We start from the raw sequence: 71,578 nt of genomic DNA on the forward strand, positions 1-71,578 counted from the left end.
CCTGTGTGCTCATGTAGGGCCAAGGCCACAGAGTAACAACGATGGTGATGATGGCACTACACGGTAACTCCTTCTGTTTGCACAGCCCTTTATAGTCAACAAAGCTGGTGTATTTGTTGGCATGTTTGATTCTCCAAGAACCCTGGAGGGAATATTTCATATTTTTATCTCCATTTTACAAATGAAGGAAACAGTGAGGGCTCTCCGTAGTTACACAGTTATTAAAGGCTGTCCAGGGCCCAGACCTCAGGCTCATAATTCCCTCCAAGGAGGGCAGAAAAGAGAAGGATGAAAAGCAGCAGCTGGGCTCCTCGGGTCAAGGGCCCGAGAACCAGCCTCAGAAGGAGCCCAGCTCCTGCTTACTTACAAGGACTGCAGTAATTCTGACTCCGGGGAAAATGGCATTCCCAGACGCTGCACACATGCTTTTCTTTAATCAGGAACAGGCCAGCCACGCAGCTATTCGGCTTTCAACTCATCCAATCCCCTGCAGCCATCCCAAACTACCTCCCCTGCACCCTCCGAACAACCCCTCCCTCCGCCTCCTCGTCCCCTGTCAAAACATACCTGTCTAGTTCCCAGTCTGTGCTCACGGAGAATGTCATCACCATATGGAGGTATGAATGGGTAACGATGGTTGTACAGTCCTGTCTCTAAGCCAAGAGAGATGTGTGTGTATTTTAAGAGTTTTTTCCTCAGAGTCCTAATCCAAAGGAGGGATCTTAATTATGTGGATTTAGGGCCTGGAAATATAGGTGAGCTGCTTACGCTGGAAAAAAAGTCCAGCCTTCCACAAGGAAGTTCTTGCTGTGGGATTAGCCTCCCCTCTGTCCCCCCAAAAAACTATATTATCCATCACATATGTAAATATTTGCTGTTATCCCTAGGGGGAAAATAGGCAGAGCTTGCCTTATTGTCAGCCTGGGGTTATACCAGAAATGAGAAAACTCATAAAAAGCTTGAGGTCCCATGATTTGCCAGGGGCTCTGGTGCAAAACACGTGTGGTGGATACGACTGGTGCTCATCAGTATTCAGGTCCCCTCCCCTTCTCAGCCCTCCCACAGGGCGGTGAGCTCTGTGACTGCATCTGGCCAATGAAATGTGAGCAGAAGCAACATGTGTCATTGTCAGGTATGACTGTCCTGTCTTTCTCTTGCCTTGCCACAAGGGCCAAGGAGGCTGCATGGTCCAGGAGTTGCAGCTACAGGAAGACGGAGTTGTTAGCCTGGATCTTTGAGGACCACATAGAGGATAGCTGCCTAGAAGAGTCACTCAGGCTCACAGTGAATTTTGTGATGGTTAGAAATAAACATTTGTTGTGTTAAGGCTGTCGTCCCCAACCCCGGGACTGTGGACCAGTACCAGTCCATAGCCTGTTACGGACCAGGCTGCAGAGCTCCGCCACTCCCCCCATCCCTCGTCTGTGGAAAAATGGTCTTCCATGAAACTTAGGAACTGGGGAGCTGCACAGCAGGGGGTGAGCGGTGAATGGTCAAAGCTTCATCTGTATTTATAGCTGCTCCCCATGGCTCACATCACTGCCTGAGCTTCACTTCCACCCCTGCCCTCCATCCATGGAAAAATTGTCTTCCATGAAACTGGTCACTGGTGCCAGAAATGTTGGGGACCACTGTGTTAAGGTATTCAGATCGGAGGCTGGGCTGGGCGTGGTGGCTCACGCCTGTAATCCTAGCACTCTGGGAGGCTGAGGTGGGTGGATCACTTGAGGTCAGGAGTTTGAGATCAGCCTGAGCAAGAGTGAGACCCCGTCTCTACTAAAATATAGAAAGAAATTAGCGGGCCAACTAAAAATATATAGAAAAAAAAATTAGCCGGGCATGGTGGTGCATGCCTGTAGTCCCAGCTACTCGGGAGGCTGAGGTAAGAGGATCACTTGAGCCCAGAAGTTTGAGGTTGCTGTGAGTGAGGCTGAAGCCATGGCAGTCGAGCCCGGGGAACGGAGTGAGACTCTGTCTCAAAAAAAAAAAAAAAAGAAAAGAAAAGAAAGATCGGAGGCTGCTTGTTACTAAAACATGATCTAGCCTATTCTAACTAATACATCACTTAACTTCACTGAGCATGTTTTCTGTTTTATAACATGTGGAGAAAACCTGCCCAGCCCTTACCCTACAGTGACTGTGAGGAACAGATGAAACCGCTGATAACTGCTTTGTAAACATGAGTGTATAAATTATGTCAGCTTAGATCAGGGAATGGGCAATTTGCCAGAATGGAGGTTTCATCTCTAATTGGTGATTTTCCTGCACGCAGGCAGTGATGGCCCGTATGCATTAGGGGGCAGGGAGGGCAGGACAGTGGACATTCTCATGAAAAGAAGGTATTACTCAGGGGCGGCAAACAGCCCAAACTTCTCAGAGAACAGCAACACGTGTTCCTTTTAGTGCTCAGTCCAGAGATGTCCACTGCCCTCTGCACCCTGGACTCTAAATCCTCGCAACATTGGTAGGTGATGGCACAGAACAACGTGAAGGAAATCCCAGCTTTCTCTATTTCCCCAACGGTGCGATAGAGAAGAATCATGATCACCCTTCTTTCTTATGCCAACAGACCCTATCCTTCCCCAGGGTTTGGTTAGGCACGTGGTACCAGCCAGAGACTCTATTTCCCAAGCCTCTCCTAGGCGACAATATGACCTTATATTCTCCAAAGGAAAGTGTATAGCAATGATGAGTGAAACTTCTGCATCCCTTGCTTTACAGAAAAGCTCTTACAAATGGCTTCACTTTCCAATTCCCACGAACTGGATAGCAAATGCACCAGCAACCTGGCTCCAGCCACGCAGATGAGCACAGTACCCAAGGAGGTTGAGCCACAATGTAGAAGGAACCTGGGTCTGAATGACTGATGAACACAGCTGCTCCACCAGCTGGAACCAGCTAGACTACTCTGTGAGAGTAAAATACACTTCCATTTTATTTAAGACACTCTCTTTTGGGACTGTTTGTTACAGCAACTTCACCTTTATCCTAATTAATACACTAGTTTATAAAAAGATGCTGCAACAAACATTCTACTTGATTTCACACATGTTTTCTAAGAACCCATGGGACCAATAGCAACCAAAAGTTTGTCTTGTTTGTGAGCTTGGCTAAAGATCTCTGCCTTCCCTAAGAAGGAAAGCCAGGTCCCTCTACTAGGCAGGCAGGTTGGGGGGCCCTGAATGCTCTGGCAATCTGTGGGTTCCACTGTCTAACTCTCCTCATTTTCCCTAACAATCCAAGGAAATTATCTCTCTACCTTGGCAGCCACATTTTTAATAAAGTGAACAAAGTCTCTGATGGGGCTGTCACAGGAGCAAAGTCTTAGACCAGAGGAACAACAATTCATTGTAGGGGATGTTGTGTTCCCCTGGTCTCCCTGCCCAGGGGAGACAAAACTGAGTAAGAGGCTTGGGGAGGCTGTGTGTGACATGTAACTCCCTAGTAAATTGCAGCTAAATTGTAAACACTGTCTTTTTATAGTACATGGAGATGCGCCGAGTACAGACACCGACATGTGCCCTTTGCTGTTGACTTCTCTTCATGCACACCTCACCCCTTCCCACCGCCCACTGGCCTCCATCTCAGGTCTGCAGGTCCTAATCCCATCAGTCTTTCGGGGCCCAGAGCAAATGCCATCTCCTCCCCTTTGAAAACCTACATGCTCCCTACAACCAGGTCCATCGCTCCCTTCTCCAAACTCCCACAGCAGGCTCACCTGTGCTTCTCTGAGGATACTAGGTGCTTTGTGCCTTGCGGATGGGCAGGTAGAAGCTTGGTGTGGGTGCAGGGAGGACTGTCCAGGAGGACATCTGACCTTTACGTCTGGCGTTCTGCTAGGCGTCTCACATACACATTACATCGAGTCAGGCAGTGTTATGGTCTCCACTTTACCAAAGAGCACAAACAGGTGAAGTCACTTAGCCACGATCACTCAGAAGAGATTCATATCTAGGAAGCTGCAAGGCCAGGCCAACAGTTATGACCCGTGTGCAATGCTGCCCTCACTCATGAGGGGGCACGTGGGTGCCCATGACGCTGGGCACAGGGGCAGTGTTCACGCCAACGACGGCGGCTGCACACAGGAGCAGCTGCGAGTTCAGAAGCCCCTGTGTGGGCTCGCGTGTGGAGTCTCTGCACAAGGCCTCTCTTGCCGAGGTGCCTGCTGACAGCAAGTCTGAGCTTTGAGTTACTCAGCTGAGACAGTGAAACAATTCTGTCAATTAAGCCAAACATCTGGTCAATGTACTGAAAAATCAGTCACCAGGGGTCTGGCCACAGACTCAAGCTCCTTTCAGGCGGAAGACTCTTCCCCGCCCCTGAGGGTGGGAGAGATGATTCCCTAATTCACAGGCCCTGATTTGCATATTCCCATCTGGTTGGCTGGTGAGACTCACACCTAAGGATGTTCCAGGGACCTCTGGGAGCATAGGAGGGACGAATCCTGTGGCCTCTGAAACATGCATTAGAATGGAGAGCTGGAGTCAGCCCAGATCCCAAAAGCACATTCCCAAGCTGGGTACTGAGTTCTGTGCTGCCTGCTGTAGAAATGCAAATTGCCATAATAAATGCCTATTATCCCAATTACCTCTAATTGTCTGGCTTGTGTTGCAAGAGCATTACCACAGGGGAGGCCGACAAGGGAGAGGGTGTATTTAGCAGAACACCCTATCCAGGGAGCTGGGTTACAGATGAAGTAGGTGAGCTGGCCCAGGAAGCCCCTCCATGGCCCCTGGGATAGATGAGCACAGAAAGATGAGAGGGCTTCACCACCTCCCAGCTGCTTGGGGACAGTGTCGATGCAGTGACATCTTTTTGTGATGGTCATTAAATGCTATTTTAAAAATTGGCCGAGTGCTGGAGAGATAAGGGCAGAGAATATATGCTTGTTTTTCATGCCTCCTTCCTTCTGGCCAGCTGGGTCTGCGGAACAGCTAGGGGAGAGGGTAGGCTATTGAATGGAACAAGATTATTTTCCATCATTGTAATGTAACATTTGATTCGACCATTTATTTAGTCAACCAGCCAGGCATTCAGGAAGCATACACTATATACCAAACATCTGGAAACACAGCATTTTAGAGCTGAAAAGTGACATTAGAAATTATACACACTGCATGTCCAACAATTATACTAAGTGGTTTCATGCCTTCCTATAGCAAATAATTTATTCAGCTTCTACCACCTACCAGGCACAGTTCTAGGTCCTCGAAATACAGCAGTGAATAAAAAAGACTGATTCCCTCCCTCAACCAAAAAAAAAAAAAAAAAAACCCTCTGCCTTCAACACAGCCTATGTTCTAGCTTGGGGAGAACAGAATACATGAAAGAAACAAAGCAAACATCATATTAGACAGGGGTAATTACTAAGGAGAAAAAGATAACAGGAGAGGCGATGGAGATGACCAGGTCTGGGGTTGAAATTTAGTGTAACGTGGGTGACACAAAAGAAGACACAAAACCTTCAGCTGTAGTAGCAATGATAGACTGTGCCCCCCTCCAAAAAACACACTCTATTAGTCACTACCTGAATGAATGAGAAAAATTGATGCAGGACAGAAAAATGTAGTCATCAGCTATCTACAAATGCATTAGCTGAGGTCCTGTTTGGAGTTATGCAGGCTCATTTTTTATTAGCTTAGGTAAGCTCACACGTCTTGCTGGGACCTCTTAATTCTATTACAGTATTGATTAAGGTTGAGCAATGCAAAACTTGCAATTTGCATATACCCTTGTGAAATTAAAACCTTTCCGTTTACTGATAGAGCAGTAATTACTGTAAAGAACTGAGGGCACCTCCGCTGAAACAAAGAACTGATTGCATTTGCCAATGAAGAGAAAAACGGAGCCTAAGTAATAAATCTGGGAACGCTTGCCCTGTGTTCCCATTCTTAACCCTGGTGTGCTCCAAGGGCAGAAGCGCGGGCAGGCTCAGAATGATGAGGAGGACCCTGGAGGGTGGCCGGCAGGAGGGCGTGGATTACAAAGGAAGCCACAGAAGTCCTCTAGGCTCTCTTGCAGGACTGTTGGCCTTGGCTGACAATGCCTCCTCCAGAAGCACTTGGACTCCAGTCCAGGAAGCCCCGCAGGTCCCCTCAGCACTTAATTCTCAGCCTCCCTCCCCTGAGCCTGCTCTGTCTGGAAGAAGCCCTACTGCTACCTTGCTCTTCCCTCCTCCGTTCCAAGCATTTTTACTGACCTACAGGCATTCTAGATCCGTCTTTCTTATTCAGTCCCGTAAAGCAATCTTGGCTGTCAATGGGACCACAGTGAACACACCATGGGAATGACACCTCATAGGTGATAGCACTTCACAGTTTACAAAGCACTTTTGTCCCTTGTCCCATTGAATCTTCACGATAACCCTACACCTCCATTTACAGATGAGGGCACCAAGGCTCCCAGGAGGTGCCCAAGGTAACAAAGAGTGGCAGCCAGGTCAGTCTGGCCACAATGCACATGTCCATCATTACCTTATAGGGACCAGTTGCATCCAGTGCCCAGTGTACCCTCCTTTTGCAGTGACAGAATTGTGGCTGGGCATACGGCTTCCAGAAAGAAGACACTTCTTAGCCTCCTTTGCAATTGGGTGTGGCCACATGACTAAGTTCTGGGCAATGAAGTGTAAGTGGCAGAGGTACGGGCAACGTCTCGAACGTGTTCTTAAAGGAAGGGTTGGGCCCTTCCCTTGTCTCGTTCCTGCTGGCTGGAATGTGGATGTAACGGGGAGAGCTGCTGTGGCCATCTTGGGCCACGAGGTGAGTTTGCGAATGAAAGACACGCAGAGCAATAAAGCACAAGGAGCCTGGACCACCTAGCTGCGTTTTTATATAAGAGGAAAATACACTTCTGTTGCCCAGTTTGGATTTTCTGTCACTCAAAGTCATATCTTGTCCTAAGTAATATAATGGTATTTTATCTCCAATACAGCTAGCCTTTGAATGTAGGAAGGTATCTCTCTTCGTTTGCAACCAGAATCCTAATTTGGAGGCTCTTCATCTCTCCCCTGGACCACTACAATAGCTCCTGACTGATCTCCCCTACTTCTAGTCTCAAGACTTCATATCCATTTTCCACACTGCAGACCAGGGACCTGACACTTGTGCTGACCTGACACTTGTGCTGACCTGGCTACATTCCCTCCTGGCTCAAAACCTCCAGGGTTCTCCCATTTGCTCTAAGATGGTGTTTGAACCTGGTGTCAGTGCCCTGCAACCACACCCCTGTGTAGCCTCCAGAGGACTCTGCACCCTTCCCTGCCCCCACTCCACTCCATGCTCCCTGCATGCTTCACACCCTTTCTTACCTGTGTGTCTTTGCTCATGCCATCCCCTGCACCTGGAAAAAGGACCCACCCTTGTTGTCTGGCTGACCCTGACGTCCTTCAGTGCTAACTCAGGTCTACCCTGCAGGATGCCTTCTCTGATACATCCCTCATCCCCATTCCAGACTGTTCTGCCAGTTCCCAGCTCAGGTCTCCATCACTGTGCCTACCACGTCACATCATACTTATCTCATGGGGTCTCTTCCATCCACTAGACTGTGAAACCTCCAGAGCAAGGATGGGTGTCTTTTTTATCATTTTCCCACTAGGACCTGGCACAAAACCTTGCCTAACCAGACATTCAATTTTTTGATGAATAGATTAATTAATTGTAGCGGTGCTATGGTTTGAATGTGTCCCCCAAAGTTCGTGTGTTGGAAACTTAATACTCAATGCAACAGTGTTGAGAGGTGAGACCTTTAAGAGGTGATTAGGCCATGAGTGATCTCTTGAATGAATTAATGCTATTATGGTGGAAATGGGTTCCTGATAAAATAATGAGTTCAGCCCCCTTCCCCTCCCATTTCTATCTGCCCTTCCACCATGGAATAGTGCAGCAAGAAGGCCCTCACCAGATGCAAGCTCCTCGACCTTGAACTTCCCAGCCTCTAGAACTGTAAGAAATAAATCACTGCTCTTTATAAATTACCCAGTGTCAGGTATTCCATTACAGCAGCACAAACGGATTAAGGCAAACATGCTCTGTTAGCATCCTGCCTACATCCCTCAGTTCCAACCATTCCCGTGTATGCTGAGGACTTCCTGCCCCCAGCACCCGTGACTCTGCCTGAAGGCTTTCTCTGGCCACAGGAGCTCAGTGGGCTAGGGAAGACAGGTCAGAAGTGAGGAAGAGTTACCCACCCCCACTCCAAACCAACCCTAGATGGGAGCTGGTGAATGAGTACCCCAGTTTCTCACTCTTTGAGTGGGACCACTCTGAAGTGCAATCTATATAATGTCCCGTGGTAGGCAGAATGGTGGCCCCTCCAGAGCATGTGGCTATGTGAGGTTACGTGGCAATGGGGAATTAAGAGTGCACATATAATTAAGGCTGCTAGTGGGCTAACTTTAACATAGAGGTTATGCTGGACTATCCCGAGTGCATCCAATGTCATCAAAAGAGTCCTTAAGTGTGGAAAAGGGAAGGAGGAGAGGACATCAGAGTGACACACTATGAGAACTTGGCCCACCGCTGCTGGCTTCGAGAGATGGGGCCATAAATGAAGGAGTGTGGGCAGGCCTTGGAAGCTGAAAGGGAAGGAAACAGATCCTGCCCAAAGCAAAAGGAACACGGCCCTGATGATACACCTGGATTTTAGCCTAAGAAGACCCATTTGGGACTTCTGAGCTACAGAACTGTAAGATAACACATTTGTTATTTAAAGTCACCAACTTTGTGGTAATTTGTTACAGGAGAAATAAAAAACTAATCCACTCTTGGAAGTCCCCAGTGGGACTGAGTCCCAGTTATTCAAGTCAGACACTCGCTCATGAACATGCCCCATGTTGGCCTCCTGCCTCCTGCCCTCACCTCCCTACTTCTCCACTGATGCTTCCTGAGGTCACCCCCAGGTAAACTGCTGACCCTCCAATCCTTGACATGATTTACTTCTGGGGGGATGCAACATGAGATACTCGTTGGTTGGAGGGGCTCGGGAGATATCTGACGGCAAAGACCTGGTCTGTGCTGACTCATCTAGGATTTTGACCTAGATCTGATATGTCACAGCTTTGGGATCCTTGGGGATATGAAGTTCCCGAGAGGATCAAATTTATGAGAATGTGGAGATTGGAGAAATCTCCCCCAATTACCAGGGGTGAGAGGGCGTGGGAAGCGCAATATTGGTCCGTGGGGTAGGGGGAGCTAGAAGGGACGGAAAGAGGGTGGGGCCAAGTGAAGCAGCAGTGGGCTCCGACTGTCCACCCAGAGACGGATGGCAGTGACCTCCAATTCACCCAGCTTTCCGCAGGGAGGTGCCCACAGGTGACGGGAGGTTTTAACCTGGAGGAAGGATGGGGAGGACCATAGCTGGGAGGACAGAGAATTGAAGGGCAATGCTCTTAAGGCCCTCTAGTCTGCCAGAGGATTACTGAAAATATACCAAGAACGAGAGGGGGGTGCAGCAAGAGGAGATATCAGACCGCAGGCTGTTAGCTATTGACTGTCTTTCTCATGAGCCACCAAGCACTTCTTTGGGGTCTGCGATCATGGGATATTCTCTACAGAGAATCCAAGAGATATAATAAATGGGTTGACCTTGGCAGGCCCACTCATGTCTGACATTTGAATATTTTATGGCCTTAAGACAAGATGAGCAGACCACCCCAAGGAGTGGTGCCAGGGCAAAGACAGGGAAAAGCAAGAGATATCAACGTGCTGAGCAGAGGGCTTCCCGGGATAGCCAGGCGACTTTCTGCACTGGTCCCTCTTCTGGAGGAGGGCCCAGAATGGGAAGTGGGGCTTTGTCCTGGGGAGCTCCTCATTTTGGGGAAGGGTCAGGCCCATCTTTAAGGAGCCTCTGATGCCACAGGGAAGCCACGACACCCACCTGAAAGACATCCACTGGCATCCAGCAGAGTCCAGTGGAAGCAGGTGTCTGCACCATGAGGTCCCCACTCAAGAGTCAACCAGGATTACTCCTTTAGAGGACCAAGCCACAGGCAGGCCTGGCACGAGACATACAGGTGGAAGGCGTGTGGTCCACTTCTGCTTCTCCACCCTATGCAGGTCCCCTGGACAAGCCGCTTCTCTCCCTGCCTCAGTCTTTTCAGCTGTAAAATGGAGACAGCATGTATTTTTCTTATTTTTGTGGGCCAAACATAGCCAAAACTCATAAACATGTTGAAGTCCTAACCCAAGTGCCTCAGAAATGTGACTGTATTTGAAGATAGGGTCTTTAAAGAAATAATTAAGGTAAAATGAGGTCATGCAGGTGGGACTTAATCCGATATGCCTGCGGTTCTTATGAGAAGAGACAGTGTGGACACAGACCCACGCGGAGGGAAGACCATGTGAGCACGCAGGGAGAAGACAGCCATCCACAAGCCAAGGGGGGGCCTCAGAAGAAACCAGCCCTGCTGACTCCTTGACCTGGACTTGTAGCCTCTAGAATGGTGAGAAAAGACATTTCTATTGTTCAAGCTACCAGTCTACGGTTTGGCAGCCCTGGCAAACTAATGCACTTGTCTCAGTATTTGAAAAGTTGAATGAGATGATGATTATCATGATGATGGTGCGTGTGTGTCTCTGTGTTCCAAAAATAAGGACCTTTATTCCTTTCAGTTTTCCCCCTTCCTAGGTCCCTGATGTTCTCTTTGATATCACTTGGTGAGCCCAAGGGAAGAGCTTCCTCCAGATCCTGTCTGGGGCAGACCCAGCTGCCTGTGTCCTTGGAGGCTGGACTCAGCCTACGGGTACCGTGGCAGGCTCTGAGTTAGAACCAAGACCTAGATTAGAGGACATGACTTTCCCTTCTCCAACCTTGATCCCCTGCAGCCCAGCCATGCTGACATCTCAGCTGCACGGACATGGAGACAGTGTCTCAGTGACTCCTGGCAAAGTCCAGAGTGGCAACGCAATAGCAGTTTCCCAGGTGAGCCATCTCCAGACTGGGTGGCAAGAAGAGAAAACAAGGATGTTTCAGAGAAGTCAGGCACTGACCAAGGACATCTCTAGAGCAGGAGACAGGGAGCCAGTTCTCTCTGTGGTAGGGACAAAGCCCTGACCAGGGGAGGTTCTGAGTCTGATGAGAGTAAAATCACCCCATCCTCATGGATTTCCCAATCTGATGGGGAGATGCAGTCTCTGTCTCCAGGGGACTCCTAATCAGAGAGTAGAAACAGCCTCTGATTTCAGGAATACTTATCAACTGAGCCTCAGGACACTCCAGTTGGAAAGAGGAGCCAAATCTGGCTTCTGGTGTCTCCCACTATGATGGACGAGATCTAGCCCCTGTCATGGGCAGCCCCCACTCTAGAGGGGTAGGGAGCCTCGATTTCAGCAGTCTCCACACCCAACAAGGGCTACTGGGCCTGGCCTCAGAAAGATCACAAAGCCCTGGCCCCAGGCCACTCCCAGTGTGAGGGGGCAGAATGGACTTACGGAGTATCTGTCACAAGCCAGTGCAATATGCCACCATGTGTCAGAGTATTTATGATATACCAGGCTTGCCATGGAATTATTCTCCAGAGTCAGGCATGGGGTGAGGGGCTGCCTCGCAAAGCCCTTGCCACCATGCCATGGATGTGGATAAGCCCCCGTCCCTTGCAGAACCTCCTTCCCTGCTTCCCTGCCCATTGGTATTGTTTGCACTGGGTGATTTTTTTCTGTTTGGACTTTGGGCATCCAGATTGGGTTTAATCTCACTCCTCATTGGTCTTTAACACACCCCACTTTTGTTTGGATACTTAATTAGTTTTCTTTAGTAGTGGAATGAATACTCAAAAACCCACCACCCAAAACAAAAGCTTGACTGTGATCTACTTCGGAGCCCAGTTCCCCCGGTCTGAACATCCCCGCCTTGCCCAAGGGAACCGCCACTCTGGATCCTGGCTATGTTCCTTTGTTTTCCTTTCTGTGTTTCTCAGACTCCGCTTCCCTCTGGCTGTCCTGGGTTGGCCATTGGGAGGCAGCCACAGGAGACTGGAGGATGGGCAGAGAGCAGGGCAGGGCACTTCTCTTGCAGCTCCACGATCCTACCTGCTTCCCAGAGGTTCTGGCAGAGGCTGCTTGTTAGGGTTATGGCTCTCAGTGGGACCTCTCTCCCCCCCTCACCCCGACAGTCCTGGAGGTGGTGCTGCCTCCTGCCTGTCGTGCCTGGAGCTGCACCGGCCCTGCCAGATCCCTCCAGGCTGCACATGTCTCTGCACACAGTCGCTTCTCATCTCTCTAGTTGCCGCTGGGAGTTAGTCATCCGCATGCAGCTGGGGCCCGGCCAGCCACTGTGTCCGCCTGCCTAAGGGTGGAGGAACAGACTTGTAACCTCAGAGCAAGTCCCTTCCTTTTGAATTCTCACTGTCAGATTTTTCTTTCTAGACAATCAAATTGGGTGACCATGAGCCCTTTGACTCCTTAAACTTGTGTCTGGGCCTCAGTTTCCTCACCTGCCACACATCTCCCCATCTTGCCTGCAGAACTCCATCTGTCCCAGCCAGCTTGGTCCCTGCAGCATGTGGGCCTGGGAGAGGGGAAATATGGGGGGGGGTGCATCTAAGAAAACACAATGCCCCCTCCTTCTCCAGGTCCCCAGGTAATGGAAACCACAGTGAAATGGTGCCAGGTGTTTCCCACCTAATGGACACCTTACGAGGCTGTTTCCTGCCTGCTCTCAGAGGAATTCCCTGGGGAAGAGAAAGAGAGAGGAATTGGGAAGGCCCAGCTGCCAGTGGTGAGCCCCCCACCCGACTCCCCCAGTCTCAGCACAAGTGGTCTGACCAACCCAGGCAGAGAATGGGTTGGGGAGGGCGGACACATGGAGAATAAGTAGCGTCAGCACCAAAGATCGCGGCTGCTCGGCTTCCTGCTGTAACCCGCTGCCCTGGGCCTACACCGCCCGCCGGGGCTCCCACGGTTCAGCTCCAACACAGGCAACTGCCGGGCCAGGGCCACCACCAGGAGAACCAGGGGTGGGGGCAGAGCACAAGAGACAGGGGACATCTGTGGCTGCACCACAGATGCCTGGAATGTCAGAGCTAGAGAAATGTCAGAGCCACCTGAGCCAACCTCTCACCCTGCAGAACACAGGGAGAACCAGGAGGGGCAGGGTCACAGCCAGAGTGCCCCGCTCAAGCCTGGGGACAGTGGGCAGAAGGACGCTGGCAAATCAGAGCACGGGCGAGAGGGGGCGGCCAGTGGCTGAGAAGGAGGAAGGGCTGAGCGGCCAGGAGCCCACAGCTCCTGAAACCCAGTCCGCAGCTGCGGGCATGGGCTGACCCGCAAGTGTCTGAGGGGGTGTCTGGGGAGGTGGAGGGGGCTCTTCTCAGTGGCTCCAGAACTGAAGCCAGGGCAGGCGGGTACAGTAAGGCGAGTTTGGGACTCAACATCAAAAGGATTTTTCCAAAAATCCAAGCTGTTGGAAGAGGGGTCTGGCCTCCTGGCGAAGTGGGGAGCAGCTGTTACCGGATTTGCTCAAGCGCAGGCTAGACCTCCACGGTTCAGGGGTGCTGTCAGGGGAGCTCTGTAAAGTGTCACACTGACTGCTAGAGTCTCTCCCCAGCACACAGCAAGCTGCCCTGCGAGAGGTGGGTGCTGTGCCGTTGAGAGCTCAGCCCCTGCAGCCAGCTGGCCCGGGTTCCACGCCCCGCTCTGCTGTTGAGCAGAGGGGCCCGGGCAGCTCACTGCGGTCCCTGCTCAACTCTGTAAACGAAGGGTGACAATAGCAGTGCCCCCTTCAAAGGACTGCCGTGAAGATGGAATGAGTTAATATCTCAAGCACTAGGTAAAGTGCCAGCTGTTATTACTGCTAAGACGTGCTCATTCTGGTGGCACAACCAGAAAGGCCACCCAGGCCAGCATCCACCCTCCGGGCCAGCCGAAGAGATTCTGTTTTGTATCACACTAAGAGGGAGAGGGGTGCTGGGCGGCTCGTCACACGCCCACAGCCAGACTGCGGTTTCCTGCAGGAAGAGGGTAAACAGGCCCCCCGCTCCGGCTAAGCAAGCCCCTCGAGAGGATGTCCAAGTGCCTGGAAGCAGCGAGGCCTGTTTATCCACAGTTTGTGAGCTTCACGCCCCAGGTAGCCCATGCGACGGAGGGCGCTGTCATGGGGAGCCAAGGACTTGTATTACTCAACAACAGACAGGTGCCCCAACCTCACATGAAGGGTCTAGACAGTAAGCTCCCCTGTGTGTGTGTGCACGTGCACGTGTACTCGTGTGTGCACACGGGTGTGAGTACAGCAGATACAGACAGGATTTATTTATAAACAACCTGAACCCTTCCTCGCCTCCGCCATCCCCTCCCTCTGTCCCTGCTCCTCATCTTCCCTCTGCCTTGTCCCTCTCCCCCCTTCACTTTCCCCTCTCGTTTCCTCCCCTGGGCTGGACGGGTGTCTCCAGGTCAAAACAATTGGTGGATTTCATTAAAACCCACAGCAGGCGAGTTTTTGCAAAAACCGGGAATCTGGAGGTTTATTCTCGCAACACAAGAACAAACTATTGCTTTTGCCTGAACTTTTCACTTTTCTGCCGGCTGAGCTGGCGTCTAAAGGCCCTGAGCTGTTGGCCACAGCAGCGACCCAGCAGAAGTGGGAGGATGCAGGGGAGCAGGGAGCAGAGGGGCCACTTTGGCCATTTCAGCCTAGTAAAGAATTCCCAGGGATCCTGCAAATGGCTTCCGGAAACAGTTTGCAGAGTACTTTTGTGTTCGCTGCACGGCATTCGGATTTACCCTCTGAAAGCGTGGCAGCGTTTATGCACGTCTCTCTTCCTGATGCTGCTGTCGTCACAAACCGCTTCCCAAACTGCCTCCTGGGCTTCCAGCGAGATCCTGCCGGAGCCCTGGATGTGTCATGACTCTGAGCCTCATTTAACGTATTGTTATCATTTTCCCCCTCGGCCTTTCTCCTGCCCCTGGCTGCTACCCTCACCTTCGGGCACCTTGGCAGGCTGGCAGGTGGGAGCCACGTCATTCCCCAAACCTCATGTTCCCTGGCTCTAAACTTTGCATGTGTGTGATCTCCCTGGCTTGGAGGCTCTGCCTCTGCCGCCCTGTAGTTCACTCCCTTCCTTCGCTCTGGGCAGCACCAGCCAGCAGCCCCTTAAACACCTGTTTCTCTGGCTGTCGTGGAAATGGGTCTCACTGGGTGAGATGCTGGGACAGAGGTCTTCCTTGTGCCACCAGAGGACACACAGCACACACCTGGCTCAGCCCTGTCCCTCGGGGTCCAGCCCACATTGCACTTTCAGGTCCACACCTCCAGACCCCGCCTCTAGCTCTGGCTACCCAGGAAAGGTGAGCTTCTGGGCACCAGCCAAACTCTAGGGCCCCCTCTCTGCTGGGTGGCAGCCAGGAGGGACAGTTATAAACTGACAAGCAGCCCCCGCTGCCACTCCTTGGACGGACTGAATGCGAAGCGTCTCACTCAGGTAGCATCGTGCCTCCTCTCAGCTGAAATGCCATGTCTGCAGAAGGCTCCTGGAAAGGAACCAGTGCGTCAGACTAGAAAGCGCCTCTGCTTCAAAGTCAGGAAACTTGAGCCTAAACGCCAGCCCAGCCATCTTTCAGCTGCGTTGAGAAAGTGACGTGGCCCACCTGGGGCTCCTTTCCTCCCCCAGCCGTGGGGAAATGGTGAGGCCGGTTTACTCTGTAAACTTCCAGAGCACAGGCATGACACTGATGGCATCGTACATGCCAATTCATCCATTCCTCACAACTCAGACGGTGGCTGCTATTATCACTCCCATTGTACCGATGAGGAAACTGAGGCACGGAGTGGCTACGTCACTTGCCCAGGGATATAAATTAGAAATGGGATGCCTGGACCTGCCATGCCCTTAACCGCCACTGCACACACCTCATTGCTCACCGGGATGCAAACACCCCGACGTGCCCACACACAGCAGGCACACAATAAATGCAAAATGGTCTTGTGGGCGTTGTTATTTTTGACATGAGGCTTTCAGGCCTGCCAACAGGTGCGGTGGGGGAAACCCCTAAACTGGAGCAAGGAGACCTGGCACCTTCAGCTGAGTCGTGAGCCTTCTCTGGAAGTTTCCTAGGGTTGCCCTAACAAATTGCCACCGACTGGGAGGCTTTAAAAAAGAGGAATTTATTCTTTCACAGTTCTGGGGTCCAGAAGGCTGAAATCAAGGTGCTAGCCAGGCCATGTTCCTTCTGAGGGCTCCAGGGAAGGACCCTCCCACACCCCTCCAGCTTCTAGTGGCTGCTCTAGTTTCGTGGCATTCTTCAGCTCACGGCTGGATCACTCCAATCTCAGACTCCGTCTTCACACGGCTGTCTTTCCTGTACCTTGTCTCTTCTTTTTTGTCTCTTACAAGGACACTATCATTGGATTTAGGGCCCACTTGAATCGTAATTATTTCATCTTGAGATCCTTATTCCAAATAAGGTCACATTCTAAGGTTCCAGGTAGAATTACCATTTGGGGGCCACTATTCAACCACTACATACTGTTTTGGCCCCAGATTCTGTTTCTGAAAAAAGAGAGAATGATGCTAGAAGACCCTGTGCTCTTCTGGGTCTCCAAGGACAATGACCTTAACCACCCCAAGGCTGGTCCTGAAGAGCCAGCCCCAGCCACACTCACTCTCACAGTTGCCAGAGACTGGGCTTCATGAGTGAACAGCCACAGCTTGCCCCGTGCACGGAGGAGGAGCTTCCAGAGGTTGGCGTGGCCTCCAGAGTGTCTGGGCTGGGTTGGGGACCTGGGTTCCGTCACAAGCCAGCTTCAGGCTGGGCACCAGCACCGAGACTATGCTTTGATCAACCAGAGCAGAACAGAGGCCAACTGATGGAGCTGTTCTACTCGGGGATGGCAGCTGGGCCCCAGAGCATTGCAGGGAATAGAGACAAGGATGTGAGCCTGGCAGGGTCCCTGGAGGGAAAGTGGAAAAGGAAGGTCTTGGGGGATCGTCTGGGAGGAATTCCACTGAGGTCCACAGACAAGCACCATCTAGACTCCAACCACGCGCTAGCTCTCATGTGATGGTCAGCAAGGTGCAGGGGTGGGCAAATGGGGCCCGGGCCTCAGGGGGCTGGTGGGGTGTCCAGGGGGGGTGATGCATGCACAGGGGGGTTGCACAGAGAGTTTCTATAGTCTGTGCCCACAAAGGGCTCCATCAGCCCTGGAAACCGAGAGATTGCTTTTGTCTCCGTGGAAAGACAGGATGCAAGGCACAGGGAACGGGGACTCCGAGGCCGGGCACGGGAGCCCTGATCCCTTCCCCAAGTACTCAGATTACGTCACTCCTCACCGCTGCCTTTAAAGCAGGTTCACGTTTCCTACTTTGTCGATGCCTCAGTCTTGCGGGCATTTCTACCCCGTTGCCCAGTTCCAGGGGGCACCGTGCCTGATGCCTCTCAGGTTGGCCGTGTCCCTAGGCTGTGCTGCCTGTGAGGTGGGTCTGTTACTCCCAGGTCACATAAGGGCAAACAGCCTCAAAGAGGATTCACGATTTTCCCAAAGACACAAGCTAATTAAAGGTAAGGTTTGAAGTAGCATCCAGGGATTTCGAACCCCAGCCAAGTGTTTTGCCCTCCGGGTGACATTGTGTCTTTCCTGTGGTCTTCCTTCTCCATAAAAAGTTATTAAAAGTTATATTTTATGACGGCATTGGTATAAGGATGAATGTAATTCAGGCTAGATTAAAAATTAAAACATTTTCTTCTACCCTAAAAGTTTGGAGTGTGTCCCCTGGGCCCACTGTGGCTCCTGAGGCCCCTCACTGCTGGGCACAGCCTGGCCCGGGGCCACCCGGCTCATGCCCCTCCCTGCACCTCAGTCAGACCGGCCCTCCCCGCCCCAGCCACACTCGCGCCTGCCAGGAGCTGAATTACTGAGCATGCAGGCCACATTTACTGCGGCTCCCAGGATGTGCCGGCCGCCTGTCTGCCTCTCCATTTCCCCACACGCATCTCCCCCAAGAAGCCTTCTGTGATAATGCTGTCTACTAGAGCTGCCACTAGGAATCCCCTTTGTACTGAACCATCTTGAAATCCCCTCTGAACCTGTGTCCCCCCGGCCTCACTGTACGAAGGGTGGGGCCCCTGCTCTCCCGTGCGCAGGCACCACCGCCCAGCCACGCCACCAGTGGGGCCTCTGCAGAGCCGGGCACACAGGGAACTCTATAAGTGCCGAGTTAGCAGGGGCAGACCCTAAGCCAGAGGCACTGAAGTACTCGCCATTTCCCACTTCCTGATTTTTACCTGGCAAACTCCTATACATCCTTCAAAGCCTCTAGAAGCTCTCCTGTCCCTCTCCAGGCAGAGTTCGTCTCTCTGCTTGCCCACTGCCCTCACTCCCCAGTACCACAGGAAGAGGACTGCACCATCCCCTAGTCATTGATTTACTTGGTTGTTTCCCACCACACTGAGGCTTTTCTGACAGCAGAATCCGGCTCACAGCCCAGTCCAGGCCTCAGGATGTTGGTGGCCCAGTGGATGTCTTGTGCCCCGGCTCCAGCACACACTCTCTGGCAAGCGGAGTCAGGAGCGGCATCCTCTTTCTAGCCTATCTGACCCCAGGAACGTCTCAAGCCTGGTGCAAAATGGCCTAGCTATCTGGTTCCCCGGAATCTCTTCCAGCCTTACTCATGAATTAAAGTCACCTTCGACTCTTGATTATCCAAGTATAGATTATCTAGGTCAGTGGTCTCCCACCCTGGCGCACAAGAGACGTATGGGGGGCTGTCACAGAACCCCAGTGCCTGGTTGCAGCAGATCAATTGCATCAGAATTCTTGGGGACGGGACCCGGAGTCAGTATTTTTGATATTTCCTAAAAGGCTCTTAGGTGAGTCTGATGATCGGAGGGTGGAAGAGCTCACGTGTTGGTAGTGGTTTTCTGATCCAAAGTGTCTGCCCTCTGTTCCCAGGATGTCTTTGTTTTGGCTCATTTCTTTGGTTACGGGATCTCCTCGAAGGCTGGCTAGGAAGAGGCTCACAGCTCTCAGAATGAATGGGGACTTCAGGGGATGATGTGATCTGGTTGTCTGCCTCCAGCAAGATTGTTGTCGTTGTCTGTGGTCCCACGAGAAAGCCAGAACCCGGAGAGGTTAGGTGTCATCCCAAGGTTGCACAGCCAGTGGACGGCCGAGCTGAGTTATAAGTCAGGCTCTTTCAGTGGAGATTTGGTGGTGGGCTGAGGCAGAGGGTCTCGCCCTGGGAGTCAAAGGAGGTTTGTGGGTCACACAGAGTGCGTGTTCTCCCAGCACCCCACCGGCCTCACCAGGCGCTGCGGGGGGGCAGAGAGTTAGCTCGGTTTCCCTCAGTAACAGCTCCCTGGCCTCGGCTAAGCGCCAGCTTTAGGCCCATCCTGTCCCTCTCGTCTCCTCCCGGTAAAGAGCCCCCCATCTGGAGCCGCACGTTCTCCCCTCCCTGCTCCTTCCAGAGCATTTTGCTCTAAGAGCCGTACACAGAGCTCCTTAGCGCCGGGGTGGTGAGTCACCCGCACCCCTCTTTAGAGACCCAGCACTCCTCTGCAAGCCCGGGAGGAGAGATGTTTAATTTATCAGACAATGCCACAAGATGTTGTTTACACGCACACGGGATGTAACACAGACGCAGCAAGCCGTGAATACGCTGAACCTGTTTGTGGCTTCTCCTTCTCTGTGTGATAATTAAAGAGACAGTTTGGATCACACGTGTGAAGTGGCAGGGCTGGGGCGGGAAGCCACAGAGTAAGCTGGCACCAGGGGATGAACTGTCCTGTCTGCTGCTGTGCCAGGGCCCACCCTGCCACCCTCCTCTGCCTCCTGGGTGGAGGGCCACGGTGTCCCGGTGCCCCACACATGCTTCCTTCCTCTGTCCCCAACCCTGAGTTGGAGTCTGAGCCCATCCTCTGTGTTAGTGTCTTATTTGGTCCTCAGAATAACTCTAGGAGGTAAATGCTATTTTTGTCCCATTTTACAGATGAAAAGAGATACAATATTGTCACCATTATCACCACCACCATGCTTAATATTTGTATATATTTACTCTGTGCCAAGCTCTAAGTCCCTTACACACATCAATTCATTTAATTCTTGCAACAGCCCTATGAGTTGGTACAACTAGTACCCTTATTTTACAGATGGGGGAAACTGAGGAACCGTGTGGCTGAGTGACTTGCCCACAGTCACACAGCTAGCAAGCACCAGTGAGGAAATAATCCATGCAGTTGCTGGGTGAGAACAACTGGAAGTGTAGGAAAATTATACCTCCAGGAGTCAGTATAGAAAAATAGTTGAGGGGCAGGCTCTGCAATTTTGTCTGCCGTGAAATCAAGTTCCTACACTTGCCCGCTGGGAAGCCTTAAGCAAACTGCTTAACCTCTCTGTGCCTCAGTTTTCTTATTGTAAAGGGAAATGATAAGGGCTCTCGCCTCAGAAGATTAAATGAACATAAAGTTCTTAGAATGATGTTTAGCAGACAGCACCCAATAAATTACATCATCGTCATCTCTCAACCTCTGTGCCAAACCACACGTAGAAAGATTCCCTCTCCTCAAGCTGACAGGTAGGAACCACCGCCCAGAGGAGGGCTCCGCACTCCTGGGCTGATGGTGGATGCGGTGTCAAGGGCACTGGCCTACAAAACAGGACACATGAGTTCTAGTCCCAGCTCTGTCACTGGATAAGTTGTATTCTCCTAGTGGGCCTTATTCTTCTCCTCTGTAAAATGGGAGTGTACTAAGTAACTTTCTAAGATCGCTTTTAGGTTGTACTTTCTAGAACTTCTAGGAGCCTCCCTCCTGCCTCCTTCCTGCTGTGAGCTTCTGGTGTTGCTGCCCAGGATCCTGAGAGGTACCCTGGGTGGGGGGCAGCCCGGGTGGGGGGCAGCCCGGGGCGGGGGGGGCATAATCCAGAGTCTGTTGCTAAACCATTTGCAGCTACATCCTCAATTTCCAGGTAAGGAGGCCCAGACCCAGAGCAGGAATTCAGCCAAGTTAGTGGCAGGATGGCCCAGGCTGGGTGCAGGTGGCTCTGTCCTCAGCACAGAGCCCACCGAGAGGGCATGGGCTCCAGGGGACATTGAAGAATGTGCCAGGGTCACACTTTTGTTAAGGGTGTAGCCTGGACCACGTTCCTTCTTTAATCAACCACACAAGGCTTTGCCAGCCCTAAGGATCTGTGCTGCTGTGAAATAAGTTTGGGAAAATAGTTTTGGGCTTAAAATCTATTTTATTTGTTGTTTTGGTTTTTTTTTGTTTGTTTGTTTAGGGTCTGCTTCTAGGAAAATTCCAAGGATTCCTGAGAATTGATGTTGAAATGCAGGTCAGGATTTATTCCCCCTTTTCCAGGAGTATATGAAAGCCTCATGGCTGAGTAGAAGGAATAGAAGTAAACACTGATTTAGTGCTTGCTGTATACCAGGGTCTGTTCTAAGAGCTTTGCATATATTTATTCATTTAATCTTTTAACAGCACTAGGTTAGTATTCCTATCCCTGTTTTCCAGATAAGGAAATGGAGGCTGGAGAGGTGATTTCACACAGCTAGATACTGGTGAAGCTGGGATTTGGTCCCACTTGTCTGGCCAGGAGTTCGGGTTCTTAACCGCCACGTCCATCTGGGATCATGCTTTGGAGCTGGGTGGTCTTAGATTTGCATCCTGATGTCTTAACCTGCTCACCGTGTGGGTTTAAATGAGCCCCTTACCTTCTCTGGGCCTCACCTTCCTCCCTGGCAAGTAGGAATAAGACAGTCTGCCCTGCCAAGCTGTGATTAGGAATTATCAATAGTGCATGTCACCATGGCTCAGGCGGGGCCTGATGGAGCATGAGCACTTGCAAAGCGGTAGTTATTATTTGTGAATTAAAGGAGAATCAGACTGCTGACTGGGCACTTAACTGCAAAATCTTATTATTCTGAAATTCATGGTAACTAAGACGGACCCTAAAATGCTGTCACCTATACATCTGGGGACAAACATCCAGAGAGAACCTTTCTAGAACACTTCTATGTGGACTGCAAGCGCCATGCTAATGAGAGTGAGTCACCAGTCGCTGATGGGCCCGTGACGAGTGTCTGGTCTGCTCTGGAAAGCAGGTCTTCTGAGGGCTTCGGAAGGAAGAAAACAGCTTATTGAAAATCAGTCCCTAGTTCAGACGCTCACTGATGCAGACAGGTCCTCTCCTGGGGATCAAAATCAGTTTGCTTTGGATTTATGTTTCTTGCCAAGGATGGAAAGCACCTTGGAGAAACCGAGGCCAGGGAGTCTGTGCACGTCTCAGCCCAGAGATACCCCACAAGGGCAGACTTACGGACGGGGCCCCTCCTCCCCCCGCTTCCAGTTGCCCAGTGAGCGAGCGGAAGGCTCCCTGGTGAGGTCAGGGTAGCAGGAGGGCAGCCCCCCGGGTCTAAGAGGCTCAAAGCCTCACAGCCCTAAAGTTGAAGACTGCAGAAGCCCTATGGCCCCAGGCCAGGCCAAGCAATAACACTAAGTACTTTACTCACATTAACTCACATCATCCTTCCAACAATTCAGTGAAGTACACATGGCTATTGTCCCCATTGCACATTGGGGCAACCGAGGCATAGAGCAGTTACCCAGCTTGCCCAAGCGGCTGGAAGGGATGCTGAGGTTGCAAAGCCAGGCAGTGTGACCAGGGGTCTGCACTTTTACCCTCTGTGCCCCTTGCACGACTGCCGATCGCCATGGAGAGAAGGAGTCACTTTCAGACAGGGCTGGGGAGGATGGGACGTGAAACGTCTTCTTGGCCTCTGAAACTCCCTTCTCTGGGGGGCTCAAGTCTGAGGGTTTCTCAGTGTGTCACTTAGCAGGACCTGCACGGAACCAGACCCGGATGGCAAGTCCCGTGGAGGGCCCAGGTTATCAAAACAGGTTCTGGAAGGCAGGGTGTGGATGGACTAGCGTCAGGAGAGGGCTGGGAGGCCGCGGGACCATATGGAGGAGCCTCTGCCTTCCTTAGCGGTGGAATCGCATGCCCTCCTGGGGGCATCCTGCCTCCGAGACCCCTCCCTGCCTGCCCAGCCTTCGCTAGCACTCCCCAAGATCCCCACTTTCCTCCTGGCAGAGAGTGCAAAAACAGCAAATAAAATCTCCAAACTTACTGTCCTTTTTTCAAAGACAGTCCCAGTCTGTGGTTGCCATGGCGACACCTGCCAGCTTCTCTGAAGTCAGCCCTCAGCTCCCTCCAGCGGCCTCAGCGGCCTCCCCCACTGCACCCTTGCCCGCCCGCCCCCTACCCTTGCCTGCCCACCTCAGCTTCACCCCAGACCCCGGGCCCAGCCTCCCCTCCCGGCCTGGCCAGCTCAGTGGCGATAGGGCAGGCTGGGTGGAGGAGGACTTCAGAGGGACCCAGAGTGCAGGCGGGTAAGTGACAGTAATGAGCTCCCGAGTGGCACAGGCCTGCCCGGGACTTCTGGACATGACTAGGGCACCGAAGGGGCTGTGCCCACTCCACCGCCAGCTCCCTGTCCCTGCGTCTTTGGAGCTTTCTCTTCTTCCACCAAAGCCCAGAAGGCGCCAGGCAGGTTGGGAAGAAAGAATCTGTGAAAATTGATTAGCCACTTACTAGCTGCCTGACCCTGGGTAAGTTATTTCACCTCTTAGAACCTCACTTTCCTCATCCACAAAATGGGTGACTAAGACTTACCGTAAGGGTTGCTGGTGGACATAAGATAGAAAATGTGTGTAAATACTAGACACCCTGTAGATGCTAAAGCCATGCATGCCCGTTCCCTTCTCTGTTTTCTGTTTCCACCCTCCCTTCCCCTGCCATCTTCTCTCTCCTTGAACCCGCATTGCTGGGTCCCTCCCCCACCGCCTTCCCTGCGCTGTCCCCTCCCCGCTCCTCCCTGCCCGGGCTCCCCCGCTGATGCCGCGGGCAGAGCTACCGGCACCCTCACGGCTCCCACGCCAGGGTTCACCCTTTCTTCCTGGGCCCACAGGGCTTCTCAGGAAAGGTGGGGGTGGCAGATGCTTGGTCTGCAGAAGCGACAGCCTTGACCTCTGACGGGAAGCCCATGAGGGCATGCCTGGCTCCAAGAGAATAGCCACCTCTGTCACCTCCCTGCTGAGTGTGGGCTGTCTCCGCAGGCCCCGTGGGCAGACTCAGTCTGCTTTGGCAAAATCTTTACCAGGGGGATGAGCGAGGGGCTCCCAGCCCAGCCAAGCCAGCCTGGAGGGCCGGGTGCTGGCCACACCCTCTCCCCCTCTGCCCAACAGTGAGACAGCACCAACTGTCACCTCTCCATAAAGGAAACAATTGCATTCCAAAAGCAAGGATTTACTAGAGGGCAGACGGCGGGTCCCAGAATGTGGTATAGGTCCAGGGCACAGGGCTGCCACGGAGCTTTCATTTCCAGTGGCCTCTGCCCGGTTACCACTCACTGCTTTTTGTGTGTGTTTTTTTTTTCTCCTCTCCCCATCTATTGGTCTGTTGGCCACTCTAACTCTCACGTGCCCCACTGCAGGCCCAAACTGGAGAGGGGGCTCCTCTCCTTCCATCCTGCCCCCACCTGCTGAGTCCCAGGGTGGTCCCTCCTGGCAGCTTCTCTAGAGGGCAGGGCCAGTGCCTCTCACGCTGCAGTGTGCACACAAGTCACCAGGGGAACCCCAGAAAAGAGCAGATCCTGAATCGAGGTCTGGGTGGTCTGGGTGGGATGCTGAACTTCTGTGTTGCCTGGACTCTGGCCACACCTGGAGTACTGAGGTCAGAGGACCACGTCCTGAGAGCATACTTGGAGGGGCAGGGGTCTCCCCCACTCCCACTCCTACCCCTCCTTCTGGGATCTCTCCCTCTGGAACTTAACATCAGGAAATTGTTCTCAGCAGCTGCTCACAAGTCATCCAGCCTGTACGTGAGCACATCCAGGCCAAGTCCATGAGCTGAGAGCCTCAAAATGCAACATCTGGTCCCTCCCTCGGAGGGATGCAGTCCTTGCACACTCCTCTAGCCCTCACACACTGACAAATAAACCCAGGTGAGAGCTGCCCAGGTGGGCTCTGCCATCCATGCTCACTCCTCAGCCTAATCAGGCAGAAGCTGACGGAGTTTGGGAGAGATGAGGGTTCAGGGATGACACGATGAGAATTTAAATGTAGCCTTGGCCACCGGCAGAGCCTCCAGAAAAGGATCTGAGGTCGGAGTGGATCATTCACAGAACTTTGCATTCATTTTCCACCTTGCACTCCAACCTCGGGTAGGAAAAAAAGGTCATAAACCTACTTTCTGTTGGCTTTACTCTTCTACCTACAAAAGGAGGATTTTGCAGCCAGGTCATGTCTGTAAAATGTTCAACCATCGGGCCAAGAGGCTCTGTGCGCACCCAGACATAGGGGAGGGAGAAGATGACATCTCAAAGTTACTTCCAAGTTAGGGAGATCTATGAACTCTCTATGGTCTCCGGGGCATCGTGGAGAGAACAAGCCCCTTCCCTACTGCAGTTTGTGGTTTTGACTTTGATTAAATCTCAAGATTAATTTTTCCCAGTGACAGAGTGGCCAGCCGGGAAGCCATAATCCCTTCAGTAGTTCAACATGTTTATGAGGGTGAGAGGATGCTGAATGCCGCAGTTAAAATGCTAAGCTGAGTAATCAGTTCATTAGAAATTTACTCAATATGTTTGCTGTCTGCAGCTGGGCCCCTCTCCCCTGGACAGAGATAAATCAGCAGCCAGTGCAGCTAATGACAAGATAAAGTCCTCCAAGATCGACAACAGTGCTTGGAAATGCCCTGACATAGAATAGAACTCTCGGGCCCAATACCCCCAAGGTCGCGGACAACGCCAGGCTGCTGGCCGGAGCCAGGAGGACTCTTGATGTAGAGTGTGCTCGAGGTCTGGACTCCAAGCTCCTGCAAGATCTCAAGGGTGAATCGGGGGAGCTGCAGTCCAAGGTCACTTGGCTATCTTAGGCCAACCAGCCGAAGGCCTTGGGTTAAGTGCCCCCAGAAGGACGAGGATTCAATCCTGAGACAAGGATTCAAGGCACACAGTGTATTTGGGATGCGGTCCCTGAAAACCTGGAGGGACACAGGGTAAGTGGAAGGACACGGGAAGAGACCCCAGCCAATAAAAATGTGTTGTCAGGCAAGTTACGTCGGGAGCAACTGGAGCTCAGTCCCACTGGAGACCTCTGGGAGACAGCATAGATCTCCACCCCAGAGCCACCCCTCCCTCCTGGGGGTTGAGGGTGCTGGGAGGGGATGTCCCACAGGCATTGTTGAGGGCTGCTCCAGTGGCATACGTTCCCCGGCACTCTGGCCTCGCCTGGGCAGAGCACGTGGGTGAGGAAGGCCCTGAAGGCCAAGATGTAGGTGCAGTCGTGGGAGTTGGGCTGGTGTAAATTGAAATGGTGAGTCTGAGGGAGACAGCGTCCCCTCCACAGAGAGCGAGCAAGACTCAGTAGGACTTCAACCCCCATGGGAGTCATCTTAGAGGAGACTCAGGGCCTCTGGACTAATGCACTGCATTTTCTGACTATGCAAGAAGAGCTGGATGCATGTCCAACAAAGGGTGGGACCCCTGAGTCCCGGAGCGCAGAGACTCTTCAGGGAATTCAGCGAGTAGTGCGGCCTCGTGCCAGCATTCTTCAGGCTTATGGAGGACCTCTGGGGATGGCAGGAGGGCACCTGGTGGCACTGTGCCTGGCCGAGAAATGGGCAGAGGGTTGGAGGACTTGCTGGGCATATCTCTGGGTGGAGAACGAACAACAGAGGTACCCTGTGGTTAGGACAGGGCCATCTCATTTGAAATGTTAATAAGTCATCTGCAAGAGGGAGTTGCACAGTGAAAGCTGGCGATGTGCAAATGGCACTAAGTTTTTTAGGAGAATGAAATGTCAAGCCAATGGGGATACGCTACAGAATCCCACAGGGTGTGTACGAGTAGGCAGAAAAGTGACAGATGAGATTTGGTGTGGGCAAGTGTAAGATAATGTATTTAAAGACATATCTCAAACGCTACAGGACTTCCTCCTAAGATGATGCATGCTACTGCGGTTTTATTTTAGGAAGAGCAAGGAGGGAAGGGGGACTGACATTTATGGTGTGGCTACTAGGTTTTGAATCTTCTGGATGTATGGAAATGTGGTTCAGAGGGGCAGGGTAAATTGCCCGACGCCACATGGCTGGGGCTAGGATCCGAACTCAACCTGTGTTCCTTCTGCTCTGTCCCTGAAGACATGAGCCCGATGTGTAAAGTGGCTCAAAGACCACCTGGGACCAGCTTTGCTGGGACTTGCTCCTGGTCCCCCTTCCCCTTGGGCTTGTTCTGCTCAGTCTCTTTTTCTGGTTCTTTCAGCAAAATGTTGAAGGGCTCCCGTCCCTTCTTAGCCCTTTCTCTTCTTGGCCTTATCTATTCCCTTGGAACACATCCAGTCCCATGGCTGAAAATGCCACCATATGCTGATGAGCCGCGTCTGTGTCCTCAGCCCTGCCTTCCCCTGAGCTCCAGACTCACAGTTTGACTGTCCCCGACATCCCCACTGGGGTGTCCCGTGGGCATCCCAGACCTAGCAGGACCATCAGTGAGTTCCCACTTTCCACCTTAAACCCGTTCCTCCTGAAGCCTTCCGCATCTCAGTGAGTGGCAACTCCATGGAGCCTATCCTTCCATTCCTGCAAAATGAACATGTCCCGTGTCCCAAGAAAGTCAACGGATACAACGGGGGAGGTAGGCAGATAGCCGTGAAAGGTCATGGCCTCTTACTTTTGGAGAGATGACCCAGAGAAGGGATGGCTGGAAGCCAAGGAACTGTGAAACAGACGGTGAGAAGTCAGTGGGTTTCATCAGCCAGTCCGAGAATGGTGGGATTAGGAAATGGCTGGGCTTAGGCAGGGTGGAAGGATACATGCCAGGGGCAAACCAAAGGGAGCCCCCAGGCCCACCCTGCACTGCCACACAGAGAGCCTCCCGTACCTCCCCGGCTCTCCGCTGCTCTCTACCTCAGGGCCTCTCCCCGGCAGCGTCCTGCGTCCTCATCCAAACCCCACTTCTCTGCAGCCCCTGGGCAGCGAGGCAGTGAGAGGGTAAGCAGTCGGGTCGCCCACCCCGCTGGACTCCCTCACCCCGGTCCGAGCCTTGGACAGCCTGGTGTGGGGAGTGGGGCCCCCAGACCCCCCTGGCCGGTGGGCAGCGTAAGGGCTCATCATAGCAACCCCCGGTTCTTCCCCAGCCAGGGGTCGAGAAGGAGAGGGAATGTTTTCTCTTGTTGTTGGGAAGACGAATCCAAATGAAAAAAAGCCATAAAGTCACTGGATTGGAAAATGAGAAAGTAGAATAAATAGGCTCTTGGGAAGGAAGTAGGTCTTCCCTGCTCTTGAACAGAAATAAACAGGGAGAACACCTGTCAGAAGGAATTTATGCTGGGGAATGGTCCTGCCCGGAGCCTGCAAGGAGGGGGTGCCAAGGAGCCCCGAATCTTCCTCCCAGCTCAGACCTTTCTTCTCCCACTCTGCCGGCCACCTGCTGGCCCCTCCTCTCCACACCCCGTCTTCCATTCCCTCTGCCCTACTCTTTCCTGACACCAGCACCCCTCTGCGAAGTGTCCTCCCCTCTACTGAAATGACCTGCCCCTCCTCCAAGCCTCACCTCCTTCAGGAAGCCTTCCTGGACTTCTCTCTTCTGAGAGCCGACTCAGTCCCAGCTGTACAGCAGGCCAACACTCCACCTGTCCTTGCATACCTTGGGCAGCTGCCCGACACTGTGTCCTTTGACCAAGCCATTCACCCAGCCCTCTATGGCCCATAGAGAGTAATTAATCTCATTCTTCAAGGCTCAGCTTAGATATCTCCTCCTCTAGGAAGCCCTCCGTGATCCCTACAAACTTCAGGAGGACTTAATGCTTCCTCCCCCTTCCCCTCAATGCTGGATTAGGGGTAATTCCAGCCCTCAGGTCTGGTATGAGGGAATCTCCACCTCCCCTGCCTCTTTGAGGGTGGGTGCACTTCGGTATCTCTCAGGGCTTCAGGGTGGTGGGGTTTGGGGATGACTGGGATTAGGGATCACCGTAGGACGTATGAAATGTTAGGAGCAAAGCAAAGGAAAGGAACCGATTCAGCCACACAAAAAGTACTTGTTGGTGGAGAGCTGCACCGAGTATGTTGAACTTTGTTTTGCCCTGAAGGTGTCGGCACCAACATCTCACAGGGCACTAAGCACACAGGCTGTTAGCCCCGGCCCCACGCACAGCACAGGCACACACCCCCCACAGCACGCCAGGGACAGCCACCGCCCGCCTGCCTCCTTCTCACGGCCCTCTCCGTGTCCCTGCGGTCCACCCTAGTGTATCTGAAAACCTAGGACGATCTCCCGCCAGCAAACCAAACAATACAAGCAACAAAGCAATAGAGCAGCGTGTTCCTCCAAACAAATAATCTTCACACGTCAGAGCTGAAAGGGACTGGAATTAGCTCACAGGACCCCTTAACTCCACAGATGGGGAGACTGAGGCCCAGAGTGGGGCAGTGCCTGTCTGAGGTGTGTAGCTAAGAGGCAGATCTGGGGACACCCTGCAGACCCCCCGACACCCCGTCCAGGCTCTCCCCACCCCACCCCAGCTTGGCCCGGTAGAGGGAGGTTGTGCTCAGAGGAGGAGGCAGCATCTGGGATGTGCAGGTGAGGAGGGAGGGGTGGGGGTGGCGGCCCAGCCCGGGAAGGGGTGGGGGACGAGGGAGCAATAGGGCACACTTGGGGCTTCAGGCAAGCTCTCCCGCCCCATTCTCCTTCCTTCCCCTCAGGGTATGTCTTCCCTGGCTTCCTTAGGGAAATATAAGAGGAAAAGGTAGAAAGTAGAGACCACAGAGAGGGCGGGACCCCCAGTCCTCAATCCAGTCTGTCTGTCCATCTGTCTCCACCCACTCCCCGTGACTCACCCCTCCCGCTCGCCCTGCACAGAGGCCCGGGTGCCCCCCTCGCACCACCTCACCCCCGCTGCTCCCCTGCACGCTGCCCAAGTGCACCTGCCCACGACCCGGCCCCGCCTCCTGCCTGTGGGTGTCCCTCTGCAGCGGGGAGGGCGGCTTGCCCGGGGCCGGAGCCCTGAAGCCCAGCACCTGCTGCTTCCACACCTAGGGGACAAGTCACCGGTGGAAGCAAACAGTCTTGTCAGGGTTCCGAGGAGGCTGGGGAGGAAATGGGACCAATTAATCCACATTTGCCTCTCCAGATTGGAGTACAAGTGGGGAGATGGAAGAATTAACCTTTTCAAAAATGTAATTTCATAAAATCATCTTGCTTGGAACAGACTCTCTCGTTATTACTATTATTTATGGTCGAGACTGTGCCTCAGGCCACCACCGGCGTGGAGAGACAGAGGAGGAGCGGGGCGGCCGCCACTGCCTCGTGGAGACAGGAAGGGCTGACGGCTGAACCCCAGTCTGAGGGCTCAGTCGCAGACACCCCCAGCCCCGTGCACCCCACAGCTCACCTGCAGCTCTGCTGTAGAAGTGCCCCCACTGGGACCAGTGCTCAAGTCACTCTCAAGTCTGTCACATGAAAATTCATTACTCTTTGCCCTGCCGATCCTCTCCAGGCTGCCAATTCCCTGCTCTCTCTCTAGAGTTCACCATGGCTGGCATAGGCCATAGCATACGGCTGGCCCTCAGCGGCCCCCTCCTGTCCAGGCCTGGGCTGGCTCACACCCACCCCTAGCCCTGCCAGGACTGGGGCATCAGAGAACCCCACTGCCAGAGACTTGCTCCTGCGCTCGCGCAGGGGGCATTCGGCTCCCTCAGCTGCCCGCCTGCCTGGGCAGGGGAGGCTCCTTGCCTCCCGGCTTCTGTTCCCTGCCCGACTTCCTGACTTCCCGACTTCCCTGGTTTCCAGCCGACTGCCTTCTCTTCAAGCCCTGAGTGATGCCTCACATCCTGGACTCCTCCAGGGTCTATGGTCTCACCTGTGAAATGGGGAGCGTGCATGGCTTACAGGAGGGACAGCCAGGCCAATGTGGCCGTAGGGCGGTGAGTGGGAAGGGAGGTCAAGGAAGAAACAAGTGGGGCATAGGGTCACGTAGGACTTTGTAGGCCATTGGGAGAACTCTGGCTTTTACTCTGAGTGAACCTGGGAGCCACTGCAGGCTCTAGAGCAGAGGAGGGGTGTGATGTGCTTTGAAGACAGATGCTCATCTGTTCTCTAGGACTTTGCTTAAGCTGGTCCATCTTGCCTACCTCAATATCTCCCCTCTCTCCCTGGGACCCCAGGGACCCCTCTCTTTACTCACTTAACAATATCCCCTAGGCATCCATTTTAAAGTGTGCCTGGAGAGCAGGGAAAGAAACAGATGTGGCCTCTGCCCTGTGAAGGCCACCACCTTCTGGAAGACACAAGATTCCCTCCCCAGGGGTGCCATGGAAAGAGTAGCCTTTGGGCCTCTGGTATCCCGGCTCTGGCCCCACTCTGTGACTATTTTGCTGTGTGACTTTGGGTAAGCAACTTACCCTCTCTGAGTCTCTGTTTCCCTCTTTGGAAAATCAAGAGTGTAAGGTCCCTTCCAGCCAGGACACTAATTCTCTTGGATCAGGGGAGGAGGAGGAGGAGGATTTAGGGTAGTGGGAATAGTGGGGCAGGATTTCCCACCCAGGGGTTGAGGGGTGGGCGGGGAGCCCTCGGCTGAGTCCCCCAGGCCTTCTTCTCCTTCCTGGTCGGCTGCCCTCCCCGCCACCCCCCGTCCCCATCCCCGGCCCAGCGCCTCTCCTGGTCCCCTCTCTGGCACTGAGCGGGAAGAACATTGAACCTGCCAGGTTAAATCAGATCAGTATGCGCAACAATTTAACAAAAGATGGATCTGGCCTATGTGTGTGGTTTTTAAATAGAGGTTCCTTGGAGCCGGTTGTTTCACTCAGAATGAAAACAATTGATTATCTTTAGAGCCACTTACTGAGGCTTATGGGCCTTGATACAGCCGGCCTGGGGATTCCAGGGCGCGGCTCTGCCCGCCTGCCCTCCGGCCTGCGGCAGCTGTGTTCTCAGACCGGGCCGTGGGGCAGCCAGGGCCCCCTCTGCTGCCGGGGGCAAGGCGGGGCAGTGGGGGCAGCCTCTCGTCAGGACCGGGGCCAGCCCTCAAGCGCGGAAGCCCTCACAGCAGGAGTGCGCCCGGACAGCTCGGAGGAGGAGAGGAGGGGGCACAGGACACCGCTCCAAGCAGAACGAACTCCTCGCCCTGGGGCAGCCTCCGTTCTAGCGAGTGGGTTGGTGCCAATAACGAGAAAGCACAAGACGTCAGGTGTCCTGAGTGCTTCAAGGAAACATAAAGCCGTGGAGGCACAGAGAGGAACGAGGACTGAGCGCAGCAGCTCACCTGGGCAGGCGGCCAGGGCAGCCCCTCCTGGGGCGAACCTAGGACAGGGCTGAGCCCTGCTGATGGGGGAGGGGCATTCGCACAGGGGGAACCCCCTGGAGTCCTCGGTGCACTGGGACCCGAACCGAGGCTGGGCGGCAGGGATGGGAATTGTGTCCCTGTATGGATGTCTCATACCCCCGTGAGCCCATCCTGACCTTCTGCCTCAGTTTCTCTGCATGCCGCTCCAGCTCCTTGCTGGGCACGCCTCTGTACTTGGAGTTCCCCAACTCACTTGGCTGGGGCAGTGACACCTGTTTGATGCTTCCCAGACACTTCCCAGGGGCAGAGACACTATGCTCCATGTCCCAGGCTAAGCGGGGCAGACGGCTCATCGGGAAGGGATGCCCCGAGGGCTTTGAGTACTGCCCTCCGCCTTCCCATCTCCCGTTTTGGGCTTTAACCTGCTGAACTGGACCTGTCCCCCAGAGAGTCCTCTCCAGCACCTTCCTCATCACGAGTGAGGCCAAAGGGGCCCACAGACAGCCCCTGTGCTCTCCAGCACCCCCCGAAGCCCCCGCTCTGTCTCCTCCCCTCCTCCTGCCCCCCCATCTCTGCAGTGGGCTCCGTGCTCCACCCGACCGCTGTCTTGCACGGACGGTCCATTCGGCGGGGTGCTGGCCTCACCCCGGGCACTGCCCTTCAGCCTGTGGGTCATTCCAGCCAGGCTCTAGGACCCAGTCATAGCCCGGCCTCGGGCTGCAATTAATCTCTGACTCTGGTCTGGCCCCCAGGGCAGATCCTATACCTGGGCGAGCCCCTCGGCCAACAGCAAGCCTTTCACCTGAGCCGCTGCTGTGATGCAGGGCTGCCCCGTGGTTCTGGAAAAGGCCAGACAGGATGAAACGACACTCCCCAGGGGCAGACCGGAGAGGAGCTTCCCGCTAATCCACGGTCAATCCTGTATCATAACACAGATTACAGTGTTAGGAGCCAGAGGGGAAAACAACACGGAAGGGGAAGACAGGTTCGCAGTAGTTACAGCTCTCAGGGCCAGCGGGAAACAGGACACGGTTCCATTCCTGGCTGTGTTCCTAACAACCAGGTGACCTAGGCTACGTAACACTGTTGCTTCTCAATGTAAAGCAAGGGGCGCTGGACCAGGTCAACAGTTCTCTAACCCTGTGCCGTGGAAGCTCCTAGAGCCCTGTCCAAGGCCTCTCAGTGGGGAGGTTCCCCAACCCCATTTCCAAACAGTAGATCTGCCTTCTCTTCTGCTATTTGCTTAAGCTGCCTCGAAATGCTTCCTTTGAACAAGAGTTGAGAGTCTTATAAATCCTTTTAAAGCCACTTCACTAGATCACTTTGAGATTCCAAGAATTAAAGATTAGTCACCAGTTGACGATCTCAGCACTTGGCCACCGTCTTGCCCTCTTTACAATGATTCCTGCCATCGCTCCTAACAACCTTCACGTCCCGGTCAACACCCCGGCCCCTCCTGAGCATGGCAAGCTCACGCCTGTAGTCCCAGCACTTTGTGAGGCCAAGACAGGAGGATCACTTGCGCTCTGGAGTTGAAGACCAGGCTGAGCAACATTGTGAGACCCCATCTTTACAAAAAATTTAAAAATTAGCTGAATATGGTGACGTGCACCTGTAGTCCCAGCTACTTGGGAGGCTAAGGGAAGAGGATCCCTTGAGCCCAGGAGTTTGAAGTTACAGCAAACTATGATCGTGCCACTGCACTCCAGCCTAGGTGACAGAGTGAGACCCTGTCACAAAAAAGCAAAACAAATTTAAAAAAACCCCACCCTGGCTTCTCAGTCCCTCCACCGACTTAGTACCCAAGACCTTGTCCTCTCCTCTCCTCAGCACCCCACAGCCACACCCAGACCTCATCACCACCTGTAACCACATCACCTCTGGGAGCTTGATTTCCACCATCTGCTCATCTGGGTGCCACCCCATCTCCCTATCTGTGCCAACTGTCCTCCCACACAGCTGAGACGCCCAGTCCCCTCACCTGGTTCACTGTTGATCAAACAGTGTTCTTATTTTCCTTCATTACTCAGCCCAGATCTCATGGGCCAGCCCCCAACCCCCTCTTCCAAGCATTCTTGATGTCCTTGGGCCCCTCTCCCTCCTGGTAACTCACCTGGCACACCCAACCTGGTGAAGCCCTCTGTCTGCTTACTTGGCACCATACCCACCAGCTGACTGTCATCTAGAACCCTCCAGGGACTATCACACAGCCATGGTGACTTGTTTTAATACATGACTGGGCGTACCTTTGAACCCCTCCAGGTAATGTTTCTATACTTTCCCGGTAAACTCACCTTTCAAAATTTTCTGTCATCCCTCAAAGCTTCATCATTTTCTCTGCCTACCCAGAGACCGATGACCACTTTGACACATACTTCATAGAGAAATCCACGAGATCAGAGACTTATCTCTTCTTCTACCCATATTTTACCAGCCAACCTGCACCTCTGCCCATGCCCTTGCCTTCCTTTTTGTTAAAATGGGAAGGGAAAAAAGTCCCTGTGCTTTCTAAGACCAAGCCCTGCACCTGTGACCAGGGTCCTATCTGGCCTCATCTTCTCGAAGACTTTCTCCTGCAAGGATTCCCTCTCCCCCGCACCAACATTTTCTCACTCTTTGGATTATTCCCATTGACAAACATGTTTTACTACTTCACAGCTTAATAAAAAATATTTCCCTTACCCCATGTTGCCTTCCAGCCCCTCTGTTCATAGGAAAAGATTGACTAGTTAGTACTGTCTCTCCCCACCTCTCTTCAATGTGGGCTGTCATCCCTATTCTCCACAAAAAAGGCTTGGATCAAGGTCACCACCGGCCTCCCAACATCTTCTCAAAGCCAAGAGCTGATTCTCTGCTTTCATCTTAGCCCCTGGGACCCCTCTTCCCTGCCCAGGTCCCCACATGCCCACCCCTCCTCACTCAGATCTCATTTCAAGTGTCACGTCCTCAGGGAGGTCCCTCAAAGGGTCCCCTCCCCACCTTCCACCATCCTGCCATCCACTGTACACTAGGTTATTTTATCTTTATTGGTACTTAAAAGCATCTCCCTGATTGGTTTGTGCGTTACTCTCTGCTTCCTCCTGCTAGAATGTCAGATCCTTGCGGGCAAGGGTTCCTTCTGTGTGGCTCCTAACTCGAGCCCCAGCACCTCAAAAGCAGCTGGCACAGAGCAGGTGCTTATTAAATAGACCTAACCCTAGACCTTCAGTGCCTTGCAGGTGGGCCTTGAAAAGTCAGTTAATTACCCTGTGCCTCCCCCATCTATAATGGAAGGGTTTTAATACCCAATGTGCCTGCAGGGCTGGTGTCGAGTTATGGAAGGTGACAGAGCTTTGCCATCTAGTACATAAAGGTGAGTCAGCCCCGCCTGGCTCTGCATTAAGAGGCACGCAACCGGGAGGAGAGGGGTTCGTGGCACCTAAAATGAGATCCTTCTGCTGCCGTCCCTACCGGCCCATCTCGATCATCTGTTTGCCTTCTGTTTTTGCCTTTGCCTCTGCCCCTTGCCCCGGCCTGAGAAGCCCTCAGCAGTTCCTCAGAGTGCCCCTCACCCCGGGCCCCACCAGCAGACCACTCCCTAGTTCTCACCTGCCGAGGACCCCGGCACCCTTGTCCTCCAGCATCCCCCTCCAGCCAGCTGGGCCGACCTCACCAACCCCTCTTGCCCAGCCTCTCCCTGTCTTCTCTGCCTGCCCGCAGCTCTCTCCTCTCCAAGCTTCCCCTGTGCCCCACCCCTGCCCAGACACCTGCCACAAACGTGTCTTGTGGCTCTGTTTACCAGCAGGAGTTGTCTACGCACTCCTTTTCTTCCTTTTCCACCTTTTCTCCAAGCCACCCATCGCCACATTAGCCTCCAACAAGCCCCTGGTGCTACACAGAATGCACGGTGACGTCATGACTCTGGGGAACAGAAGAGAATGCACTCATAATAGGACAGGGCGGACAATGCCTCAGTTTCCACATCTGCATGGAGGAGGCTCTGCAGCGCAGGTGCCCTAGATTTTCTGTAACTCCACCCCCAGGCCTCCCGTCATCCCCGGGATTGATGCATGGCCTTTGCAGAGAGGGCCCTGGGCGTCCCAGGAAGCAAGGAAGATCAAAAACACAAGATCCGGACATCAACGGCTGGCTCACGAGGGATTCTTAGAAGGCTATAGAAATGTCACCTCCCCAGTCTCAGGCCACAACAGCCATTTATCATCTTTACTGTTGGGGAGCAGCCCTGAGATGAAGCTGACCTTGAGGAAGGACAGAATCACTTGCAGGACGCCCACAGGCTGCTGAGAGGGAAAGGGGACGGGAAGATGGGTGGCACCTGGGGGAGCGAGGCAGGGGGGACAGGGGCTGGGCTGTCTGGAGGGGACACTGACTTGACAACTGTGCCCACAGACCTGTGGCTCTGTCACCGTCAGGGCAGCCCTGGACACACTGAGCAGGGAAAACAGGCTTGCAAGTATAAATAGGAGATGAGAGACAGCTAGAAGTGTCCATCACAGCCAGCCACATAAATAATGAGTCTTTGTGCCAAAAAGTCCAGTCTCCTGCCCTCGGGTCCTTCCTAATAATTGAATCTAAGCCGCATTCACAGCTGAAGGGGTCTACCATGAAGACCCGGATTCAGACACGCCAGGGCCACTGGCAGGGAGGCCAGAACCTGCAGGCAAGGATACTGACATATTTATAAATGTATTCCTAGACATTTCTCTGATGTTTCTGTTTCCAGGCACCTACCCTGTGGCTGCCTGCACGTGTATCTTTTCCTACATCTTCACAAACAAGCACATACACTCGCTCCAGGACGCAGATATATTCGTGCCTGAAATTTCAGGCACGGGATATCCAAGTTCACTTGTTCTCACACCTATGATTCCATGCGCTGTGCACACACTCAGCCCGTGCTCAGCCCGCTCTGTGACAACCACGGGGACACGCAGCTGCACACAAGCACTCTTTAGGCACGTGGAGCGTGCCAGTGAGTGAAGCCAGTCAGATCCCTGCCCTCAGGGAGCCAACAGTCCGGTGCACCCCTGCCCTCTGCACACAGACTTACTCAACTCGTGCAGGCGCTCAAACCGAGACTATGCAAATACTCACATAGTCCACACGCATTCACTGTGCACCTGCTGCGTTCCGGGAAGCATGCTTGGTGCTGGACAGACACGGGTGGGCACACCCAGCACGGTTCCCTCCCTCACCACACCCCAAACAGGCACGCTCACGAACGCTAACTTAACAACTTCACACACGCTGCGTGCACACGCACGCACGATTTTAAACATATATCCCAAGTCAAGGCATGTTGATGATGCTCCAGGTAGCAGTTCACTTAGAATGAGGAAGGAGGCCCTTCCAAGTTCAAAGTCAGACACTGTAGATGGTCCGTTCCTCTTCCTGGCTGTGCCCGCCTCTCCTTTCAACATCCCGTCATCTCCGCCCCTCCCTATCATGGCTCTGGCATAATTAAAGCGTCGGGGGCTGCTGCAGCCTTGAACCCCCCACTCCCCTCTCCCTATGCTGCGGTTCAAGACATCTCGGAGGCTGCCCACCCCCAGGACAGAGCCGAGCACAGGCCCAGTGGCCAGGATTTTTGCTGAGACATTATATCACAACAGAGCTTGCTCCTTCCAGACATTTTTTTTCTCTTCTGCTTTTGCTTTTAAAGAATCAGAAATAACTTGGCTGTAAAAATGTGCTTTGGGCGGTAAGCTGACTCCCAGGGTCAGAGCCCAGGAGAAGATTTCTGAAACACAGTTTCAGGGAAAATAGCAGGCGCTCAGCAATTTTTATTTTCCAAGGGATGGAGAGAAAATACAATTGGAGTGGATTTAGGGCTTCGCGGGGCTCCTCCGGCCACAGTGCGTGTGTAGTTCCTCTTTTCTCCCCCGCTGGAGAGAGCACAGCGGAGAGAGTGGGCAGAGGGGAGGTTGAAATGCTGGATCTGCCGCCTGTCTCTGCATGAGACCCACGACCCGCTGACCCCTTACAGTGTGGCGGTTCGGCGTAGCGGGTTTGGAGCCACTGACCCAGGTTTGGACCCCAGCTCTGCCTTCTACTGGCTGTGGGAGCAAGATGTTTAGAAACTCCTCTGTGCCTCAGTTTTCTCATCTGGAAAATGGGAAAAACAATAGCTCCTACCTCATAGGGCGGCTGTGAGAATGAAACAAGCCTCAGTTAGAGGAAGCCTGGTCAGCTCGCAGAAATAGCTATTGTCTGCCCCCTGTCCTTATCCCCGTCGGGGCTTTCCTGAAGCTGTGGCCACCAGCTCCCTGCCTGTGGGCTGGACGGGGGGTCAGGTGGTGGGGTGGCAGCGACACCCTCCTAGCCCTACAGCCCTCCCAGCCTTTCCCCTGCAGAGAGCAATGCCCAGGGCCTGGGCCCTCAGTGCAGGGCCATCAGCCTGGTGTTCCCTCGGGTTCTCCGGGGGCTGGGGAGCCAGTGCTTCGCTGAGCACTCTGCTTGCCCCTGCAGACCCGTCTCCCCCAGCTCCGTACCCCGCGGGACAGGCCTCTGTGAACAGCATCCCCAGGCCTCTTGCCTCTCATTTCCAGCTGGGTTAGGCCTGTGGGATGTACAAGCAAAAGGTCAGGTTGGTTATTTCTGTACCATTCCCTCTGGCTTCAGTGCCGCAGTTGTTTCCTCCTTGTCACTGCAGGGGCAGGTAGCTAATCGCTTGTCCTCGCTAGTCTTTTGAGAGCCCCACATCCTTTGTGGATTCAGTAAGCCCTGGCCACACCTTTGCAAATGGTCCCGCCCTTAAATACTCTGGAAGGGCGTGAAAGCAGCAATGTACAAGGAAATGATCAAGGCTGCACGAAAAGGTTTTCACACAGGATGTTCAGTGTAGTGTTGTTTACAATGACAAAAAGCGGATAGAACCTAGATGTCCAGCCATCAGGCATTGGGTGAGCAAGCCACAGTAACCCAGGCGGTGCACTGGACTGCCACTGTTGATAAAATGACAAGCTACAAGAATAGTCACCAATACTGGGGACTCTTCACTGACACTGGGGAATACTAACCACACACCTGTATGACAAACAGCAGGTCCAAAGACAATGGACAGCCTGAGGCAATCAAAAGTCACACCTACAGGTTTGGAAAGAGAATGTATGGGAAGGAAATACACCAAAATGTCTACTGTATTATCCTTGAATGTGTGAATTATAGATGGTGGTGTTTTTTTTCCTTTGTACACTCGTGTTTTTTCACATTTTTTGCATTGAGTATATATTACTCTAGTAATTAGAAAAGAAGTTATTGATAATACAGGTATAATCATTTTTAAAGTGTATTTAATGTCATAGGAAAATAAATGCCCTAAGATGTTAAGTGAAAAAGTTAAAATCTCTCTCTCTTCATATACGTCATATGTACACATACATATCTGTCTGGCAGATGGAAGTCCCCTGGGCAAAACTGGCTGTCAGGCAAGTCAGAAAAGATGCAAGCCCGTGGAATATTCTTATTCTTGCCCACGTCTGAAGGAGGAGGCAGGCCCTTCCTGTCCCTCCACACTAGGGCTTAGCAGCAGGGCACTAGCTCCCTGACTCCTGGCCTTCCCGGAGGGGTGGGGAACAGGAAGGAAGTCACAAAAGGAACATTCACTCAACACCTGACAAGGGTCCTTTGAATGCAACTATGTGTCAATGTTTCATTCATTCTTGTGTCCCCCAGAGCCCAGAATCGTGGTTAGAACCTAAGTCCTCAGAAAGCTTCCATGCTGTGATAGGTGCAGGATGCCAGGTGGAACACAGAAGGGGCAGCTGCCCCTGTGGAGCTGAGAGCCCCGCAGAGCAGTAGAAATGACCAGACAGGCACACCAGGGGGTGAGGCTTATGCCCAAGGAAAGTTCTAAAGGCAGGGCCTGCGGTTCCATCAGAGAAAGTAACCAAGGGGCCCCACATAGGAGGGTCGGCATGCAAGCAGCGAGAGAATATTATGGACAGAGAGAATGGCATATTCCAAGACTCCATTGGGGAGCGAGCATAATAAATTCTGGGGATGGAAAGGCCATGGAGCCCAGAGATAAGAACAGGGAAGAGGGTGGGCAAGGAGGCTGGAGCGTGGGCATGTGGCGGGCATGGGCCAGTCACGCGGGGCCTTGAGGGCCAGGTTGTGGATTTGGGAAATGATCTCCAAGATAACAGAAAACCAACATCAGAATTTAAGAGGGGAGAAGGATGGGGTGGGGTGACATTATTAGGGTTGTGCTGTGGTGCTGCCAGACCAGTTGGGAGGCGGTGGGGGGAGAACAGGTGAGAGGTGCGTGAATCCCACAGCTACTGGGGTGACCGACCAGGTGCAGAGATGGAGTGACTAGTGGGAGGGGGAGGGAACCGCCCACGGTGACCCTTACCCTGTCACGGGAGCAGCTGGATGGAGGGGGTGTCGTTCACTAGGACAGAGAACAGTGGAAGAAAACCACTGTTGTTGGAGAGGACCACAAGTTTTGCTGTGGACAGGCAGAGCTTGGGGTACATTTGAGACACCCACGAGGAGCTGTTGAGCAGACGGTAGAATACACAGGTGGGAGCACGACAGAGAAGTGCTGGTAGGAGACATGCGAGTGTAGACAATGCACGTGTGGACAGAAAGTGAAGCACTTGGCCTTGTGGAGTCCCAACACCAGTGAGCCTGTCTGGGTGCCGCTGGAGAGTCAGGAGGGAGGCCTGGCCAGGGCGTGCCAGCGGAGGTCAGGGGAGAAAGTGCACCGGGAAGGATGATGTGGGCAGTGGGGTCACAGGCTTCTGAGAAGTCAGAGAAGGGAGGACCCTCAATGCCCATTGGATTTAAAGTCATGGAGGCCACTAGTGACCCTAGAAAGCGCTTTATGTTGGAAAGGTGGAGTGAAAGCCCATTGGGAAGGGGTGGAGGAGTTACGGGATGGAGGCAGAAAAGAGCCCAGCCTAAGATGTCCGTGCAGGGGTGGAGAGAGAAAGGAGGGTCGTGGAGGGGATGTGAGATTAAGGGGCGAAGCAGTGCGGTTCCCAGGACGGGAGCGCTTAGGGCTGAGTAAGGGCCTCGCTCAGGAAAGACTGATGCCTGTGGCAGCAGAGCCCAGCCAAGGACCCCCGCCAAGGTCCGCTGTTGCATCTGGCCAGTGAGAAAGGGCCCATAACTTAGGGGCGAGAGCTGAACTTTTGACATAGGCCCTGGATCCAGTCACTTAGCAGCTGTATGACCCTGGGAAAGTTTCTTAACTTCTCTGAACTGTAGTTTCTTCATCTGTAGATCAGAATAATCATAAGGCCTTCGTAAACATTAAAGGAGGCACAAGACATAGCAAGTGCTCAGCACAGCGCCCAGCACACGCGAAGTGCTCGAAAGCATGCCTCTAACCAGTTCTCTAGTCACAGTGAAGTAGCCACTGCCACCCTAAACAAGCGGCTTTGGGAGGAAATCAGGATGGGCATGACCCATTGTGAGGTGGGAAAAGGAATTAGGAAGGAAGCACATTCCGGGGGCACGGGGTGAGCGAGAGCCTCCTTCCCAAGAAACCCACTGAGCCGAGGACAGTGAAGGTAAGAAGGAAACAGTTTAGAAAGGTTTTTGGAAAACCACCTTTCAGGGGTTCGACCTGGAGCCCGGCCAGAAAGCACCTGCTTTCCCCAAGACCAAGAAACAGGTGTGGGGTGAGTCATGACAAGCCTCACTCTCCAGCCCCCTTCCATTTGCACAGCTGTTTCGCACACAGAATCACACCGGATAAGACAGTGTCTCCATTTCACACGCATGTGTGCGTTACAGTGACAGAGCCATGCTGGGAGGTGTGCGCGCAGCATTGGGTCTGAAACCAGGGCTGCCCTATCAGAGACCAAAGCCCCTGTCCCTACAAACTGCCCTCTCCTGCTGGGCAGGGCAACCCCGCACACTGACGTGCTTACGGCACAGGGCCAGGAAGCAATGACATTTATTAAAAGGATTTATTCTGTAAAATTTGGATTCAGTCAAAAAGCCACACTCAAGGATCCAGAAGGCAGCAGATTCCCCAGCCCTGGCTGGAAAGGACAGTCGCAAAGCAGCCAGTGGGCCCTGTCGCACGGGGCCGGCCGTGCAGGTCTCTCCTGGTTTGGGCAGGTGTCTGTGATTGTTCATAACCTGTCAGAGGGGTCTCCCGGGGCTCTGCAGGGGCAGGGGGCTGGTCCGCGAGATCCCCAACATGAGAAAATAGCCTCACAGTGAGTCTAATTACCACTTTCCACAAGGAATTTCACCGTGCATGCTCATTTGCTTTTTAATCATCCTCTAAATATGCGTTTTCACGTTATACCCTAATGGCACCCAGAGAATCATTAGGATCTGTTGGGACCATAATCCATGGTTTTTGGAAGTCTCTAAGTATATAATTTCTCTCCATGACGCAGGTTTCTAAAAGTCCACAAATAACCATTTGCATGATAAAGTCACAACTCTAAAGTCAATTACAGCTACAGCTGGAGAGAATTTATTTCCTTTTTGAAAATTAAAATGTGAAATTGGGAAGTTGCCACACAAAAGCCTCCCCTTGCCCCGTCAGGAAGAGGGAAGAGAACCTAGCCCCCTCTCCCTGGGGGCCTCTGATTGACAGGGAGCTGTTCTGGAATCACTGGGCAGCCTAAACCAGTGGCCTCCAGGGTGGCACTCAGTGGGGTTGGCTGTGGGAATTCACCTCACACAGGTACGACCTACCTTCCCATCATGTCTTAAGGTCATGTCTCCGGACAGGCATTGGGGGGCCCAGCTGTGACTCCCCAGGACGGGCCTCCCCCGCATGGCTGGCTCCGCCAGCTGGCCAGCTGGAGACCCAGGGGACATGGAGACTTGCAGGGGTCTGCGGCCCGACTGACCCGAATGTGAGAGGGTGTGGCCAAGTGTCCACTGGCGCAAATGAACCTGTTGTTCCTCATCTCAGTATCCAGGATCCTGCAGGCGGGGCCTCAGTTCTGAGAGGCCCCCGGTGAGGGGCCCAGGTCTTCTGAGGGCTTCGGAGGGCATCTGAGTCCAGTGTCCTCACTGTGCCCACACGGGATGAAGGGAAGCTGCTGGCGCCAAGGTGGCACCAGCAATGGGCAGCGGAGTGAGTGCAGACCCCTAGTCTCCTCCCTCCGAGGACAAGCGGTCTTCACAGAACCTGGCAGTGCCACCACAGTTTTATCTAGACACTTATCAGATAGAACAAAAAACATCCAGATAGATTTCTGTTCTCCTTTCATGCAGAGATTTGCGAGGGAACTTGAACTGAAGGCAGACTTGTCACCAGAATGAATCTGCTGGCTCTCTAAAGCATGAATGGAACAATTTTTAAAAAGAAAAAAAAGGGCACCCCCAAAAATAACATGCACTGGAGCCAAATCTACATCCTATATATTCTAGAACGATGAAGCTGGGAGTGGAGCCTTGAACTGTTCTCCAGTCTTAACTGGTACTTCCTTTAGCTGGCATTTGGGATCATGAGAGAGGCGTATCTCGTCCCTGGGGAGGCGTTAGCGTGCTGGTGGGTCCCCAGCCATGCTCCCACATGCCCAGCAGACTGTGAGATGCTTTACCCACAGAGGCTCGCCGTGAGATGACAGTGAGGTTCCGTGAACCCATTGGGAGATGCCTCTTCCAAGATGTCGCTGTCCCCAAAGTCGGGATCAACCATGCCTCACTTTGAGAAGGAGCCCAAGACAGGGGAAGGGCAATGGACATTCCTCTATCAGGAGACTGGAGTTCTGGCCCACACACTTCCAGTAACCACCCTTGGGAATTTGGGCAACTCACTTCCGCCGAGACTCAGCTTTCTCACACAGCAAATGGGACCGACTGTCCCTAATTCACCTGGTGGGGACGTAAAGCTGAAAGAAGAAAACTGTAGTGTTTTCCAGTTTTATACTTGTCAAGGGGAACAGCATTATCAAATTATAAAGTACAAAACAGATTGGGTACCGTTATTAATTCAGAAGGCTTGGCAATGGTAAGTCAGGTAATCGCGTCTAAACGGTGTTGATTCTGTTTCCACTCCCTGTGTGGGATGACGTCCTCAGCCCGGATCTGGAGTCGGGAGCCTGGGGTTTGATGCCTACTCAACTCAGCTCAGCGTCTCCACCAGACCGTGAGAGCCTTGACTCATCGGGCACATGGTGGGCTTTAATAAACGTCTACTGACACGTCAAACCATTCTCCGAGCCAGGCTCATACGGCCTTGGTTTAGTTCATGATCTAAAAAGGGATTTTTCCCCTGTCTTCTGTACCCTAACAAAACACAGATGGGATTTTGATTACTACCATTTATTGAGTGCTTGTTCCGTGTCAGACATGGCGCTAAACCCTGAGCACACAGTGTCTTGTTTAATCTTCACCACGGCTTGCTGAGACAGGCTTGATCTTCAGAAATTGAGGCTCAGACAATTTAAGCGACAGAGGCTGCACGTGCAGAGCGCGGGCGTGGGGGTCAGGTGGGGCACTCTGAACCCCAGCTCTCGATCTCAATGCCAAAGGCTGGGCAGGGCCTTGAGACCCTCTGAGTATTAATTTTCTCATCTGAAAATTGGGAAGAATGATGGCTCTCACTCACCCGTTTTAAAGGAGAAAATGCCTAGTCCAGAGCCTGGCACATTGTAAGTGCCAAGAAATGCTGGTGACAGCCTGTTTTGTTTCGATTTGCCTTTTTGATCCCACTTCTAGTGGATTCTGAACGACCTACTCACAAAATGCTCAGGCCTTGAAAGGTTTCAGTTTCTATTTGAATCTGATTAAACTTCAAGCCAAAACTCAGAAACACAGGCATTCTGATTCTTCTGCCACAGTGACAGTGAGATGAACAATGACTAACGAATGTGGCCTTTTATGAGCCAGACATTGCATGCATGTCACAACAGTCTTCAAGGTGGGAGCCTCTCTCCCATTGAAAAGGCGAGGAAACTGAGGCAGGGAATGGGCCAGCAACTTGCAGGACAGCACAGGACTGAGAGCAGAGCAAGATGGCACCCAAACCTGGCTCTGTCCCTTTACGCTGTCACCTTGGGCTAGTTACCTGCCCTCTGAGCCCTCACTTCCTCCTAGACTCGGATCCGACAATCTATTCAATGTGCTGGGGACAGTGGATGGCACCTAGCACCACTGTATACATTGTAATAGCTACTGTTTTTCCTGCCCACGGACATGCCGCAGGTAAGGGGCAGAGCTAGGCTTGGGCCTCTTGCCAGCTGCCCTCCCTGCCCACTCAGGGCCCTCTGTGCCCACCTCCCACCCCCCAGCCTCCCACTGCAGGGCCACCACCTGCCTCGTTCTCTCTCCCTCCTTTGCTTGTGAATACAGGGAGATGGGGTTTCCCAAGGGCTCCGATCTGCAGTGGGAGAGGGGGATCTATCCAAGAAGCCCCCCGGTAGGTATTTTCCCTGTTCCCAGAGAGTCTCTGAGCTTCCCACACCCAGGTTTCCAGCATCACAGGCTCGGGAGCCCACTTAGATTCAGATTCCTGCTCTACCATGTGCTAGTGGGTCACCTTGAACAAGTTATTTTACTCCTCTGTGCCTTGGTTTCCTCTCTGGAAAATGGGATTGACAAGGGTATTTATAGGGCCCGTGAGAGTAATACAAGACTCGATGCATGTCAGGCACTTGAAGCATGAAGTCAGTGTTCCGCAGACACTCAGGGCTGCTGGCATGACTAACAGTAATAGCAGAAGCACAGTCGTCCTGAGGCCTGACTGTCCCACTCACTACACCGTGTCTCAGCACTAGCCAGGGCAGCACGAGGGAGCTTCCAGTGCAGCCTCTGCTGTGACCCAGCATACTCTTGGGTGTGCCCCAGGCCCCCTCCGGACCTCAGTTCCCGCATCTACACAACGACTGGGTTGGATAAGGTGATCTCCACGGCTCCTTCCATCCTAGGACTTTGAAATCCCTTCCATGCAAGGACTGTGGCAACCACTGTGCCATATCCTCCTTCCACCTGCCGGGTCTGCACTGGAGGTGTGGACAGACAGGTTATTCGCTCATTCACTCATCCACACACTCAGTCAGTCAACAAACATTTGGGAGTCCCTACCACAGGCAAAGCAGGCTCTCTCTTCCTGAATGACCCAGCCAGGGATGACACACCCCACAGAACTTCCTTCCCAGGCTCTGATAGAAACTCTGTCTTGCTTTCTAGGAATAATCTCATCGTCTTAATAGACCTGAGTTCTTGCCCATGTTCTCCCGAGCAGAACTGCTCATTGGACAAAGAGCATAGGCTTTGCGCCCAGCGAGCCTGTTCTGACGGTCGTCTTCCACACCCAGTAGCTCCGGGACATTGGGCAATGTTTCCCTGAATGGGTCACAACCCATTCCTGCGAGTCAGGAATGCAACGCAGTGCATCATGTCTGGCATTAAGACACAAGGAACGAGCAGAGATCGCAGTGCAATTGCACAGAAAATAAAGTGTGCTGCACAGAGCAAGGGGCCGGTGCATGTGTGAGTGAGCTCTGGGCTGTGATGTGTCATCAGGGGACACAGTCAAACAAGTTTGACAGCCACATACCTAGAGCATGGAATCTGACTTCTTGGGCCCCAGTTTCCTTGCACTGTGAAGGGATTTTGTGAGGATGAAATGAGAACAGCACCAAGCCAGGTAAGGCCGGAGATTCCCAGCCGCTGCCTCCCTGGTCATCGAGAGCCTCTGTCTCTTTCCTGCTCCATGAGCCTCAGCCTGCAGGATGCTGGGTCACCACCCCCTGCTCACAAAGCCCTGTGCCCCCTGCCGGTCATAGACCAGCCAGTGAGTAAGGAAGTGCATTATGAATCCCACCAGCATTTATTGAGCATCTACAGTATGCCAGACTGTGGACTCAGCGCTGGGCCCAGTAATGAGGAGACGAGGAGAGAGCCCTGCCCCCAGGAGTTCACATTTAGGCTTGGAAGCCAATGACAGACCAACAGGAACGTGACCCGAATGCCAGGCTGGGCAGCGTGCAGGAGGAAGCACAGCAGGGCCGAGGAGAGACAGGGACGCTCTTGTAGACCACGGGGCCACATGGACGACCTACTCAGGCAGAGTGCAGGGCTCAGTGTGTGAGGACGACAGGGCTGGCGGTGTGAAGGAGCACTGGGGAGGTGCCCTGCAAGCAGCGAGGGAGGAAGGCCAGTGCCGGAGGGGTGGGGCCCCACAGAGCAGGGGAGGGGAAGCCGAGAATGGCCTGAAATCCCTTTTTGCAAGAAGAAAGGGTGGAGCTAACATGGAGGTGAGGTGGCATTCCAGCAGGGGTGGGGAGGGAGACCGGAGGGGAGAAGGGCAAAGGGAGCCTGGAGCCGGAGGGCATACAGAGCAGAGGCCTTGTGTGCACTGGTGGAGACGGCAAGGGGGGACCTCGAGGGGGCCGTGAAGCTCAGGCAGCATCTACTCCCGAGCCAGTGGCAATAACAGCGTCGATGGGGCACCCACGGAGCGCCCGGGCCTGTGCGAAGAGTTCTGCATGTGTTAGCTCATTTTCACCCTCACAGCCCTTGAAGCACATCCTACATTTCACGGAACCTAAGATGCCTTTGATTAGAAGATGGACAGTAATTTTTTTGTATCCCTAAGGAAGAAATGTCGCTGCTAATTAAACTTGGACAGGTCATCGATCGCAGGATGCGTTCCATCTCCAGAGATGTTCAAATGAGCATCTCAGAATTGATGGAAGGTGGTAGCTTTATCCACAGGAAGTGGGGGCAGCGGGAGGGTAAGTAGCTTGCCCCGAGTCACAGAACCAGTAGGCAGCAGGGGGGCCAGAACCCAGGCCCTCCGGCTCCGGGGGCTGCGCTCTCAGTCCTGCCATGCGCCAGCCGCCTGGCTGCAGAAGGCGGGTGCTGTGGGTTTCTGAGAGGAAGCCCAAAGGTGCTAAAGGAAGCAGGTGGGCAAGCTGGAGAGGGAGAAGGGGCAGGCAGAGCCTCTCAGGGGCGCTGGCGATGCTGCCACCAGCCCAGGCCGGGGGAGAGGGGACGTGAGGGAGGAGGGGTGCGCAATGACACTGTCCAGCCAGAGGCTGGGTTTTCTACAAAGGAGAAACGCAAGGGGTGTAGGTTTCAACTAACTGTAACTTTCACAGATGAGAAGGAAGGACAGGTGGAGACAGAGGGGACGTCGGGGAAGCAGCGTGAGTGGGGCAGGGAGGGCTTTGCAGAAGGGGGCGAAGCCGGCTGGTGAGGACAGTAAGGATCACTGCGGGGGAACGGAACTCCTGAGGGAAGGGGATTCTGGCTAAAGCCAGACTTTTGGACACTTAAGTCCCAGATGGTTAAAGCACAAACCCCTGACCCTGCCCAGGGTTCCCGTGCACACTGACCACAGTCTCCCACCCCATCAGGAGCCGACCTGTCATGCACACTTGACTTACGGGACAGCAGCAAACGGCCCATCTCTGTGCTGTCCTGAAAGGCCCAAGAACTCCAGTCTCCTTCCTCTTGCCCCCACTCCCTGTGGATGACAATGCCACATGCCATCAATTCTCAGATGCTTATTTTAACATCTCTGGAATTGGAATTTGTCTTACAATCAATGACATGTCAAAGTTTAATTAGCAGCAACATGTCTTTTTTAGGGATACAAAAATTTACAGTCCATCTTCCAGTCGAAGGCATCTTAGAATTCATGTAGTACAGATCTACTCCAATATCTCAGACACACCCTGGTGGCAGAGACTGTCTCTCTGTGTCCCTCGGCCAGGCCCATCCCTCCTGGTTTTGCAGACACCTGGCAAGAGGCACATCCTAGGCCTGGTTCAGCCCCGTGGAATCCCCCCTTGGCAGATGTGGACCCAGCCTGTCTGAAAATAAACAGAACAGATCCTGGAGCCCCCTGAGCATGTGTAACTACCATGGTGCCCCACAGCTTCCTGGACCCCCTTCTGAAACACACTGGGACAAAAAAAAAAAATGCACCAGGGCCACGCCTTCTACGGTGAGCCCCTGGGGAAAGGAAATCACTGGCACTTTCTGAGTGGGAAGAAATCACCTCCAGCCAGCGTCACCAGTGGTGGGGTCCCAGCCAGCCTGGGAGATGAGAGAGGAATCTACAGAGAGTGCTCTGGACTGGATGGGGCCAGGGGCCCACAAGATCCAGTCTCCTATCTTCTGGCTCAGTCAAGACAAGAGACGGCTTCTCTGGTGATAAACTGAAGTTTGTAACAGGAGTTTATTTATCAAGCCTTCAGTGCAGGGGCTTATCAACAACGGGGTGGGGCCCAGAGCAAGGACCCTGGAAAAGCCAGTATGCCAGGGGGGCAGGGTGCGGCAGCAGTGATTGTCCGCGAGCTCGAGTGTTCAATAATCACGCATTTAAGGGGCTGAGGCAGAACAGCTGCAGAAGCCGTTAGCCATGCTCTTTCTCTTGTCAAATATTTCTGAGCACCACCTAGGTGCTAGGCACTGTGAACAGTGAATAAAATAATCAAAAAATAATGATCCCTGTCACAGAGCAAACACTCTGGAGGCAGGAGCAGACCACAGTGAACAAACAATTAAACCCATCATACAGTCTGTGCAAAGGTGGTGAGTGCCAGGGAGAAAAGCAAAGCAGGAAAAGGGAACAGGGAGCTCCGGGGGAAGGGTGGAGATTTTAAGAGTGGTCAGGAAGATCTCAGCAAGCTGATGACAAGATCAAGGGAAATGTCCAAAAAGTGCTGTCCAGGCTGAGTCTTAGACAATGAGCAGGAGCTCACCGAGCAGAACGGGGTGGGGGGGGCACTTCCGGCACAGGGAGCGGCGTGTGCAAAGGTCCAGAGGTCTGCGAGCTCCAGGGGGCTGTGAGGAGCTGGAGGAGCGGGAGGCTGGCCAGAGGGCACATGCACAGGCAGGAGGTGGCCGGGCTGTGAAGGGCCAGCACGACAGGCTGCAGAGTCAACATCATCCAACAGGCCGGGAAGTGACACAATCCTGTTTTAATTGGATCCGATGAGAATCAGGTACAGAAAAAGCTCTGGAACAATTCTGAACAGCATTCCCAAGGAATGCTCCATGGGGTGCTCCCTCAGTTCCTAAGAACTCCGTGTTAAAGACAGGATTCTATGATCCAATCAGTTTTGGCAAAAGACACATGCATGCATTCTATACATACAATATAATCTATTATATATTACAATGCAAATCAGCATTGTGATTTGCCAAAAAAGGAATATATAAAGGAAAGTAAAGGATCTAAGAAGGTCTGCAGTAAATAAACTTTTGACTTTCTAAACTTTTTAATGAAACTCTTGACTTTGCCAATTGCAGTATTTTCAAACTAACTTGACCACACTACTCATTTTGTTTCTCTCTCCCTTCACCTTGCTAATACCTATTAACTTCCTGGAGAAGTAACAGATTGGGGGAAATGCTGCAAAGTGTGTCTCTTTTTCCTCATGCAGCCCCTCCCACTCTGCCCTGGCTGGAGGCCCCGTTTCTAGAACTTCTCAGCAGCAGCTCCCACCCTGCACCGGCCACCTGGGCAGCTCCCAGCCTGCTCAGCCTGCAGCAGGTGAACACAGCGGTGCCGGTCACTCTCTGCGGGGTTAGCATAATCCGAAGCAGCAGATCATCTAAAAGCCATTTATTTTTGGCATGCCTTAGTGAGTTTATTTTTACTGTAGCCTTACCTTCCCAATTTGGCCTCACTCAGAGACATGCTAAAATGAGTGTGCTTTTTCTGAACACACACTGAATGAGGTGGGGGAAGGGAGCCCGGCGAGGCGCCGGGGGAGCTGGCTGGGGAATTGCATACACGCTGTGGCCAGCGTCTCCTTCCTCAACTGCATGTTGAAAAGATCTCCAGATTGGAAACTGTGTGCTGATCTGGTTCCTCAAAGAGGCAGCCCCAGGAAAAAAATGAACATATGGTTCAGTGAGATTTGGTACGAAAAGCAGGAGCTCCAGGGTCACACTGACAGCGTTCTAATCCCAGTGTTGCAGGTGTGCTTGGCGCCCGGTCTGCACCCCTTTGCCCTTTCTGTGCCAGCACCTGCATCTTTTACCTGACGGCCTCTCCCGCACCACAGCCATGTCACCAGCCTACGTGGGGGCCACACTGCCAGGGAAGTAACACTCCCACCCCCAGCCCAAGAAGTTCTCACCCAGTGCCTGTCGCAGTGGGGGTATAAACACCCCTGCTCGCTCACCTCCCAGGTGGTGCCATTCAGAGGCTTGAGTCCTCGATGGTTCCCATGGTTCCCCAGGAAGATCAGGCTCCAGTTGCCACTGGGGGTAGGTGGCTTGAAAACCCACCCTTTATTAGTGGCATTCCTGCTTGTCTCACCACCTGCCCATGTTTTCTGGGCCCACGTCCCAAATAAACTGCTTGGACTCAAACCGTTGTCTCTGGATCTGCTTCTGGGGCAACCTAGACTAAGAAACCCCACGTAGCACTTACTGGCGGGGTGACCTGGGACCCGTGACTGAGCACAGTCCGAGCCTCGTCTTCCCAGTCTTTAAAGCAGGCACAGGACACGCTCCGCTCAGTTCTACTGAGGGCCACGGATGTCCCGACAGACGCTGAATAAGCCTTGAGACTTTGTCATTATCTGTACCCAAATCACTTATACCAAGTCAGGACTGGCAGGGGCAGACTTCACGGCAGACCATAATATCCACAAGGAGACGGGAACGAGGATGCTGGGAGAGAGAAAGGATGCGGTTTCCAGCCGTCTGGAGGCAGCTGGGGAAGCTCGGCCCACACGCCACTGGGAGAGGGTGAGGAGGGGTCACCTGATTTAATTTGCAGGAAATCTCCGGCGGATGCCACCTGCTCTGCTAATTAGGAAATGACCTGCCAAAAGGCTTCTCCCCCTGGCAGCTGCCCACCGTCCTGCTGACGCAGTGCCAGCACGGTGGTCTCTCCGACACACCCCTCCACGCCGGCCATGGACTGTTTCCACTCGAGTCTCCGCGCTCCTGGAAGATCCTGCGGCGGCCGGGAGCAGCCAGGGATGAGCCTTGTTTGCTGGGTGACCTTGGGAAAACACCTCACCCCTCTGGAGTGCCTTCTCCTCACCTGACAAAAGGACAGGGAAAGGACCCCAGGGCCTGGGCTGTCTCACCCTCATCTAGGATGAGCGCTTCATTTCGCCCACAACCATGTTTTGCTGTGTGTCTGCTACATACCAGGCCCAATTCTAGGTGCTTGGGATATACTGGTGAGTAAGCCAGAAAAACAGTCCCTGCCTGAATAGGTCTCACATCCCTGCTCCAGAAATCAGCATTGGCTGGAAAGGATAGCCCTGCATGTGGCAAAAGGACTTGGTCACCCAAGTGTCCTGATGAGAGAACTAGCCCCACTCCCCTCATCGCCAGCTGCAATACTCCCCTACCCCCACCCAAGATTGCCAAGTGCCCCCAATCCCAGCCTAAATCCACGCAATTGAATTAACACACGGTCCCCAAAAGACCTCAGTACCAAGTAGAAGGCACATGATCAGGGAGTGAGAACAATGTTAGCCCTACCTTGTAAGGTAGGGGAGATGAAGACGTGGTTCCGAGGTAGAAGACCCAGGTCGTGCAAGACAGAAAACTCAGCATGGGGAGGCAAGTCCCTCCTAAAATGCACACCTTCCCCCTGGTCCATGCTCAGACTCTTCAGACAGAAGCCATGCTGCTCCATTTGAGCTCGGCTCTGGGCAAGGCACAGAGTCCTGCTCTCTGACGTGGACCCTGGACAAGGGCTTCCCTGCACCCGCAGAGCCAGGTCTCCATGTGGATTATCCATCCCCTGCTCATCCATCTGCGGCACCCTCATCCCAACCAGCCTTTCCCACCACGATGCCTCCCCTCCGCCTGCGCGTGTGCACTGCAGGAGGCAGACTCGTTTCGTATCAGTCTATGCAAAGCCTAATTAGGGGGTTAATTAGCAGCCTCCCCTCGCACACCCACCCACCAGCAGCACACACGCAATGGCATGGTGTACACGCGGCAGAGCTGGGGAGAAGGGTTTACGGGATTAGCCGCACTTTGGGATTATCTCTGCTCCATTAGCGTGGACAGTTGGGCAATGACAACAGAAATTGAATCACTCAATCAGGGCTCACAGAGCTGAGAAGGGGGCACAAGGGGAGATCAGGCCTGTCTCTCCCCCTGCTCCTCTCCCTTTCTCTGACTCCTCACCTCCCAGCTGACTCCTTTCCAAGCAGAAGTGGGTGGTGAAGTAAAAAGAGCCCTGGGCCCTGCTTGGGCCTCAGGAAACCTGGATCCTTGTCCTGGTCCTGTCCCTAATTTGCTGTGTGACCTTGGGTGAATGCCTAGCTCCCTCTGGGCCCCAGTTTCTTCTCTATCAACTGATAGGATTGGAATAGATGACAACAAAAACAATTGTGAACACGTACTACGTGCTATGAACTTGGCCCCACACTGAGCATTTTTCACTCTTAGTTCATCTCATGCTGGTTTTATTTTGTTCCCTGCTCTCTCTCCAGGGCCTGGCGTATAGTCGGTGACCAGTAAATATTTGTTCAATGAATTCTTCCAACACATCTATGAAATAAGTACTACTCTGATACCACTTCCATAGGGGAAACTGAGTTACAGAGGATTAAGTAGACTGCCAAACTCGCCCAGTTTAGTCAATGGTAGAGCCAGAATCTGAATCTAAGAGGTCTGGCTCTAGAGGATCCAATCTGTAGGTGTGAAACAGGGCAGGGTCTTTGATGCAGTTTGAATATTTGATCCCCATATTAGCGGTGGGGCCTAGTGGGAGGTGTTTGGGTCGTGGGGGTGGATGCCTCATGAATGGCCTTGCGCCCTCCCTGCAGAACTGGTTGATTAAAGGAGGAGCCTGGCACCACCTCCTCCTGCTGTTGCTCCTTCTTTTGCCACGTGACACAGCAGCTCCCCCTTCTGCTTTGATTGGAAGCTCCTTGAAGCCCTCATCGGCAGCAGACGCTGGTGTGATGCTTCTTATATAATCTGCTGAACCATGCATCAAATAAACCTCTTTTATCTATAAATTACCCAGCCACAGGTATTTCCTTTATAGCAACGAAAGTGGAGTCACAAAGTCTTGGTGCTGTGCACTCCAGAGCCCCACCCAGGGTGGCACCTAGCAAATACTCTGGGAGAGCCAGCTGGCATCATTTTCTGTGTCCTTGCATGGATGGCTCCCTGCAACCCCTCCTTGAGCCTGTACAGATAATTCAGGACACACTTTGACATCCATTCATTCTCCGTCAACCTATATATATATTGAGTGCCTACTGTATTCTGGGCACTGGAGGCTGGAAGATGAACAGGACATGGCTTCTGCCCCGGAAGGATTCCACATTACAACACAGTGAGGCCTGAGCTGAGCTGGGGAGCAGACGGAATTCGTCAGGTGGAGGTGGGTGAGGGTATTCTAGGCAGAGCAAATGGAAGTGCAGAGTGCAGGGGCAGCAGAGAGCCAGCACCTGCAGGGTGGCTGCACGGAGCACTGGAGAGATGCCAGGGCTGATCACAGCAGGGCCCAGCTAGGGGGACTCCAGCGGGTGCTGACCAGGGAGAGCTACTGCGGGGCCGAGCCAGATGCTGAACTTAACATTCTACATAGATTATCAATTTTGTTCACTGTCATATTTTCAGTACTTAGAACAGTGTCCAACACATAGTAGGTGCTCAATAAATATGTGCTAAGGAAGTAAATTAATGAAAGAACTATTATAATTCTCATAGCAACCATTTAAAATTAAGGAAACTGCGGTACAGAGAGGTGAGATGACCCGTCCACGCTGATAAGTGGTGGGACCAGGACTCAAACACTGGTACAACTCTGCCCACCCAACCCTGTGTTCCTGTTCTTTGCTGTAACACTTTGAACTTCCTCTTATAAAGGGGCACAGTATAGCATCCCATGACTTTGGATTTGGCCAACAGAATAAGGAGGAAGAGATGTTGTACAATCCCAAGCCTTGGATTCAAAAGGCCTCACAGGGTTCCTCTTGGCTTCTTGTGCTTCCACAACTGCGCCAACAAGAATCTGCCCAGGCTGGCCCACCGGTCTCGGAGTAAGATGAGGGACGTGACAGCAGAGCTACCCGCCAGCCTCTCCAGTCAAGCCAGGCTCAGCTTTGCTGCATCCAGAGGTCCAGTTTTAGTATGGTTTGTTACTCAGCAACAGCTGACAAATACGACAGGTCTGTTTTCATTTCAGAGTAGGAAAGGTGATAGGTAAAAGGTGCCCTGGTCACACACAGGGAAAGCAGGTGAGTCTACGGCAGGAAGGAAAGGCTTCTGAGGGGAGGAGGCATTTGAACTTGGGCTAGAATGATGTATAAGATTCATTATTCATTCAACAAACATGAAATGTGCACATACCATGTGTCAAGCACTGTCCTAGGCACTAGAATTGTTCAGAGGAGAAGGGACAGGGAAGGGCATTCCAGGCAGAGGGAACAGCATATACAGGGCCTGGTGGTCCCGGGGCAGTCTGGTGTGCTGGATATGCAGGGCGTGTGGGACACAGTGGGAGAGGAGGCTGCGAGGGCAGGCGGGGCCTGGTGGAACTTGTGCCCTACTTAGGTGAGAGAGACCCTTAAAGGATTTCAGGTAGTATAGCGATCACACCCAGCTTTGGTTTTAAACAGAACCCTCTGGCAGCCCTGAGGAGAGCTAGTTAGCAGGAAGCAGGAAGCCCAGCCAGAGGGGATGATGCTGCAGTTCTGGCTCACGGCAGTGACGAAGGTGGAGATGGAGCGTGGAGGGCGCAGGAGAGAGAAGGGGCAGATAGGGGCTGAAGGAGGAGGCACAGGGAGGAGGAGGAAAGGGTGACGCCCTGGTCTCCAGCGTGGGCAACTGTGTGGCAGGTTATGGGAAAATAGAAGGTGGGTGAGTTCCGGGGTCAGGGCAGGGGGAAGAAGAGACAACACTGGCTTTGTGTTCCCATGGCAGCAGAAGCTCCCCTCCCTTGCAGACTGGGGTCCTGCCCCAGCACCCAGCTGTCTGCTCAACCTGGCCAGAGGCACCTGGGGCTCCCTGCCCTCTCCTATCCACTCCCATCCCCACCAGGAGGGTCCCGAGGTGGACGAGCAGCTGGCCAGCAGGGAGAGGGACCCAGCAGGGCCAGCAGGGAGAGGGACCTCTGGAGGCAGGGGCAGGGCTCAGCTGCCAGGGGCAGGGCAGGGACGTCCCCTCGGTTCTGGCCCAGGCAGGCAGGGAGTTAGAGAACTGATGACATAAGCACAGACACAAATGGGCCAGGAGGGAGAAGCCACCAGAGAGACAGCGAGGAGTGCAGGGAGACAGACCCCGAGTCCTGCAAAGATACGCAGCTGCACCTCCACAGAGAGACACAACTGGAGCCAGAGAGGATGTTGAAGCCAGAAGGAAGCGGGAGGGAAGAGGAGATGGAAAGTGCGCACGCTGTACGTTGAGTAGAGAGGAGAGAGAAGGACAAGGAGCGATGATGAGAAGTCCTGGGACCCTCACATGGAATGTGCCAGCAGCTGAGGAAGTCCTGGTGCACCCTGCGGGGCTGGGGCTGGGTGGGGAGAGTTTGGAAGTGCCGCTAAGACAGCCTGCCCACCCACCAGGGCCCCCAGCCAGGATCTCAGAGCCTGAGGCGCTTGTGAGCCTAGGCTGGGGGCTGGGGCAGCCAGAGAGAGGGGGCTTCTTTGACAATTTGAAATAAAATGGGCACGGCGTTCTAATACTAACAGCCTGTTATTAAAATCAAGTGCTATTTTGCAAAATGCATTTGCCAAGGAATCGCTAATTACAGGCAAGGCATATTTCTGTGTGTTGGTGCCGATTAATCCTGAACAGTTTAAGCAGTCGAATTTTATACATATAATTATCACTCAAGATTCACAAAACAGCAACAAGATGCTCTGGACTCTGCCCTTGAAGGTCTGGGGGACTGGCAGGGGTGGGCGGGGGAGGAGGTGTCCAGACAGGGAGGTTCCAGCTCAGGCTGGGCCGTGTGTGCTGAATCCTGGGCTGGCAACGTCACCTTGACCCCCCTGGTCATATCACTCTCTTATGTCCAGAATAGAACGGAATACAGACACGGATGCAGGATGCAGAGGCGGGAGAAGCTGAGCAGCAAGAGAGCTGCGAGCCATGCTACACCCCTTCCCAGGCATGGCCCCACTGTGAGACAGAACCAGCCGTGGGGCTTGAGGCAAAAGGTGTGTCCTATTCTCCCACGGCCTTGGTTTTCCAGCTGTGAAACGGGCAGGCTGAAGAGTCACTCAAGGATTAAGGGCATGCCCCCAAGGCCAGAAGGAAGGGGATCTTTACAGGGTTCTATGGTACTGCTCAGCCCGCAGAGGTACAGAAAACTCAAGCAGCCCCCAAGGGGATGGGTCCTCAAGAGCAAGAAGTGGTGGGTGGTCCTGCCAGCTGTAAAGCATGCTGGGAGGTCTGCAGCAGGAGCAGCAGGAGCAGCAGGTGCTAGGGCAAGCCGGCCCCGTGCAGGGAAAAACACGGAGAACCTACAGAGCAATATGGGACTGGGGGCCAACAGCCCAGTGTGAGAGGGACAAACCCAGACACAAGTCAGGCTGGGCGTAGCAGGTGTCCAGGAAGGTCGTGTCACATGGGCTTCTGGGCACCAACCAAGGGAATCGGGGTGCTCTAGTGGGAGCCTATGGGGCCAGAAGGCTGAGAGTCCAGCCAGTTTTGCCAGAAGAGAAGGCCAACGGCCCCAGCCTGTCACCTGAGGCACAGGCTTGCCAGGAAGCTAAAGAGTGATATGAGGGGTGCCCCGACCCCGGAGAGCAGGTGGGTGAAACAGGAAGGCCCCTGCCTGCTTACAGCCCTCCCCACCTCCCCCCTCTTCTGCCTAAAGCACCAGGTGACCCACCTCACCCCTGGTAGTTGCGGCAGACGCAGCAAGCAGGAGCTGGCAAGGGGACCCTGTGAAGGTCTCTGTTTCCCACCTGCATCAGAATTCCTGGGCCCCGGAGGACTACCTTCTACTTCAGGGTCCCTGCGGGTAGGGCCTACGCAGGGATCCTATGAGCACTAGTTTGAGAACCACTGGCTTAGAACCAGGCAGCAGCATCTACCTGGGATGCCACAAGCATTTCAAAGAAAAAAGAGACCCTGAGCCAGAATCACCTTTGTCTCTGTCCTGGGGGGGCGGTCGGGAGAGGGAGGGACTCAGGCAGAAGCTGGGCAGAGCGTCAGGTGTGGGGCCCACCAGATATGGGCACACAGGCCTGGAAGGGGCGTGTATGGCCGGTGGGGGGAGGGGGGGCAGGCTCACGGGCACAGGGCTGGGCGTTAGAGACTAGGCATGCAAAAGTGCACGTGAGCTGTTACTTTTGTCCCTGCTGCCCTTGTGGCTTCAGGGGCTCAAGGGGCTGTTTGAATCCCAGATGAACAAAAGACCATGTGTCACTGGGCCACATGAGATAATACTGGTGAAGGTGTCTAACACACAGGAGGTGCTCAATAAATGCTCAATACGCAGTGAATATGACTCCCTCTGCATCCTCTCTGAATGCCCATGGAGGGCTCTGTCCCTTCAGACAGCCCCTGCGGCACCACCCACTTAATTCACAAAAAGTAGGTTGGACAAGCACCCAGCCCCGGCCCTAACCCTGGGGCCTCAGCCCACCACGGCTGCTCCTGGTGAAAGATAATAATGTTCAGCCATAAAAACAACCCCCGCCCTTCCTGTTAGTGCTTTAAGACCCTCAAGCATCCTCAGGTGCTTTACCTCCAACAGCCTCTGAAGGAGGCATAACGAGACTTTATTTTGCCAGAGACACTATGAGCAATATCTTCAGTCCACTGAGCGCCTGCTCCGTGCCAGCCCCGGGCGGGAGTCAGCAGGCCGGATCTCAGGGGAAATAAGTTCTGTCATCAGCCCTGCTTACTAGTGAGCACAGGAAGCTTGCTGTGAAAGGTACGGAGATGCCAAGGCCCCAGGGCAATGCCGTGGTCCCCACTACAGCCCTCCTGTAGCAGGGCAGGGTCACCAACTCCAGGCTCCTGCACCAGCTCCAGTACCTCTGTCTCTGTGACAGCATGGAAAGGTGAGCTAACTGGTGAGACACAGCCCAAGGCTCCAAGCCGGGTCTCCCAGCCACGGCTACACAGGTGGGCTTGGACGGCCAAAGGCAGGAGCAAGGGCCGGGAAGGCCAGCCCAAGCTGTGTCTGCTCCCAGCAGCTGCAGGGAAATGACACGTTGTTTTCCTCATAGTCATGAACAACAGGGGTAGAGGAAACCTGGGGAATAACGTCCCCATTAGCCTGTTTTCTTAGCCCATAGAGGGAGAAATTTTAAACGCAAAATAAAACCACATCCAAACCTTAATGCCCTAACCCACCAAAAGCACACACAGATTTTAAAGCACAGAAAGTTCCCAGCACGTCAACTCGGCTATCCCCCTGCCTCCAACAGGCGTCCCCTAACCGGGACAGATCGGCTGCGTGCCCACCCTGGTACTTCATCTTGTAGGTCAGCCGCCTCCCTCTGCCCTGATTCACCGCCTCCTCCCCACCCTGGCCGCCCACACACGCAGCTCTGTTCTCCCTCCAGTCGTGCAGCAGATAAAGCCTGGCCTCGGGGGTCCCCCTTTCTGCACCTTTCCATCTTTCTTGGTGGCCTGGCTCACTCAGGCAGGAGGACGAAGCTTTCCCTCTCACTCTCTCTCCACAACCCAACCAGCCTCTAAACTCTGTCTTTTCATAACCAGCCTTTAAACTGTGTCTTTTCATATGCAATGAAAAGCAGGTTCTGTCCTTAAAGGAGATGGGGGAGTCAGAGAGATCGTGGGGAAGATATTCCCTGGGGAGGGAGGCCCTCCAGGCGCCCTGAAATCAGGCCACGAAAGGAGCTTGTGAAAAACTGATAGTAGCAGCTCCTTCTTATCCTGAACTCCACCCCCAACCTCCAACCCCTGCCCCAGGAAACTGAGTCAGAGGGTCAATGATTCCGAAAGCCCCAAGAACCATAACAGCATCATAAGAAAAGTTACTGAACTTGGGGTAAGGAGAACTGGGTTCTAGTTCTGGCTCTGTACCCACCTTGCTGTGTGACCTCAGGCAAATCACTTCCCCTCTCTGGGCTTCAATTCATCATCTATAAAATATGAAGTTCGTGTACATGGACTTCGAGATACCCTCCAGTTCTGGCCACCCGGATTCCAACTCTGCAATGAGGCGGTGTGCCACCTGGCCCTGGCTCTACCGTCCTCTGACACCATGCTGGTGACTCCAGAAGGGGAGCTGGACACAGGAGCATTCCATAGGCTACTCCCTGTGCCCAGCCCTGCCTGGAGCTGCGCTCCCCACTCCAGTCTCAGAAATCACCCCAGAGAGCACTGGGTGGCCCTGCTTCAGGCTGGCTCCAAATTACAGCCTCTCAAGGGTGCATATGACAAATGACGACTAAATGGTTTGCTTTCAGTATGCAAATGAAGCCACCAATTTACATTCATTTGCACCTGATGGGTGTCTGAAATAGATGGATTTGATTTGTGCCTGATCTGTAAGTGTCTAATTTATTAATCAATAAAACGTCATGTACAAGTGCAAGGATCCCCAGTTCCAGCCGGCCTCCCATATATATGTAAATAATGCAATCTCTCAATCTACTTGTTATGTAAATGTTAATATGAAACTGACAGAAATATGTGTCTGCAGAACTTTATGAGCAGAGAAAACTGAGATTTACACACGCTCTGAGCCCACCCTTTGCCCCAGGGCTCTCACCATGCCTCCTTCCTCTAGTCACACCTTCCTCTCACTTGTCCCTTTGGCCAGCTGCCCCATCTCACCTGGGGAGACCCACCTGCTCCTCCAGCCCTCCCACATGGCCAGGCTTCTACCCAGGGCGCTGGCTCCTGCTGGACAATGAATGTTGCTTTCCTCTGGCCCTGGCACTTGCCCCAAGACCATGCCCAACACAGTCTTCTCCCAAATCTCCCCTTTCCATCTCTGTGTCGAAATTCGCACCCCGCCAAGGACTGACTAAATGTCACCCTATTTAACAAATAGACACCGAACACACTGGCTGGGAACCGATGCTAGGAAAGGGGAGAGACAAAAGGTCCCTGTCCTCAAGATGCTCTTGGTGTAATAACAGTAATGTGTCCTTGACTGGGAGTGGCGCACAGCTCCTGGGCTGCCTGCTTAACTGCAGAATGACCTCTACGATGAGGACGCTGCTGCTGTCCCCATTTTACAGAGGGTGAAAACGAGGCTGCTTTTACAAACAGGCAGGACTGGGGTTTGAATCTAGCCAGTGTGGTCCAGAGCTAGTTTCAACACCACAGTCTGGCTCCATCCCAGTGAGCAGAAAAGGGCATTCCAAGCAATGGTGTGCATACATGTCACGGTTCAAAGCACCAAATTGAGTCTCTTTCATAGTTGTCCTTGAGGCAGCCACAAAGCAAAGCTTAGCAAAGACAGAAAGGGCCAGCTTTCTCCTCCTTCCCTTTCTGATCCTGCCCGGTTGCGGTCTCCCAGCCTGTGCTCCCAGGCAGGCACAGTCTCGCCCGGATCTTGTGAGCGAGCACCTGTCTTTAGCACACCAATTCTTCACACCTGCTAGATGTGCTCTCTCCTGCTCTGGAGCTCCCTCCACTGCATATCTTTCTCCACATGTGACCCCTGCTGTCTGTCTACCGGGAGGGCACGGCCACCTCTTCCCTGAGTCAGCAGCCCCCACCCCGTGTGCCCAGAACTCTGCAACCCTGTGTGGCCAGCAGACCCCTCCCCGCTCAAACTCCTCCTGCCCCTCTTGTCCCTGCACACCTACTGCCCCATTAACCCAAGCCCCAGGAGCCACTCCCAGCTACAGATGAAAGGGCTGAAGCCCAGGGAGGTGAAGCCACACTCACAGCATCACGTACCCGGGAGAGGGTGCAGTCAGGTTCAAAGACGGGTCTGCCCAGCACCAGGGACCATTCTCTTGGGCAGGATCTGTCAGTGCTCAAACTGGGTGACTTAAAAGGAGCTGAGTAGGACCAACTCCCAGTATCTTCCCTCTCCACCATCCTCACTGCCTTCCATCCCACCAGTAAAGATGTGGGGTTCTGCTTCCACAGGGCCCATCCTTGAGAGCTCACATGCTCCCAAAGTGGGGATCAAAGGCAAGAATCCAGCGTGAGTCTTCTGTGGATCTATCAGATCCGTTTTCTGTCAATGCCAGCATTGATTCATGCGTTTGTTCCTGGCAAGGGGGAACTTCGGAAAGGCAGAATGAGCAGGGTTTTGATGAAGCTCATTATATCTCCACAAGGAGAAAACACAAAACCTTCATTCAGTGCTTTTGTGTTAAGAGGCCGCAGTGAGGCTGTAAACTTGGGTGTGTCAGTGGGAGCTCAGTGAGGCAAGGACATAACTCCAGTGGTGGCTAAGGGACATCTAACAGGCAGTACTTCTAGAACCTCCTCTGGAAGAGGGACATTGTACTCACCCTTGAAAGTAAAACAGAAATTGATCTCCTTTGCCCTGGAGAGCTTTTCTCCAGAAGTTGCCGGAAGGGAGGCCTAGAGCTACAGCCGGGTTGAGGCTCCTCTTCCAGGGGCTTCCCCAACAATACATTCCAGGACAGCCGAAGTCGTGCGGATGGAAGAAGAATGAAAAGGGAAAGGGAAGAGACTCATGTCCAGTGATGTTTACTCCACACCAAGGGCTTGGGAGATTTTAATTGTATTCCACTGGCCCTGTGGCCTATGAGGTGACATACACAGCAAGACAAGGAGGCTCAGAGAGGTTAAGAGATTTACCTAAAGCCACACAGCTAGCAAGTGGCAGAGCCAGAATTTGAGCTCCAGTCTGTCTGATCATGAAGCCTGGACTGTTTCCAGTACCTCAAGCCTCTAGTCATGAAGAAAAAGGACTGGGCCCACTTATAGATGGTATGCCAATCTGAGATATGAGAAGCAAAGCTAGATTTGGGATCATTAAGAAAGAGAACTGATATAAGCCTGGCTAAAGATATAGTGATTATGTTAGTGATTAAGGAGAAAAGTACCATGCTATCCTTGATCAGGGTTTAAAAATCATATGACATAAATTATTGTGCTCACTAATGATCACTGAATGATGCTAGTTTTAAGATAATTAAAGCAAAAGCACCTTAAGGCATTTTAAACTACATGGCTATGTTCTAGATTTTGGGCCAAGTCCAGTTTGTAGCTTGGGTCATGTAAGGGAGATTGAGGAACTTCTGGCCACCAGACATAATAATAATCATAGCTATAATAGCTATTAAAATATGTGTCACTAGGTGAAAATACTTTAAACACATGAACTCATGTAATTCTATAAAGTGACTATTATTATTCCCATTTATAGAGGAGAAAATGGAGTCTCAGAGAGGTTAAGTAACCTACCCAAGGTCACACAGCTGGTTAGGGCCAGAGCTGGAATTCAAACCCAGTTTTCTCTGGCTCCAGAGCTCAAATACTTTACCCCTATATCATACTCTATGTTTTAAAAAAAGAAGTATATTAAAGGAAACCATTAATTTCCTGTTGACGACCCTTGAACCCTAACGTGATAAAGATCATATGTTCCAATTCCAGCCCCTTCTCCCCACTGGCGGCCTGGCGAGGTGGGGCCGCACAGCTGTGCTAGGCAGACCGGGCTGAACGCAGGGAGGCCTGGGGCCCCGGGCACTCCAGGTGCCCCTGTGGGCAGGGAGGGCTCAGCAGAGTGACCTGACACCTTTTCCCCACTCTTCAACACGAAGAGGGGGCTGCGCTAGCTGACCCTACAGTGCTCAGGTCTGAAGCCCCTGCCTGCCCTGCCACCACTGTCCCGGGGAGCTAGGGCTGCGGCCCCAGGCTCGGGCTAACGCAGATGCTCCCTGGTTTATGACGAGGTTGCATAAGTTGAACACTTACGATATTTTCAATTTAAAGTGGGTTTATCCAGATATAACCAGATCATAAGTCTAGGAGTGTACTGAATGCTTATTGCTTTCACACCGTAGAAGTCGAAAAATCGTTAAGTGGAAACATCGTTAGGTTGGGAACTGTCTGTACACCTTCCTTCTCCCTTTCGAGTGTGCGGAGGGTCCCGTGGACTGTCTGGTCTTCACCACAGGTCCTGTGGCTTCTCCAGGAAGCCTCCTGTCACACCCCTACGCCCCTTCCTGCCACCCCTGGTACATCAGTTCATTTGCACATTTGAGGAGGGCACTGCATGGACGACTCCCGCCCCTGCAGCAGGCAGGGGGCCCCACACAGACACTCGCACGCTGATTTGTGTTCCTTCCCCCACTGTTTTTGTTTTTTCCAGACCTCATGGATATTCTCAGGGTGGAAAATGAAAGATGCTTGAGGTCACTGCCTCTCCTGTCATTTACACAGGTCTAAGCTCGGTGAGGAAATGACTTGCAGTAATCTGAAGGCGCAGGGAGAGGAGAGCTGCTCTGAAGTCACTGGGAGGGGACACGAGGTCAGAAAGCACTTCAAAGGGCCCCAGGACCTTTGCACACCTGGACTGAGTGGAAATGGAAAGTCCCAATCATGACGGAAAATCAATTTCCTACCAACTCGGTAGATGTGGGGTTCAGGGTCAGTTTTACGGCAGTGTAAACAAAGTAAAGAAAACGTGGTATTTGTTGCCCACCGAAACTCGTGGACAGACCGCCTGCCGTGCTATCCACACTGTTTCCTGCAGTCAGTTAATGTGGGCTTCAGGGAGCTGTAACTCATCTCATTAATAATATTTGTTTAAACCAAATGGAATGTAGGAAGGAAATAAATCTGCTGCCAAGCCATCAAGTAGGGCATTTTAAACTCAAAATAAAAGGCCTGAGGATTGTCTACGGATTTAGATTATGCACAGCTTTCTGTCACTGCTCCCTGCATTCACAGCAATGCTGATATTTCATGAAAGGTTACAGAATCGGAGCCGTCTGCGTTCAAATCCCAGCTCTGCCACTTACTAGCTGAGAGACTCTGGGCAAGAAACGGAAACTCTCCGTGCCTCAGTTTCCCCAGCCATAAAGTGGCAGTCATAATTACACACCCATAATCACACAGGGTGGCTAAGACAATTCGATCAGATCACAGATGGGCATGCTCAACCCGGCACTGTGCACAGTAAGGCTCAACAAGCGGTAGCCAGTACTACTACCCTAATTTGCAGGATGATTCTTGTTTTTATTTTTTTTTTAAACTTCCCTGTTTCATATAGCACTTGCCTGAAAATCTTCCCCCTTTCCCTGGTTAAAAGCTACAGGTGGCCCCTATGGGTGACTGTGTTAAGCAAGAGGCCCGCCTCAAGCACGGGGACAGGCAGGGCCAGGGGTTGTCGGCAAAGAAGGAACTAAAGCAGAGACAGGCCCTGTCTGCGACGCCAGCTGCCTGCCCCACCCAGACCTGGACTCTGGGCCACCCGGGCACACACCTGCCCAGGGAGCCTCGCTTTTCTCCACCTGCCCCTGTGCCTTAGACGGACAGAAGGTGAAGTCTGACAGGGATGAGTGCAAAGCTCTGCATTGGGGTAAGCAGGATAAACAGCTGCACAGGCCTAGGATGGGGGAGCCCCACTCACAGGCAGTTCCAGAAATAAAAAAGGGCCCGGGTGATGGTGCGCAGCGAGGTGCAGGATGGGCGAGAGTAACTGAGCAGGAGCTCACTACGAGAGGAAAGACCTGGAACAAAGTATGGGGGTAGCAGTGGTGATGGTGGTGGTGGTAGTGATGGTCACATGACCACGCTTGGCCTCTCTGCAACACAGCCCTACTGGCCACATTCTCCATGAAACCCTCTCCTTCCTGGCTTTCATCCTCCCCTCCCATCCCTCTCCCAGCTCCTCAGAGGACTGTCCCCCTCAGCTTGTCCCCCAGGACCCACCCGCTGCCACTGCTCTCCTCACTCTCCATACTCCCCCTGGGTGCCCCGACGCCCACCCTACCAATGGCCCAGATGCCCCTCCCGCCTGGCCTGCCCTGAGCTCCCGGCACACACTTCCCTGTGCCCATGTCACACCTGCCCCTGACTGTCCCCCACGCACCCTGAACTCAGCCCCATCCAGAGCAAATTCTCTGCTGCTTCAAATCCTGCTGCCACCTCTGTGTCCTGGCCCGGGTAACTAACCGTCCACACCGTGTGCCTGGCTGCTCCAAGTCGCAATCCTTGGAGCAACTTTTTTTTGGGGGGGGTGATGGGAGAGGGAGGAGGGGACATTTTTAAAAACGTTTGTTAAAATATAAGATACACACAGAAAAGGACATATTTTATAAGCTTACTAAATTTGCACAAAATAAATAGCCCCGTAACCAATACTCAGATCGAGAAACAGACGAGAAACAGCAAAACCAGCCCCTCGAGCCCGTCCCAGTCACTCCCCTACCCGGGCAGCAGCCGTCTGTCTCCTAACACCACAGACAGGTCATCTGTTTTTGTAATTTATATGAATGGAATCCTACACTATGTGCTCTTTGCTGTCTGGCTTTTTTCACACGTTCACCAGATCCTCACGGATCGCGCTATGTGGCTCCAGATCGCTCACACCGGTCACTGCCCCGTGCTCCCCGACGTGAGCCAATTGAGACTGACTTCTCCGCACTGCTGATCAGCACCTCAGACAACTCCGGCTGGGGCCACAGTGAACGGTGCCACCGCGAAGCCCCAGGAACACGTCTTGCCGGGCGTATGTGTACTTTCTGCTGTGTGTGCGTCCAGGAGGGAGCGGCCGGGTCACCGAGTGTGCGTGGAGACAGGGGCAGTCAGCTCTGCCCAACAGGCTTCCGAGTGCCTGCCTTGCACACCCCCGCCAGCAGTGCGGAGGAATTTCAGTTGCCTGTGGAACTGTTTTTGACTCCTCCTTCCCTCTCCCTCCCTCTCCAAGTAGCATTTACAGCTGTCTTGCCTGCGTGCCAGGTTTTTGTTTAGGAGGCTGATTCCCACGGCCTCCAGGTCCTGCTGATTCTACTTATGCGGTAGTTTTAATCCATACTTTCCCCGGCCCCACTGCCATGGCCTTAATTCCTTCCCTCCTTCTCTCCTGCCTGGCGGTCGCCCATCACTGTCCTTCCCTACAAGCCTGCGCTGGCCACTGTCCCCTCCCCTCCATCCTCCACATCTCAGCAGGGCGCCCTGACACGCACCTAGGGAGGCCACTTTCTGCTCAAGAACCGAATAGCCCCTGGTGCCTAAAGCCAAGTCTCCGTGCCAGAATCTGTGAGCATCTCACAGGCCAGCGCCTCAGTCTCTGTGGGCACCGCGCGGCTCCTGCTCGTACTGATGCTCAGTTCTCGGTCTAACCCACCCCCCTCTCCCACTGCACCCCCCGAAGCTCGCCCAGTGAACCTGCACCAGGGACAACTGCACAGCACACAGCCATGGAGTCGCTCCTGTCTCCCTGTGGGCCCACTATGTGTCAGGCTGTTGGTAGGTGCCTGGAACCCCTTCCCCTGTGGAGACAGTTTTAGGCCGGTGGTGGTCTAGTCCCACCTGGGGCCATCACATCCCAAAAGTGGCTGGAATGAACTTCAGCTCATCACAGCTCATACCCTCACGTGATCGGAATGTAATGTACCTGGTGGTCACATTCAGCCATATGACAACCATGACCTCCAATGCTATTTTTTTAAATTTGTTCGACGATTTATATTTTATAAGACAGTGCCACGTGCTTTCTCTCTTAATGCAATAGTCCCATGAAATATGTAATGAAATATTGTTATTCTCATTTCATATATGAGGAAATAGGCTCAGAGAGGTTAAGTCACCTGCCCAAAGACACACAGCTAGGAACTGGCACAGGTAGAGGTTAAATTCAGTTGTCTGATGCGAAAGCCATGGACCCTCGCTGCCTCCGCCCACCCCGCCTAAGGAAATGCGGCCCCTCCTCCAGCACGTCTCATCAGTTATTCCCTACCAAGCAGTGCGGCATTTCCCAGTCAGAATTAATTAATCTCTCCTCTGTGCACGTTATCTGAACTTTTATTATAGTAATTATAGCAGCCTGACTTTTATGATGATCATTATTTACACGTCTGCCTCTCCAACTAGGATGCGAGCTCATTAAGGGCAGAACCCTGTCAATTTTGTATCTTGAGCCCCCAGCAGGTGGGTACCAAACACAACTCCAGAATATCAACAGCAAGGCCACGCTGAAGGCTCCGGCCTCCGGGAGTAATCAAGTCCCTGGCTTAGCTCACCTGGACTGTGGGGCCAGCGACAGGCTGCCTGTGGTTGTAAAAATGCAACAAACGATTAACAGCAGAGTGATACACTTACATGGGATGAGAATGGCTCTCAGGGCTTCCTGGGGTATCTTGGTGACCGTTTACCCCGTTTTGCCCCCTCGCTCTCTATTTCCTTTTGTTCGCTGTCTCTCTCTGTCTGTCTCTATCTCTGTCTCTGTTCTTCTCCCTCTCTCTTTTTCTCTCCTTGTCTTCATCTCCTTTGTCCTTTCCTTTTCTTTCACTTAACTGGATGAAATAATGAACCAAAATACATTTTCTATTACTTTTTGTACCAATTGAAATTTTAAAATCTGTTCCCTGCTCTAAAAAGTATATGAGTGGGATGTTTTCTACTTTACCCCTCTTGCTCAAAACACACACACGAGAGAGGGTAGGGAGGGAGAGAGAGAGAGAGAGAGAGAGAGAGAGATTTCTACTTCTTTCAGGGACCTTCAAGTAATCTTTTCTGTCAGTTACTGACTACTGATAGAAAAAAATAAGCTCACCTCCAGCCCTGACCCCAAAGTGAGGTGCAACTTCGTAGACTGTCAGGCCGGCCAGCCTGCACCAACGCCCTGGGGAGCAGAGGTCAGAACATCCCTTTCCTGGACACAAAATAAAGGCAGAAGCAGCCCCTGGATGTGGGGACCCTAAGACCTCACATCCTGATCAAGGAAACTTGACAAACAGGCCTTGCACCCACAGAAAAGTGCTCACATGCATGTTGTGGAGGAAGGAAAGACAGAAGCTGAGGTGTACACGTAAGCACAGCCGACGGGAGGAGAGGGGGCGTCCACCCTGCAGCCACACTGCCAGACGGGTGCAGAGCCATGTGGCATGACATACCAGTGTTTCTACACCAGTATGACAAAGGGTCAAATTCGCTGAGCCCTTAGATTTTGCCAGGCATTGTTTTAAGTTCTTCACATGGACTTACGTTTTTAAGTTCTTCACATGGACTAGCTCATTTAATTCTGATGTCATAGGCACTCTTATAAATACCATTCCCATTTTCCAGATGAGAAAACTGAGGCCCGGAGAGACTAAGTGACTTACCCATGGAAACATAGCTGGTAAGTGGTGGACCAGGTTGTCTGAACCACAGAGGCTGGGCTCTGAGCCACTTTGTACCATTCTAGGGAGCTCTGAGGCCCAGTGTTCGCTCTGCCGCCAGCTGTGTGGCCAGTCACTTCTCACTCGAGTTCTCCATTCTCTCACCGTGAGATGGGCCCACTGCGCTAGGTGAGTTGTTCTTCACGCTCTGGGGGTCACGGACTCCTGTAGAATCTGTGAAGGCTCATACACATGAGGCAGGGGCCGCCCAGCACCCGGGGAGCCCGCCACTCCCACCGGACTGGCCACTCTGTGGAGGATCCACATGGTGGCCGTGGCAGCGCCTGGCTCCGCAATGGCGGGCAGACAGCTCTGCATGGGCTCTGAAACCACGTGTGAGACCCTGGGCAGGTACGTGACTTCCTTGTGCCTCAGTTTCCCCCTGTGGAAAATGGGCTTTATAACAACAGATACTTCATAAAGATTTTATGAGAACTGAGAAAAATACATATAAAGAGCTTAAGATAGTGGCTGGCTCAGAGCACAAGCCTGACATGCCTTAGGTATTGCTGCTATCATTGTCGGCACGCGTTCCTCCCCTTCGCTCCAGGGTCACTCTCCTCGGGTCCCCAAGCACAGGCTATGGGGTAGGGTCTGTCTGAAGAGGAGCAGGAAGGGACAGCGAAGCTCTTGGACAAGACCAAGGCGGATACCACTTACGGAGTACTTACTAAGAGCCAGGCGCCCTGAACACATCTTCCTAGAAAATCCCCAGGTGGCGAGTACCACTATCCCATTTCACAGGTGAGGCACCTGAGGCTCAGAGCGAGGAAGCAACTTGCCCCAGGCCCACAACAGAGTAGCAGGGCTGGGACTGGGGCTGGGACCGAGGTCTGTCTGAGTCAAAGCACAGGCTTTAATCACCACCCTAGTCTACCTCTCCGGCAGGTGCGGGTTGGGCCTTGGGTCTGAGTCACCCCAGAAAGCCAGGTGGGCCGAGAGAAGAGTCTGCAGCATGGGAGGCCTCAGCTCCCGCTGCCTTGCTACGGGATCGTGACCAAAGCCCTGAGTCCTCTGAGTCCCGGCCACGCCGCCTGCCCGTGGAATGAGATGATGACAGGGAGTGCCCTTTGGGATGCATTTGGGGGCATTCACAACCGGCCCCGTGATGGTGATGATTACTGTCATTATCATGACTATTGCGACGGCTCATCCTGAGCTTACACGCAGGCAGCTGTGTCCTGAATGCGTGGGGACAGCTCGGGGCAGCCTGACACCCAGGCTGTGACCTGGACCCAGAGTTCCAAAGAGAAGGGAAGAGTGGGGTCTGGACCATCTCTGCCATTGCCCTTATGTCCCCGGGGGGATGGACAGGAGACATCCCCACTGCAGCCCATCAAACAAATGCTTTGACATGACCCCATTCGACACCTGGACCTGTCCTCCCCACCCAGGCACTACCGAGCAGGCGGCAGGACTGTGAGTGCGGCACCCGCCTCCTGCCCTCCTGCAGACCAGCCTGAGATCTGTCTGGTACCCGCCTGGCCACACGGGTGGAGGGTGCAGGCAGGAGGAAGGGAGGGCAGGAGGGGTGAAGGCCCAGCACTTTGCTGATTAGGCATCAAGACTCTATTGTGCCCATCTCATCACTGGAGTGAGTGTGGAGAACCCAAGGCTGTCAAAGCTTCCTCTGACGTGCACAATGCAGAGAAAAAGTAATTCGATTAGGGAAAGGGGACAATAGGAAAGACAAGGAGAGGGAGGTGACCTGGTTTTGCAGCTGGCTCAGCGATGCATTAGCAGAGGGGTCTGGCCTGAGCTGCGCTGTGAGGAAGGCACCGTGCAGGCCCAGCATGCAGTCAGGTGAGGAGCTGGACGCAAAGGTGTGCGAGGTCAACTGCCAGCTGCGTGTGACTAGTCGTGGGAAAGCAGAAAGAGACCTGGGAACCCTCACAGGCTCCTGCCTGAGGGGAGAAGGCTGGGCGGGAGTTTAGGAGAGAGTCGTGTCCTCGGGGAGCCCCAGCCTGAGGGGGGACATGGCCCCGTCCTTGGGGAGCCCCCACCTGAAGGATGAAAATAATCCTGCTTTTGGGGACCTTCTGGTCTGAGAGAAGAGTGGAAGCCTCTGCCCTCCTAGGGTAGACACCCAGGACTTGTGCTACATACGCGTTAACTATTCCCCACAGTCACGACGTGACCTTCTATATGTTCAGGACTAAACAGAAAGATGACGAG

This window comes from Lemur catta, chromosome 2 (genome assembly GCF_020740605.2).
Source record: "Lemur catta isolate mLemCat1 chromosome 2, mLemCat1.pri, whole genome shotgun sequence".
Taxonomy (NCBI): Eukaryota; Metazoa; Chordata; class Mammalia; order Primates; family Lemuridae; genus Lemur; species Lemur catta.